At 46.9% G+C, this 72089-nt stretch overlaps 1 protein-coding gene across 1 annotated transcript; it reads left to right on the top strand.

The window, feature by feature from the left end:
- Positions 1 to 39468: 39468 nt before the first annotated feature.
- On the top strand, positions 39469 to 41760 carry LOC120685877 (protein FLOWERING LOCUS T-like). Its single transcript, XM_039967996.1, has 4 exons — positions 39469 to 39796; positions 40393 to 40454; positions 40628 to 40668; positions 41214 to 41760. Exons 1-4 carry the CDS (start codon positions 39596 to 39598, stop codon positions 41441 to 41443), a joined length of 534 nt encoding a protein of 177 aa, XP_039823930.1. The 5' UTR covers positions 39469 to 39595; the 3' UTR covers positions 41444 to 41760.
- Positions 41761 to 72089: the final 30329 nt, after the last annotated feature.

Below are 72089 nucleotides of genomic sequence, written 5' to 3' on the forward strand. Positions count from 1 at the left end.
GATCAAGTGAAGTATTTGCTCCATTGCACTGTTGCTTATACCGCACATGCACTTAATCTAAAATAGCCTGACAATGAAGGATACTTGGCTAGCCTCCTTGCATCCGGGGTACAATTCCTTCTTGCCTTCTTCCATTAACTTGATAATTTTCCTTGCCGCAACATTTGGCTCATCTTCATTTATTTTTCCTTGGCAAGTACCACTAATCAGTGAGTTAAGTAGATTCCTGATAGAACCTTCATCACCACCTTCACTGATATTGCAAGCATCATCATCCATAGGTTCAGAAGCACGAACAATAGTTTTGCTTTTTATGAAATCATTATCCAACCCTCTACAAAACACTTGTTCTTCAACATCTTCTCTAGACATGTATGCCATGCCTCGACACATGCAACATGGATATGCCGCTGTCTCTCCTTCATATGTTCCTTCAAAGGTATGTTTAATGAACTTCTCAAACCCAACATGCCAAGCAGGATGTGTGTTAGGCAAAAGCATCCAACTATAATCTTCTTGTGACATATTGCAAAATCCAGGCAAGCAAGTAACCTTTGCAACTAAAAGTGTGCTATTAAGTATTAATCAAAACAATAAAATACATTAATATACATGAATAAGTACGAAAGATTATGCAAATTTCATGATGGATATATACCTTAAATTGAGGGATCTAGATGAGATCGATTCTTCAAGCAGGGAGCACTGGAGACGTCGGCACGTCAATCCATTTCCTCGCCGACCCTAGGCGCGCTAGCGTTGCCTTCGGGGGTCGTATAGGGGTCTCGATTCTTCAAGCAGGGAGCACTGGAGATTCGTCGGCTCGTCAGGGATCATAGAATACCAGGGGTCTCGCCGCCGCACGTGTTGCGTAGTCTCATCACGGTTTTGTGTGGACCTCAGGGTTTTCTATGGGCCATTTCCTTTTGGTCGTTGGTATAGCCTAGCCTTGTTGCAACGATTCCTTATTTTGTTGCTATATCTAATCCATGCTGCAACGACCCTTAGGTTCGTTGTCATATCTCTTAGCCTCGCTGCAACGACCATTAAATCGTTGCAATACAATTACCACATTACAACGCCTCTAGTTTGCGTCGCAATATCCAAGCTTTCATTCCCAACAACCTGGTATGCATCGCAACAACTATGCTTCCATTTGCAATGACTAAATTTTGTGTTGCCATAACAAGGATCTATTGCAACAGTAGAGAATATTAATAGCAACGCTTCATTTTGGTTGTGACATCATCAAGAATAGCAACCAATTCAAGGAACGTTGCATTAGCCTCACCCTACATGCAACGCATATTTTTTCGCTGGGAATACCCCACCTTGTTGCAACAATCAAAAATATGCGTTGTGATATCTCCTACTTATCGCAACCAACAAAATTTTAATCGCAACACTAAGATTTTGGTTGCAACAAGTCACCCTAACGCAACCAAAATCGCCTGCCATTGCGCTAAACCTACGTATTGCAACAAAATTATGGGTGTCCCAATAAAAACCGGTCACATTAGCCAGTTTTTCTGGTAGTGAACCCGTTGTTTCTCTTTTGATCTTCGATGTGCAACAACAAGCAAAGTAGAATGCAATTGGCTTGAGCAGCCTGATGCAACACCACAAGTATGTAGATGCAATCGGTCTAAAAGACCAGATGCAAAATAATGGCGAACTAAAAATAGTAGATCAATCAGGCAATTGAATAGAGTTAGATAGAACGGTTAGAGCAACCATAACTTTCTTCCCTAGCGGGGAAACCAAAATTGTGTTGACGCAAGTTTCGGCCAACACACAACGGCGCTCGAGTGTGTGAGTCACAAATGGATCGAAGGGCAGCGAGGCCGCGCAGATCGGTTAGACCAGTTGAGCAGACCGGTCGGACCAGTTTCTAGGGTTTCGCTGAAATCGGACGTCTCGAGGGATAACTATCACACTTACGTGGTGAAGAACGGCGAGGTTTACAAGCAAACCAGCAGAGAGATAACCAACGCACTTACGTAACGAAGAACGACTAGTTTACAAGCAAACTAGCAAAGGCCGTCGATGAACTCGCCCGAGAGGGACCCCGTCAGGGCATAAACATCGCCGGACGTGCCCTAGGTTGACCAGCAAGCTTTAGGATGCCATCTCTGGTCGTGGAGATCAGTAGACGAATAACATGTCGAGGTTGGAAGAGAATTAGGATTTGTAGAGAGGTAAAAGTTGATTTATTCGATTGGATGTGGATCAATCGGCCGTAAACCTTTATATTTATAGGGTAGGGGTGGTCTGTACCCACTAGGAGTCAAAAACCTTACAAATCTCATGTCAAAATACAACTCATAACCCGAATTTGACTTTTTGGACTGATTTGACCGGTCTCCGAACCGGTCTAATCGCCCTCGAACCGGTCTGACCGGGGTGCAGGTCTTCCGGGAGCCATAACTTCCTCATCCGGAGTCTAAATTGGACGTTCTATATATGCATTTTGATCATCTCAATGAGATCTACGCAATGGTGAAGTTCAATTGTCAATTTGACAAAGTTGTTTTGACTGGTCTGACCGGTTTAAATGACAAGTCTGCCCAGATTGTCCAGCTAACCTTAATTGTGCCAAATTTGGGTGAAAACACCCATCAATGCAACATGATCTTTTGATCAATGTCTAGAGGGCAAGATAAGTGAACTATCTGTGTAGGAGTTTGATGAATTTTGCCAGCAATTGATCTTCTCAGTGTGAATGCTTTGGTTGCGGTAATAGGAAATCACCAAGAGTCTACTAGGCGCTAGTAGTGGTATGCGTACCTTGTACGCGGCTCTCCGGACGCTCTCGCTGAAGCTCAAGAGGATGGAATTCAGACTCTTCTGCCGACACTGAAGAAGAACTGCCAGGCACAGAGATGGTGTGGATGATCTTGCTGTGGAGAAGCAGAGACTAGAGGAGAGGGGAGAGAGGCGCCAATGGCGACGAGCGGGTGGAGAGAGACGACGCGGTGGCTTTGGGGATGGCGATGGCCGTGCGCACCGCGCTTGGGGGAGCCGCACCAGGAGGGGTGCTGCGTGGTGCGGCCACTGCAGCGGGGGCGCACACGCAGGCACGAAAACAGCGGCGGAGCTTCAGAGCGGCGGCCACACACACCACGCATGGGGGATCTGCGCCGAGAGGGCACCCGCGTGGTGTGGGCGTCGAGCATGGCCGCTGCGGCGGGCCTCGCACGTTGGCACGAAGACGGTGACGGAGCTTCGAGCATGGCGGCCGCGTGCACCGTGCGTTGGGGATCTGCACCGGAAGAACGGTTGCGTGGGGCGGGCGTCGACCGTGGCAGAGATGGTGAGGGCGAGGGAGGCGCTGCCACTACTAGAAAAAGAACTCTTAGCACCGGTTGAAAACAGACTTTAGTCCCGGTTCTCCAACCGGTGCTAGCAAAGTGAGACCAATAGAGTCTGTCTTTGTCACTGGGTAAATCACCCGGTGCCAATGACCTTCTTTAGTACCAGTTGGAATACCAACCGGTACCAAGGGCCGCTACGTCCGTTCCCCGTTCCCCCGTCCTCTCCCGTCCGTTCCCTGTTCCCCCATCCTCTCCCGTTCCCCGCATCCTCTCTCGTTTCCCTGGCATGGTCCACTAGAACCAACGACTCATTCGAACGAATCAAACACAAAATATTGAATCCACCGATACACAATACTCATAGATCTCACAAATTACTCAAAGAATTGTTCACAAGATAGATGCCATCCATACAATCCCACATACATCTCTATTTCAGAAAAGGAAGGGGCAAAAAAAGAAAAAATCACCAACGGCGTCGGCGGCCAGCTGCCCGTGCGCCTGTCCCCCACAGCCGGCTCCCGGCCAGCTTCCGCAGACCCGTAGTGGTGGAGCAGGCGGCCGGCTCGCGTGCCCCACGATGCCCCACGGCGCTAGCTCGCATGCCCCACGGTGCAGGCGGCGAGCGGCCCGTACGCCCTACGGCGGCGGCGGCGGCCTGGTACCGCAGCGGTGCGGCCCTTGCGCCCCACGGCAGCAGCGGCGGCAGCGGCCGGCATGCACGCCCCACCGTGATGGCGGAAAGCGCCCCACGCGCCCGACGCCGGCAGCGGTGGCGGCCGGGTACCGCAGCACCGGCTGCCCACGTGCTCCACAGATGAGATAAGAGAGAACTGATGAGAACGAGAGGTGGAGAACGAGAGGGTAAGAGATAAGAGAGATGAGCTGATGGCCATGGACTAAAAATATCGAGGGAGAGAGTTCGGCCATGATGTAGACGTGGCCCGATCTTCCGAGAGGTAGAGGTAAATTAGATTGGTGGAGTGTGTGACGTTGTCGATCCGGCTTCTAATCAGCACGATTCGAAGTCAAGCAACCGTTACACCACTGCTCCGTTGGTTATCAACCACGCACAACTTGATTGACCTCGCAGAGAAGGCTTTTCCTGCAAGCGAATCGAAGAACACAAGCAAGAAGATGTAAACACGCAATCTAATATTGCAAATATGAATGAAGCGAATCAAAGAGGGGTTCAAGAACTCGATTCCAAAGGACTAATCGACACAGTGGAGGAGATCAAGAACAGGGGCCCTGGATCACTGTAAAAGGACTTGTCGCCACAGTTACAACGAATCAATATCTGTTTCTCGAAGGAAAACACAAGAACTAAACAAAACCCTAGTCTAAAAGGCGGCGGCTACTGAGTTTATATCCTAAGGGAGGTCTTAGGGTTGCTGGTGGAGGCCAAGGGGGCGTCCACCAGTTGGGCCAACATGGTACACGGGCCAAGAGACCAAAAGACGGCGGCGCAGCGCCCTGACAGATTCTGGACATCACATTGTTTTGGGGATTCCTGTCGACCCCGAATGAGTTTAGGCCTCAAACCAGTTCCATTGGAAGCTCCTTGAAATTATCTTTCCATCCATATAAAGAGAATCTGAAACGGACTCTGTATGCGGCCTGGACGTTGATTTTGGTGCGGGCTGCTCCTGGACTCCGAAGCAGACTCGAACTCGACTTGGATTGGGCCTCCAACTCCACTTGGCTGCCATTGCTGGTCCACCACGCCTCCAAACTCCTCCGCAACGTCCTCCTCATCATCTCCATGGTTTCTAATAATAATTAAATTATTAGGTAGTAATTTATTCTCAAATCCACATGATAAATTTATTTGGAACGAGCTCACCTTATAATCAATGGTCGTATCCGAAGGTGTCATGCCCTCATCATCCTCCCCTTCTTGACAGCAAACCGTCCTCGGTTTGATCTTAGTTGGATGATATGGAGTAGGTAACAACCAATATTGCTTCCCTTCTTTGCAATGAACCTGCTTCTTTAAAATAAAACTAGAGGAACTTGATATTATAGGATTAGTAGCATTGCAGTCCTCTACTTGATCACATTGTTGCACAGTAAATGGAGAATTCAGATTTGAACAAATATAAACTCGATGTACCATGTATTCTCCTTTATTGTTATATTTGCCAATAACATAATATGTATGTCTAGAAAACCATGGCAAATCAGCATATACAAAAAGTTTCTCCTCCAAATCACTAAGATTGCATAGAACATCAAATTCAATGTAACCCAAAGTATTCAAAGAAGATAAAAGTTGCAGCTCATCAATATCACTAGCATTATGAATAACATATTTATTTTTAGCATAAGTGTTCGACTTCAACGCACATATAGCATTATCATTTATCATCGGTGGCATGGGTATATCATCATGCAAATCATCTTTATCACAAAGAACATCAAACAAATCATTATGTGATAAAGGTAAATCAAGAGAAGAATTCACTAATGTTTTCTCCATCATAGCATGATTGGTGGAAAAAGTTAGCACATCAAGAGAATTCTCACCTTCCGTAAGTGTAGCACCATGATTATTACCTATGTTCTCAGCAGGATTAATAGGTGCATTGTGAAGTGATAGTTCTGAATTTGTACATGAGGTTGTGAGCTCCTCATGATCTTCCATGTCATCCTTTTGCTTATGTACATTATCCTGCAAAAGGTTAGGCATAGCAAGAGAAATAACAGTAGACTCTTCCTCTAAATGATTCACCTCATCATTTGAATTAATTACAAGAGATGGATTAACAAAAAATTCTCTCATAACAATTTTCATGGCATCCCAAGTTTGAGGTTTATCTAATGGCCTTAAACTCTCCCACCAAGTTAAAGCAGTACCTTGCAAAACACTGGCTGCATTCTGAACCTTCCTCCTTGGACACATAAAGCGAGTAGTAAATATGTTGTCTATTGCAATTTCCCACTCAATGTACTCATCAGCACTGATGCCATCATAAGTTGGTGGATATGGGGGACCTGTCATTGTTAGAAGATAGAAAAAGACAACACAAAAGTATTATCCCTATCAACTAATAGCTATCGGGTGGTAGTGAAAGTGGAGTGCAATATCTCAAGCGCCTTACTACCGTCTTGCAAGTGTTCTTACCAAAGCCAACAGGCGGCACAATCAGTTGTCAAGCTTGGGTGTAACAGTTGCAAGATGAACCTGTGTTGATAGAAGTATATGTGTAGCTTTGGCTAGGCACAATATAGTAGCAAGGAATAGCAATTATTCAATTCAGAATTGCAAGACTGAAAAGTAGTCCCAAGATTGTCTATGTCGCCGGCCTAAACGCGTCCTGGACCTAGTTCAAGCAAACAACAATACAACTCACCACAAGACCACAAAAGGATGCAAGCACTTCTGAAATTTTTTTTCTTTGCTTCCTTTTCTTTCTTTGTTTTTTTTCTTGTTGGTGCGGCTTTTTCTTTTCTTTTTTTAGCACCTCTTTGCCTTTTTCTTTTTTTCAAAACTGAAGCAATCAAATCTGGTGTGCAACAATCACATGCACGAGCGAACTAAAAACCAGAGTTGACACTAAAGACCTTGAACAAGATCTAGACACGACGAACACAACGACACAAGGGACTAAAATTCAGTTAACCAAACTGAACTAAAAAATTGTGGGGCACAAAAGGGTTATAGGATAGTGGAAACAAACTTTTTAGGGCTTTTTGTGGACTATGGGTGATGAACAAAAACGAATCTAAAGGGGGGGACACGATAATACCTCACGGACAACCTGGAATCCAGATACCACTTGATGTAGACGCAGCCCGATTTTCTGAGAGGTTGAGGTAAATTCGATTGGTGGAGTGTGTGACGTTGGGGATCCGGCTTCTAATCAGCACGATTCGAAGTCAAGTAATCGTTACACCACTGCTCCGTTGGTTATCAACCAAGCACAACTTGATTGACCTCGCCGAGAAGGCTTTTCCTGCAAGCGAATCGAAGAACACAAGCAAGGAGATGTAAACACGCAATCTAATATTGCAAATATGAATGAAGCAAATCAAAGAAGGGTTCAAGAACTCGATTCCAAAGGACTAATCGACACAGTGGAGGAGATCAAGAACGGGGGCCCTGGATCACTGTAAAAGGACTTGTCGCCACAGTTACAACGAATTAATCTCTGTTTCTCGAAGGAAAACACAAGAACTAAACAAAACCCTAGTCTAAACGGCGGCGGCTACTGAGTTTATATCCTAAGGGAGGTCCTAGGGTTGCTGGTGGAGGCCAAGGGGGCGTCCACCAGTTGGGCCAACATGGTACACGGGCCAACAGCCCAAAAGATGGTGTTTTGCAGATTCCCGTCGACTCCGAATGAATTTGGCTCTCAAACCAGTGCCATTAAAAGCTCCTTGAAATTATCCTTCCATCCATATAAAGAGCATCCAAAACGGACTCCGTATGCGGCCTGGACGTTGATTTTGGTACGGGCTGCTCCTGAACTCCGAAGCAGACTCGAACTCGACTTGGATTGGGCCTCCAACTCCGCTTGGCTGCCATTGCTGGTCCACCACGCCTCCAAACTCCCCAACGTCCTCCTCATCATCTCCATGGTTTCTAATAATAATTAAATTATTAGGTAGTAATTTATTCTCAAATCCACATGACAAATTTATTTGGAACGAGCTCACCTTATAATCAATGATTGTATCCGAAGGTGTCATGCCCTCATCAGGCCATCTTTTTTGGGACCGGTTGCTTGTTTCAACCGGTGCCAATGGTCAGGTCTTTGGTACCGGTGCGTGCTGTCACCCGGAACTATTTTTATTGGTCTCGGGTAGAGGCATCGTTCGGTGCTGATTCTTAATCATTGGTACCGGGTTGTGCTACAACACGGTACCAAAAGTTCTTTTTAGGCACCTCGAGCTATTGGTTCAAGCTAAAAGTACCAGCTGCCATTGCAGTCAGTACTGATGTGAACATCAGTACCGGCTGCTAGTACTTTTAGCCTGGATCGAAGGCTCGGTTTCAAGTAGTGTGCATTGCGCGGCGGAGGCGAGTATTGTGAGGCGCGGTGAAGGAGCGAGGCGAGGTCGTGGGTGCCGCAGGCGGAGGAGCTGGGCGAAGTCGTGGGTGTGCGTGGGAGGAAGTGCGCGCGAGCGGTTTCGGACGACGAGAGCTACAACATCGGGTGGGATGGCAGATGGAGAGTAGAACCATACCAGAGGCAAATTTTTTTGGAATCTCGTTCTTTTTAGTTGTAGAGATTAGTTGTAGAGATAATTCAGATCGGTACGGTGGGGGCTGGGTGGAGTGTGGTGGGGTGGGGGGTGGGATGGGTGTTTGGGGGCAATGACAAAAGATTGGACCGCGCGCGATCCCTTTTTGGCATATGTATGAGATACACTTTGTGTGGAACGAAGGACTTAAAACTGACCATTGATGAGGTCAAGCGATTTGATGTATAATGACTTTGAAAATTGAACGATCCTGGTGCGTTGACAGAGATGTTGGGCCGAATTGTTTATTGGCGACAGCCTTGACCCTTGAGCCGGCATAAAGCATGTCTCTTAGTTTGCAAGCCCATTGGACCGCCTGGTTTGCTTTGCTACTTTTCTTTTTGTTCTTTACATTCAGCTAAGATGTGTACTCGTACGATAATTGGTTATTCGCTTGTTCGTGTTTTCACTTGAGATGGTCTATCATCATAGTTGTCAGCTTGGTCGCCATTGTTGTCCTGACTCACTGCGTGAGAAACTACCTGTAGTATCTGGCAAATGGCACAGTTAGTACTGGTCAGACTAACCGGTTCTGCCTGGTCGGTACTATTGGTTAGCTTGTTTAGAACCAGTCGAAGCGCTGGGTATACTAAACGAGCATCCGGCACACGCGCATCGTGAGGGTAAAGGCACATGCGCGTCGTGAGGGTAAATGTGCGTGTGCAGTCGTGAGCATTCGAGTGTACATCCTTCGGCCTCGCGTGTAACTTCATTACTATCCTACCTATGCATCACATGTGACAGGGTGAGAGATGTATTCCTTTTAATGCAACCCATCAAGGACCATTTAATACCGGCCTAAGACACCAGCCATACTAATGTCACCATTTCTTACGGAATGGTGTCATTGACCAATACTAAATAGCCGCGACACTTTAGTACTGGGCCAAAACACTAGCCGATACTAAAATACGACATTTAGTACTGATGGTGTCTTGGTCTGGTACTAAAATGGCTCCACGGGCTTTTAAATTTGGAGCCGATACTAAATGGCTTCAGGGCAATTTTAGTACTAGACCAAAAGTTAATCGGTACTAACCGAATGGACAAAAGTTCATTTTTCTAGTAGTGAACCTTCCAAATTTGAGAACTCATAATTTTCTTGTTTCATTTTGCAGTCAAAGTAGTTCACCTATTTGCCAAATATTTACAATAATAAAAAATCTTATGATTAGACCTGTTTAGATTGGGATATTTTAGGTCTATTTACATCCTGTTGTCCCCTTGGCCAGGCACTTGGATTGGGTTGAACTTACACTAAACCAATCTCAGGTTTCCTGTCCTATCGATGCAATGCAATGAGGGGCACTCCATGCCGTATTTGGCATGTATATATGGGACGTAGAGACAACAGACAAAAGCTATACCGCGGCAATGAATGGTTCAGAGTCACTCTTAAAAAGGATCATTATTATTATTAGTATATACATACCCAAACCAATCACAAGGATGCTATTACGGCACAAAAAAAGACTATATCTACAGCATACATATAACAAACTAAGCAGACCACCCTGGAATTCGCCCCCACATAAAACAGGATCCACGCTCGTACGGACAAAAGTGACGCACACTTTGGTGTTAATCTTTTAACCCTAAAGTCATTTAGCTTTTGCATTCTATATTTAGGATTTAGGGTATGAATCTGATTCATTTGTGTGATTTCTCTGCCATATATCTTTCGGCAGAAGCTACACTTGAGAGTACATTCCCCCCTATACATATAGCCTGTGTAAAATAAATAAAGAGAGTACATTCCCCCCTATACATATAGCCTATGTAAAATAAATAAAGGGACCATTGTAGCTCAATAGTTAATTTGTGAAAAAGATAACAGGGAGTTGCATTGGGGGAGGATAATACAGGACCATGCTACAGAACATTAGCGCTGGAAACTGCTTAGCATCGGGAAACAAAATATAAGCATATATTTGGTGCTTTCAGTTTTCAAAGATTACATTCTGAGCTTGATTACTAGTTCGGGTAAGGTATGTATTCCTATGGTTGCATATACGCTGAGCGTATCGAACCAATTTTTTTCTTTATGGATATGGCTTTATTTAGCCGCTTGTTACTTGGTAAAATCTACATGCGTCATCTTCATGTTATTATAATAAACACAGATGATTAGGTAGGAGTGATGAGGTTGCATCATTAACCTATCATGTTGCATTGCTTTCTGGTAATTGTTCAGGTTCCATTTGTTATTAAATTAGTAGTATGCGGTTAGCTACATATTGTATCTATCCTTAATTGTTTTTGGCTAGAGGTAGCTATTCTCTCTTCAGGCAAGGGTCATTTCTGAGAAAGAATGTTCATGGAAACATCTTCTTGTGTACCTTTTCATCTCATTACTGTAAAAAGGTCCCATGCATTTTAATTACTATGTATACACATGCAAATATAAAGAAAAGCAATCTTCAGGTTGTCCAAATAATTTAACAAGGAGAAGGCAGGGTTCAGTGGGAAAGAATTACTTCAAAAGAAGGACCAAAAGGCCTAATACATACATACATACTGACGGGGTGTAAACCTGGGATCCCTAACGGGCCCGACTCATACAGTATCAGCCCAACAAGCCTGTTGGGCTGAACGCAGCGCGGCCCACCAACCGGTGCGGGCAACCACCTTCCTCCGAGACCCAACACAGCTAACAGCCGGCCTCAAGGGACACGTGGAAGCCTCCCGACCTAACACCCGGGGTCAGTGCCGTACCGGGCGACCATTGCCGTCCACTCCAAGACTGCCGCCCTGTACGACGGGCGTGCCGGTCAAGCCAGGTCCCGTACAGGCTCCACGACGCCCACTCCTCTCCTCACACTGCACGAACGTGGCCTACAGGACCCCCTCACAAGGGAACAGTGCCGCCCGTGCAGGCCCCACGACGCAACAAGAGAGGGCGTCGATGAGCACTGCCTCCCATGCCGTAATGATGGCTTCCCTGCGCACAACTCCATTACGCCAGCGGGTGTGACCGGACGGCACCGCCTGACTATGGTAGGGCACCCCTCGACCGGGTGTGTTGTCATTCAAGTAGAAGCTACGCAGGGGAAGACGTGCGCTAGCACTACAGATAAGAGGCATAGGTACAGGCGGACAGGACAGGAGACGACCCCCGAGCGACCTCCCTAGCGGCGAGGTCATCCCGACTGACCAAGGACGGAACAGTACCTAGACAACCCGTTGCCCAAGAAAACCAGCCGGGCTCAAGCCTCTCCACTCCTGACCTACCGAGTGGGCTCCGACGACTGACGAAGATAAAGAACTCCCAGGTGGAACCAAGACATCACGATAGGTATATGTAAATAGGGGGCCCCACCTTGAACTATAAAACGGAAAGCCCCCCATGTAGGAAAGGGTTAAACTCCTAGAGATTCGACACCCAGATAGCACACTACTTGAAAGGCTTATAAGCTCCCCTCTGAACTTTGAGCACCCGGGCTCGAGAGCAATAGAGCAAGAATACCACCCCCCATACTGGACATAGGGCATTCTCGGCCTGAACCAGTCTAAATCCTCGAGTCTTTGCGTGCTAGACCATATCCGATCAAGCGCACAACAAACGAGCAATCGAGTAGTTTAGTAGTCGCCCATTCTCCACAGCGATAGTTTGGCGCCGTCCATGGGGAGCGCTTTGTGCGTTCAATGCTTCGGCGATCGGATGGTTTAAGGCAGAGAGACGATCCACTTCGGCTCCCTGGAGTTCCCCGCGATCCCCCACGACGGATCATGGGCGCTTCCACCGTTCCTGTCTTCCCAGACTTTCCAATTCGGAAGTCTGGAGTTCGTCACCGACCAGCTCAGTGCACTCCGCCTCCACGAGGAGGAACCCACTCCAGCGGCCTCCGAGGAGTCCGCTCCTCCTCCCAAGCTTCACAAACTGAAGTGCCGGCGATCGATTCGCTGGCGCATCAGGAAGTGCAAGCCATTGCAACCAACCCGCGCGGTGCTCCGTCGCATCGCGCTCATGATGGCGTCTAACCTGGCCGCCGAAGACGTCAACTTGGTCCTCTACTCTTTGGTCAACGCCTCTCGGCAGCTCGTGGGCGGACCTCCGTTACCGCCACCTCGCTCATTCTCCGAGCGGCTGCCCTTTGGTCTACGCAACTATACGGGCACCTACGCCCGGGAGATGCACAAGGCCATGCATGGGCACCAGCCCACGTCCCAGTTTGTGGGCATGGCGGGAAGCTACCCCGACTCCATCCATGACCTCCTGTGTTACGAGGATCCCTTGACTGATTCCTCCAGCACGGGAGACAACTACCTGGAGGGGGTATCCGTGCCACGTCGCGTGTGCGCCATGGCTGGCGCTCCCAGCGACCCGCCGCCAGAGGTCGTGCCGTCTCAACTGATGCACACCCCTCTGAATCACCGCGCGCAGGCGCTTTCCAATGCGCAAGCCAACGCTGAGGAACTTCGGCCTCGGCAACAGCACACACCCCCCTGGTGGACCAGCCTCCGCGGTCCCATTCTAGGTCGAAAGGGGGAAACCCCACCGGGTCAGCGCGGTAACGCGCGCGCGGAGTTAACCACGACATCATCAACGATGTCCGCATGCAACTCCCGCAAGAGTTCCGCGTGGGACAGAACATCGTCGCGCGGCGATCCATCTGTAGACACTACCAGAGCCGGAGGACCCGGCTCAAATGGACCTCCACCGCCAGGTTAAAAACCTGGAGGAACTCGCTGCCGTCCAGCAAGCGGCGAGCTCTTCTCTACACCGCCGCCTCGGGTCCGGCTAGCGGCGCAAGCCACCCAGGGCGGAAGTCGTCCGAGGTACAGCGCACCCCGCCGGCGCTGCAAGACGACGTGGGTGGCGCACCGATCCCGGCACCGGCATCCGCTCCTCTCCCACCGAGGCCACCGATCCACAGTCGCGTCAGCCCCAACTATGATGCGCGCAGTGTGATCCAAGTCTGACAGCAGGCGCGGCATCACACTGACGTCGACCGCACAGCCACCCGTGCAGAGGACGCTCGGGCATACGCGCCCAACCCGGAGTGCTCGCCGCTCCGGCGAGGGGGGCGCCCCTACGACCCCGACGCCGACCGCGACGGAGCCCAAGCCCGGACCCTTCGGGACCGTGCGCCTTCACCAGGGTGATCCGCGGGGCGCCTTTCCCCCAGCGTTTCCGGCCACCGGCGAACGTCGCGAAATTTACCGGGGATACGAACCCCGGTGTATGACTGGAAGATTACCGGCTCGTATGCCGAGCCGGAGGAGCGAACGACGACCGGTTCATCATCCAGTACCTCCCAATCTGCCTGGGAGAGAACGTCTGCGCCTGGCTGGAATTCTTGCCCACCGACTCCATCGGCAACTGGGCGGACCTCCGGAAAGTTTTCATCGGAAACACTTGGGACCTCAAGAATTGCATGTAGGACCCGGCAAGTCCCTGCGCGACTACGTCCAATGCTTTCCAAGCTATGCAACTTGCCCCCTGGCGTCATCAACGCCGACGTCTTCAGCGCGTTCCTCGGCAGAACAAGCTGCAAGACCCTGGTTCACAAACTGGGGTGCCAGAAGCCGGGCACCACTCACGAGCTTCTGGACATCGCCACCAACCACGCCTCCGGCGAGGAGGCGGTTGGAGCCGTCTTTGTGTGGGATCAGCCCGCGGCAAAGGCGAAATGAGACAGCCCTGACGGGCCCCCAGCGGGCCACGAGGGGAGGAAGAACAAGAAGAACCGTCGGCCGCTCGCCGCCGGCGAAGTCGCGACTGCCGAACGCCAAGATAAGCGCCCTCTTAGAAACAATCACTTCGACCAGCTCCTAGAGAAGTCGTGCACCAACCATAGTTATCCGGTGGGCCGCAAGTTCAAGGATTGTGACATGATGAAGCGCCTTCTTCGTAGGATGGCCAAGTCCGATGGTGACAGCCGTGACAAGCAGCCCGCCGCCTTCCAGGACAAGGAGAAGCCGGCGGAGGAATCGTTCCCTCAGGTGGACCGATGCCTCGTCATCATCGGCGGCCTGGAGGACGACTGCTCCAGGCGCCAGTAGAAGGTGCGACTTCGTGTGGTCTGCGCCGCCGCAATTGCCATGCCCAGGAAGTTGAAGTGGGCATCCACGCCCATGATCTACGACCAGGATAACCACCTGGTTAGCATCCCTCAACTAGGGAGCTACATGCGCCTGTCCAAGGTGCTGATGGATGGGGGCAGCAGCCTCAACATCCTATACATTGACACTCTAGAGGCCATGGGCTTCCCGCGAGCCTGCCTGCGGGCCTTCCTCTTCCCCATCTACGACATCCTGCCGGGTATGAAGGCATACCCGGTCGGCAACCTCGACCTGCCGGTCACGTTCGGCAGCAGGACCAACTACCGCACCAAGACCCTCACATTCGAGGTGGTAGATTGGAAGGGGGCGTATCACGCCATCCTCGGGTGCCCCGCCTACGCCAAGTTCATGGTGGTGCCCAACTACACCTACCTCAAGCTCAAGCTGCCAGGTCCGAACGGAGTTATCACCGTGAGTGGCTCCTTTGAGCAGGCATACGCCAGCAGTCGCGAGCACTTCAACCTCGCCACCACTACCGCGAACTCGGCGAAGCTCAGCCGGCTTCGCGCCACCACCGCCGAGTGTCGCCCTGACCCTGGCAAGCCTAGCCAGGCACCGACTTTCGTCTCAACTGAGGAGACCAAGTCGGTCGTGGTCGACGATGCCGACTCGTCCAAGACAGTGCGAGTAAGCTCCCAGCTATCGACCAAATAGGAACTCGCACTCGTCGACTTCCTCTGCGCATCCCCAGGGAGGTCGCCGAGCACGAGCTCCGCATTTTGCCGGGATCCAAGCCCGTCCAGCAATGATTACGCCGCTTCGACGACCAGAGGCGTAGGGCCATTGGAGAGGAGATAGCTAAACTGCTAGCTGCAAGCTTCATAAAGGAAGTCTACCACTCCGACTGGCTCTCTAACCTAGTCCATGTAAAGAAGAAAAGTGGTCAATGGAGGATGTGTGTCGACTGCACCAGCCTGAACAAGGCATGCCCCAAATATCCTTTTCCTTTGCCTAGAATAGATCAGATAATCGATTCCACTTCCGGATGCGAGATCTTATCTTTTCTAGACGCTTACTCGGGCTATCACCAGATAGCGGTGAAGGAATCCGACCAGCTCGCGACATCCTTCATCACTCCGACTGGCTCTCTATGCAGTTCGGACGAACACGGGCGCAACATACCAGCGATGCATGCAGACCTGCTTCTCCGACCAGATTAATCCGCCGACCGACCCCGACCGGGCAGATCCGCCTCGGGCAACGGTCGCGGTCTATGTTGATGACATCGTCGTCAAGACGCCGCGCGCGGATGACCTAGTCACTACCCTAAGCGCCACATTCGACAACCTCAAGAGGTTCAACATCAAGCTGAACCCCGAAAAATGCACATTTGGGGTCCCGAAGGGTAAACTTCTCAAATACATAGTGTCTGAGCGAGGTATCAAAGCTAACCACGACAAAATCATAGCCATAACCAACATGGGTCCAATCCGCGGCGTCAAGGGCATTCAGAGGCTAACTGTGTGCCTAGCAGACCTCAATCGGTTCATTGCCCAACTGGGCAAATGAGGTCTGCCGCTGTACAAGCTCCTCAAGAAGTCTGATACCTTTGTCTGGACGGAGGAGGCACAGGCGGCCCTCGACCGCCTCAAAACCCTCCTATCCTCTGCTCTGGTGCTCGTCGCGCCGGACCCTTGCGAACCCCTTCTGCTCTACCTAGCGGCCACCAACCATGTGGTCAGTGCCGCTTTGGTGTAGAAAGGGAGGAGCCGGGACATGCCCTTAAAGTCCAACGGCCCGTGTACTTTGTCAGCGAGGTACTGACCGACACCAAGTTGCGGTACCCGTAAACACAAAAACTCCTCTACGCCATTGTCATGGCAACCAAGAAACTGCAACACTACTTCACCGAGCATGAGGTGTCAGTCGTCACCTCGTTCCCACTCAGCAAAGTGGTCCGCAACCGCGATGCCATGGGGCGGATCTCCAAGTGGGCGGTCGAGCTGATGGGCTACGACATCAAGTTCGTGCCATGCACGGCGATAAAGTCCCACGCCCTAGCCGATTTCATCGCCAAGTGGACGGAAGTCCAAGCCCCGACCCCAGAGATCTCCCATGAGTACTGGACCCTTTATTTCGATGGGTCGGGCATGGGACCGGGCGCGGGGGCCGGATTCGTCCTGATCTCCCCAGAGGGAGACAAGTTCCGGTACGCAGTCCGCCTCCATTTCCCCGCGTCCAACAACATTGCCGAATACTAGGCACTGATCAGCAGCCTTCGTATAGCCGTCGACATTGGGGCAACTCGCCTGTACGTCTACGGTGACTCGAAGCTGGTAGTTGACCAAGTCATGAAGAACTCTAGCTGTGAGAGTCCCCTCATGGACGCGTACTACCAGGAAGTCTATAAGCTGGAAGGGAAGTTCTGGAGTTTGGAGCTCCGCCACATCCCGCGAAAATAAAATCCCGATGCGGATGCTCTCGCGAAGATGGCCGCCGAACGCAAGCCGGCGCCCAGTGGTGTTTTTGTCAATGACTTCAGCACACCGTCAGCATGAGAAAAGCCGCCGGTCGCGGACAAGACCGAGGCAGAGGAAACAGAGCATGCGGAGAAAGCAGAGAACGCTCCCACCGACCCAGCCCCCGACCAAACACCCGAGGGCCCTTAATGCCTAGCTACCAGTCAGCCTGACCCAAGCCAAGCAGATAACACAGACTGGAGAGCCAACCTACTGGCTTACCTCCTCCAAGAATTCCTCCGAGAGGAACGCAACACAACTCGCCGGATTGCCCGACGAGCCAAAACATTTTGCCGTAATCAACGGCTGGCTCTACAAACGCAGCCCCTCAGAAACTTGCATTCTCATGAAGTGTATCCCCATTGCCCAGGGCAAGGAACTTCTTCTTGAGATACATGCCGGGATCTGTGGACACCACGCTGCACCACGCTCCCTGGTCGGAAAAGCTTTCCGACAAGGTTTCTACTAGCCAATGGCCCTGCGCAATGCGGAGGAAATCGTCCGCGCAGGCAAGGGCTACCAGTTCTACGCAAAACAAACCCACCTGCCAGCCCAAGCCCTTCGGACCATTCCCTTAACATGGTCATTTGCCGTATGGGGTCTGGACATGGTCGGACCACTGCGAAAGGCAGGAGGGTTCACCCACCTACTTGTCGCGATCGACAAGTTCACCAAGTGGATAGAGGCAAAACCGATCACTACTATTGATTTCAAGGAAGCCATTAAGTTCTTCTTGGACATCATCTACAGATTCGGCGTGCCCAATTCCATCATCACCGACAATGGAACCAACTTCATGGGCCAATACTTCCAAGATTTTGCGGAAGGATACGGGACCCGGATCGATTGGGCATCGATCGGCCACCCACGCACAAATGGGCAAGTCGAGAGAGCCAACGGCTTAATTCTCCAAGGACTCAAACCATGAATTTTTGACCAGATCAAGAAATTCGCAGGTCGTTGGGTGGACGAACTGCCGGCAGTGCTCTGGAGCTTGCAAACCACGCCTAACCGCTCGATGGGGCTAACCACCTTCTTCCTAACTTACGGTTCTGAGGCCGTGCTCCCTTCTGACCTAGACTGCGGCACGCCGAGAGTCAAAGCGTTTGACTCAGAAATGGTAGCTGAAGCCCAAAGGGACACCATGAAACTCCTAGAGGAAGCATGGTTGGCCACACTGAATAGATCGGCCTGTTACCAACAAACTTTTCGCAGGTACCACGAGAGGAGGATACGGGAGAGGACGCTGCAGGTCGGAGATCTGGTCTTGCGACTAGTCATGTTGACGAAGGACAAGCACAAGCTCTTGCCGCCATGGGAAGGACCCTACAGCATCGCAGAGGTCATACGCCTAGGCACCTACAGGCTAAAGGACTCCAACGGTAACACTCTGACCAACACTTGGAACATAGAGCAGTTGCGTCGTTTCTTCCCGTAAGAGCACAACGGCTCGCTTTAGCACCCCGATCTGGTCACTTCCAGCTCGGAGCGCTCGGAGGCCCGACACCAGTCGATTTTTTTCTCCCCGCACGCCACAACGGCTTTTTTCGGCTCCCCGACCCGGTCACTTCCGGCTCGGAAGAGCTCGGGGGCCCGACACCTGCATTTTATTTTTCGCAGCACACACGCTCCCTGGTTTCTAGCACCCCGACCCAACTGCACTTGGCTCAGAGGGCTCGGGGGCCAGACCATGGTCTTCGACCATCCTACTTTACGCTGTTTCTTGCCTCTATAGCCAATTGACCTAAGCACTCTCAGGCCAAGACGCTCGGGGGCCTCACAGGGACGGACTGTGCAGCGCACGCGCACCGTTTCCTCTCGTCACATGACACACACACATTTCTCTACCGTCTCGTGATTTCCATCTCACTCAAACATTTTTCCCGAACTACCCGATCGATCAAATCCGTGTAACGGTCTACGGTGACTAGCGACTGACGCCTCTGGGTCAGCTCCCGGCTACACGTCGCAGCCTATGATCAGCATGCTGTTTCGAAAGAAAGGATGCAGAGGGCAAGAACGTCCACGAGCAAGCGGAAAAGCCAACGGTGGAGTTCGTTTGGAAAAACAAAAATAGTGGAAAATAGAAAGTCAAAACCAAATAAAACCAAACAAGGACGAAAAACGGGGCAAAAGTAGAATAAGCGAACGAAACATTAACATAAACAGGCCGTCGCACACACGGCGAACACCCTGATTGTTAACCCAAGCCGCACAAACGGCTTGGGGCCCAGCATCTATAACATTTCACATTTAAACAAAATAAAAGACGGCCGCAGGCCAGCCCCATGCTCCACCTCCGCTCCACCGGGCCGCTATGGACCATCCAGGCCCGGATCCGCACCGCGCTGAAGGAGGTCGTCGACGTCCATCTCCGCCGCGACAATGCTCCCGAACCCGGCGAAGTCCAGCATGGTCGCCCGACAGACCACCGCGCTTGAGGTCACCAGGAAGTCGGGGTCAAGCCCCCCAAGGTGCATCCCGGTACGAAGCTGGACGGACGCCAACGCGGCGGCGGCACCGCGATGAGCCCCTAGCCTCACCGCCGAGCGGATGATGTTGGGGAGGGCGTGGAGCTGATCAACCCACATAGGCGCTCGCGGCTCCACCACGTGGAAGACGGCGAGCGTGCCATCCTCCAGGGCCTCGCACTGGTCCTCCACCGCGCCGAGGCGGCGCTGCCAGTCCGTCACCTCGCGGCGGACGACGTCCAACTCCTCCTCCAGCCCTATGAATAAAAATTGTGAAATACAGGGAAGACAGAGGACTGCAAACAAGATCAAGAACGAAAGTCACCAAAGGCGCGGGCCTGGGCGTCTGCAGCGGCGTCCCTCGCCATGCGCGCCTACTCCTCGGCTGCGGCACGGGCCAGCTCGACCACCCGCAGGTTCTCCCGTAGACGGTCGATCTCGACCGAGACGGCCGAGAAGCCGCCACGGAAGGACGTCCGGAGGGCCGGACTCCAAAGACGTGGTGGACGCCACGGGCGAACACGGCGCGACAGCGGCAGCAACAGGTGGCGCCACGTCGACCTGCGCCGGAGGCACAACGGACGACGAAGCAGAGCCACCGGTAGCAGTGGTGGACACCCCAGCGCCGTCCCGTGCCAGAGGCACGCCGGACGACGAGGAAGAACCAGAGTCAGCGGCGGCGCTCGACGGCCCGACTCCGCCTCACGCCGAGATCCACTCACAAAGACCCGTCGATGCTACCCTACTACAATCATCATGCAGGAATCATAAGAATCCAACAAAAACGAATGTGGAAGAAGACGAAAGAAAGTGGTGCCGAAGGATATATCCCCTGAAGAACTCGCGGCACACCCGTGGCAGGCCGCGCGGCGGAGCGCTGGACTCTTCGTCATGCGGACATTTTCCGTCGGCCATTTGAAGGACTCGGTAGCAACGACGAATGCGGTGAGGACCCCCTCCTCTTCCTTCTCCCCTCGCGCCTCGCTCTCTCTTTTTCAGTTCTTCCACGAACTGGGAGGCAGCAGTGTCGACCGAGACGAGGCGGCGACAGGGAGATAAATAGGCTCGCGTCATCACCCCGCGGTGGTCCCCGAGCGAAGCGATGCATCGAATCATGAGTCGGGATGCACGGCCCTCTCTATGGCAACCGGCGCGACGCTTCGGATTACGGGTGCATTCTCCACAGTTTCAATTAAATTTCTCATCATCCATTCGTTTCCAACTGCAAGGAAGGCGGCGAACCATCTCGATGCCTCAAACGAATCTTAACCACACGATTCGATTCAAGGTTCGAAGGCCAGTCTGCTGAGGGCTCCGCGCCGCCTTGACTAAAAGAGCCAGGGAAGAAAAACCGAGACGAGCACCAAGCGGCCCTAGCCCAGCCTGCCCTGGCAGCAAACGGGTCGTCTCAAACTTTCTTGTCCGATCCAGCCTCTAGCGTCCCACGGAATCCCCTCCAGGGGGGACGCCATCGAGGTCCCCCGAGCAGGCGGACGACTCGGGCATCTGACTTGGATGCGGGCCATTGAGCAGTGGAGTGCTCCCAATGGGGCTCCGTCGACCCTGTCGTCCGCGACAGGGGCGGACTTCACTCGGATTGTCCTTAATTGGGCGTACCCGTTATCGACCTCACCGAAATCGCCATTCGGGGCCATCTAGGTCAAGTGGTAGGGTTCACCTCCTCCTATCACTACTGATTGCAGTGGAGTTCATTTAAACCGTTGAGGCACGAGAACGAAAGACAATGTAGTAAAATGAACAGACAAAATGAAAACGCCTCCGGGTAACTTTATTTCATTTTCTTCTCAAGACAACCGGCCAAAAGGCATTACAACAAACAAAAGCTAGCTGCCTCCGACTCGGGAGAGCAGTGGGTACAATGAATCAAATCCGTTTACTCCCACTAGGGGATCAACAAAAGGGGGCTAAGGCAACGGCTGCTACGTGCCAAGGTAGAGGACATGGCCAAAGAACATCGCAAGAGTTCTTCTAGCATCCTCACTAGCCTTCCTCTAGCACCAGCCGCGCCGAGAGACCCCCTGCGGAGGTAGAAATAGACGACGTCGCCGAGGAGAGTCTTTGGAGCTGATGTTAGCCCGAGCACCTCACCGGTGTAGCATCCTGTTATCTTCCTCGGGCACTGGAAGATAGGCCAAGATCTCCTTGTCCCAGCCACTTCGCCTTCCAGTTGCCACTCAGAAAACCGCCCGCCTCCGAATGGAGACTCAGAGACCCGTCCTGGATGCAAGACCACCCTGCCAACAGAGAGAGGAACCCTTGATCGTCCCCCACTGCCACAAAGCGCAGTCCCAAACTGCGCCGCCTTCCAGATGGAGTTGGAAGATGAGGCAGCGGGGCCACAGCTCCGCATAATGGCGTTGATGCACCCACCCGAAGTCTCGGGGGAGAGGCACCAGAAAGTGGGACGGGTTAGGGTAACCCCCGTGGCGGGTTAGGTCCACCACCACTAGGTCACCGAGCCCATGCCGAGGAGAAGTCAAGAAGGCCGCTAGCAAAGCTGGGAGCCCCCCATGCCATTTGGCGAGGGAGCCGGCAGACCAGTGGCTTGGCCTGCCAAACTCCGGTAGGAAGCCCTCAAACTCCTTGGCGCTGGACAATGGTTGGCGGGATGAACACGTTGATGTGTTCATGCCTGAGCAAAATCCTCCGCCGCTCACAAGCATTCTTCTAGCACCAGGGTCATGAGACGCGCTCGCCCTCATCTGGAGGATGAGCATGGAGTGTGAAGAAGAGAACTACTAGAAAGATCTCCATGATCTATTTCATGTGTGGAACCTAGCATCCACAACGCCCCTATTTATAGGCAAACGTGGGCACAAACGGATGCGACACCCAATGGGCCGGTCAAAAGTGGTGCACCAAAAGTCCTCACCAAGCCGTGCACCCCTCTTCAACGCGAGGGGGCCGGGCCCAGCGCGCCGAGCGACCGCCGCGCCACTCGGGAGACTGCCACCGTACGACCCACCAATACGAAGCGACCCCTATCAGGGGGAGAAGCCGATGCACCCGCGGCGCGCTGACGGGGTGCGTCCGCAGGCCTCGATATTTCGCGGTACCAGCCCCCAGTCGGTCATTAGAACCGGCACGCCTCCGTCACACCAGCATTGCCACCCGCCGAACGCCGGGGGCGCGACTAGGCGGATGGGACACCCCGACCAGGGGTCATCAAGCCGAGTCCAGTGGCTTCACGATTACAAAAATCGCAAAGCCACTCGGGGGCCTCTGACGGGGGTGTAAACCCGAGTTCCCTAACGGGCCCGACTCATACAGTATCAGCCCAACAAACCCGTTGGGCGGAATGCAGCACCGCCCACCGACCGGTGCGTGCAACCACCTTCCTCTGGGACCCAACACAGCCAACAGCCAGCTTCAGGGGACATGTGGAGGCCTCCCGACCTAACGCCTGAGGTCAGCACTATACCGGGCGACCCGGGCCGTGCGCTCAAAGACTGCCGCCCCGTACGACGGGCTTGCCGGTCAAGCTAGATCCCGTATAGGCTCCACGACGCCCACTCCTCTCCTCACACTACACAAATGTGGCCTACAGGGCCCCCTAACAAGTTGGCACTCAACGCCCGTCTCCACTCCCGTGCCCAAGCAACCAAGCGTCCACCCCCCCCCCCACCGCCCAGAACATCTCCCGCTGCCACCATCACCGTCATCGAAGCTAGGGCTCACCGCAAAGACCCCAACTCTAGCCCTACTTCGCCTAGACTCACCAAAGCACTGTCGCCGCCACTCGCCACCGCCACCGCCGCCGCCACTCGCCACCACCACCACCTCCATGCACTGCCAATGAGCTTCCTCCGACAACCCTGACCCCACCGAGGCCCCCAAACTGGTAGGCATTGATGCCCTCTATCTTCACCCCTCTTCTCCCTCACTGCTGGCGACCGTTGTCGCCAGAATGCGCCAAACCCACTGTCGCGCCGCCAAAACTCTGGTAAGGGGCGATGTTGCAAGGATTTCAATCTTTCTAGGGTCCTGCGTGCAAAACCCGTGGGCCTATCTGCAACACTTGTTTTCCTTTTTTATTTCAAAAGCAGTCAACATGTAAAATAGGTACAAAATTGTAATAAAATGAGAAAAATACAAAATCAAATCTTATGAGTTCCTAAAAACTAGATCTACAACTTTTGTTACATGATCATCTTTAGTTTTTCAATAAATTTTGTTCTATTTAAAATGCAAGTTTAATTAGCCCTTATTTTTATTTCAAGTTCTGTGCATGAGCTAGTAGCCATTTTTGGTCAATGTGTTACATGTTAGAAAGATAGCCTTCTGTAAAATTTTCATGGTCAGGGGACATGCCTAGCTATAGGTTTATCTAGATCTTTATTTGTGCCTAGGTTAAATAGTTTTAATTGTTCAATTTGTTCTACTGTGTTTTAGGAACCGAAAAATTTACGGTGCCTCTAGCTTGATGGCTAGATAATGTATAAAAGTTTTATCACATGAAAATCTACTAGACCAAGAAAAATAGTTCCTCTGCATAAAAAAATCTAATATTTTTACTAGATGTTCTACTTAAGTACCTAATCATGCTGGCAAAGTATGAGACTCTAGAACTTGGTAGAACTGTCTATAGAAATTAATCTTTGTCCAAGAAGCTATATCTTACTTATTTTTGTGCCTTGTGTACTGCTTCTTTAAATCTGAAAACTTTACAGGCTCATCCCAGTTAGGCACCAGCAATTGCACAGTTTGCTCTGTATAATTCAGTCTTAATCCTAGCAGTGACTGTGTAAAATGATCAAGTATGAAAAAATGATGTAATCTTGTTTTAAAATGAATATTATTGACGATCTCTTCATATATGTTTTGAGATGAATGTGCATGTCATTCTGTTCAAGTAATTGTGAAATGTCTATATAACTCTCTATTCTTCATGCCTTCCAATGGCAGCCGAGCCTAATGAATGGCGCGAGCTGACTCCGGTTGCGAGTGATAATGAAGGCTTGTCATCAAGAGAGAGCACCTCGTATGAGGAGAGGTGCTAACACCGATGCTGGAGAAGAAATGCCGTACGGAGGAAGAAGATGATCCGACCTATACTCCGACGGAGAATCGTTCGACAAAAAATTCTGGCACCCCAGCTCGAAAACAAGTAGATGATGTGGACCACATTAGTAAATAACTAATACAACATCAGGAGATGATGACGAGCTTGTCTCTTGAGTATGAAACTAATGCGAGTTCTTGTCCTCGATAGGTGCCGGTGGTGTTGATGTGTATGGAGTACCCCGAGGAGGGAGTAGAGGAGGGGTATGGATCCGGTCCCACTCCGAGCACATCAACCAAAATGGCCAGTGACAACAGCAGCAACAAGAAGAGGGGCCAACATGGGAGGCACAAGGTTCACAGAAAGGTGCATGCCATACACAAGATAGGGCTGTTAGCGGTCGATTTCGATGATTTTTACTACCAACATTTCTCCAGAATCCATGAAATTTAAGCCATAACCTTGCCAAAATCACTAACTATAATGAGTTTCTCAAATTTTGGTGATTATTTGAGTATAGGAACCACATATCCAAAATGGAGCCAAAACGGGAAAAATCCCAGGCCAGCCGGCCTAGACCCGACCAACCGGCATATCAACTCTAGAATTTCTTCACAAAACTTTGCTAGAGTGATCCTGAGGAAAATTCCAGGCCAACCCAACAAGAATCTATACAAAATTCACAAGTTAAAACCAAAAGGCTTGGGCCATGAAAGACAAAGGGAGCTTGGGTCCACATTCAGTGCCACACTCAGTTCCAAGCCTGAAGCCGACTTCCTGGAGAACATGCACCCATTTGTCATTGTGTTGGTGCAACGGAGGGCTGAGGGGCCAGGCCGCCCGGCTTCTCCCAGGCCACCTAGCCTATGATAACATATTTGCACCGGATCCTTTTACATCGAGCTCTAGAAGCAACCAAGAGCATCCACGAGAAGGCGGTGGGCAATTGGTGGCAACTCCAGGCTGGCCGACCTAGGGGAGGCCGACCGGCCCTTAACTGTCACAAATCGGGCCAATTCTTTGGAACCAACTTCATTAGGCAATCAGGAACGTCCACACAAAAGGCAATGCCAAATGGCAACAATCCAGGCCGGCCTAACTTCTTCACGCCATTTTCCCATCTTTCGCGTGGAAACTACATTGCCAACCTACTTGCTTAAGGTATAAGCACTCAAAGAACCACCTTGGAAGAGCTATAAAAGGGAGCCTCCACCCCTCAATCAAGACACACCATTTTGGAGAGAAGAAGAGCTCAAGCAAGATGTAGTCCATCTTTAGTAGATTAGGGAGAGTGTGAGGTGGTGCCGAATTCTCTTGGTCTTATTCCACTTTTGTAAGCCACCTCCAGGGAATAAAGCATCGTTGGAGTGAAGTTCCTCATCTCTTGTCGGTGTCTCGCTAGTCTTTCTCTTTACTTCAGTTACTTGCTTACTTTCTATCATTGATCTGCAGGATCCCTAGTCTGCGTAAGTAGTAAGTTCTACTTATTTGAGAGTGCTCTCTGCCTTGCTGGTAGGTAGGAGTACGTAACTCGATAATTGTAGATGTGGTGCCTAGGCTTTGTTAGTTACCATGGGTTGTGTTCCACCCCATGGTACTACAGTGGTAGTCGGCAAGTGGTGGCAGCTTTGTCTGTGCTTCGTAGTCCACCACGTTCAGGTGTTTTCATAGCAGTAGTTGTCGACTGATGTCGGGCTCGCTTCTCATCTCTATCTGAGTCCTTCTCTAAGGCCGCCGAAGCATATCAAGATAGTATAGTTACAAGTCTTCTGGGTAGTGAGTTGGCTAACTGACGTTAGGCCCTCTACCCACTTACCTCTCTTCACCTGGTGGATCCGGTTGAACTAGTTCCAAGTCTGGTCGTGTTTATCGTTCCTTGGATTCGATATCCTAGGTATACTCCCTGGTGAAAGTTACATCGGTCTCTATGCGCTTATGGAGTAGTTTCGTATAGGCTAATGAGTGCCATCAAGGGCCACATGGAAATATCTTGAGCTAGAATCTATCATTGGCATCTTTAGCAACCTGTGCTCCTATATAGTTAGGGAGCACGTGTCGATCACATATCAAGATTGGAGGAAAGTCCCGGATGACCTGAAGGGTGCCATGTGAGGAGATGTGATGAGGCGGTTCGAGTATCCACCGGACAAATTTGATGAAGATCTGTGCAGGGGCCATGCTTTGGCTATTGTAGGCAAAGCACTTTGCAACTTGAGGTCACACTTCAATAGGCACTATGTGCATAAAGGGAAGACACCCTACGCAGACTACAGCTTCATCAAGCATCACGTCTAGAAAAAGTTTGTTGAAAAGATGAGTACCAAAGACTAAAAGCCCAAGGGCTAGGAGTACTTCGAACTTAGAAAGAGGAACATGCTCCCTCACCACCTAGGAATGAATGGGTATGGCGCTAAAAATTAGAAGTGGCGGGAGGAGGAAAGGGAGGCAACTGTGGCTGGGCTGGAGAATCGGTTCGAAGGCATCGATGAGAGGGAACGTGACTACATCAATGACCGTCGGCCAAAGAAGCTAAAGGAGGGCATGACCAAGTACAACGAGCCATGGACCAGGGAGGCTGAGAAGGCTTTGCGCGTGACCAAGGCTGCCAAGGAACATGGGTTGTTCGAACCTCGCTAGGAGCACAACTTGCTGACCGAGGCGCTAGGAAACCCCGCGCACCGCGACCACGTTCGGGGTGTATCCTCAAGGAAGAGCTGGAAGAAAGTGGACTCATGGCAGTCTGATGCCACTTCTTACCACAAGAAGCTGAGATACAAGGAAGGGCTCATCCATAAAGGCAGAGATGAGGCACTGAACGAAATGATCATTGGGATGATACAAGATGCTTTCATGAGCACCGACCACAAGATGGTGGAGTTGAGGACGCAGATGTTTGTCTAGGCTGGCATGCTGCCACAACAAGGTCAAGCCGCCATACAAGAGAAGATGTCGCCGGGTACCTCACAACGCCAAAGGTACCAAGCCAATGAGATCACGGAGCCAACACTTGGCATGCTCCATGTGCCTTGGGACAGCTGGGGAGGAAGAAAACTGTGGCACAGGGATAGATACAGCCGCCCAACCCTCAAGGCACGTACAACGGGAAGCCTGTCCCGCCCGACTATGTTGTGGTGTACATGGCGTGGATGGTTGATGACTTCGAGAATGGTGAACTTGACATTCCCACTAAATAGGGAGGTAGGACCAACGGCAGTGCTCTCGACAGTCGCTTGCTATGGAACAAGGCAGATATTTGCTTCGAAATGCGGAAGCCAGCATCAAAACCCTCACAACCGTCATCGTCTCCATCGGGTGGCCCAAATGACGACGACAATAGGAATGGTGGTGATGAAAATGGCGGCGATGGAAACGACAATGCTGGCGTCACAGCTAGCACTCCTCGACCTAGCCCGCCTCCCGACATGAGCAATCTAGAAGGAGGTACAGGGAGTGCAATAGGAAGGGAAACACCGCCTCCAAGTGGTCCAAAGGGCATATGGCAATGTGCTCTAGTGCCAAAGAAGCCTACAATGGAAGATGAGGGCAAACCCGCCGCCTCACTACAGTGGAATGGGTGGCGTTCAACATAGCAGAAGTTCAAGTACTCAATGACGTTTGCTAGGTATATATGCTAATGGCAAACAAACATAGTCAACAGAGATGATGCTAACAGACTTTTCCACTCCTTATCTTAATTACAAGCTATGAATACTGCCGTCATTTTGGCCCCATACTCCAGATTGCCCTGATAACTTCGAGAATGGAAAGTTCGTGTTGCCCTTGGGCCAGATCATCTAGGAGGAGCCGTGGGAGGTCCGGAGGTTGCTTCTCTAGTATATGCACATTGCAAAGCTAGGAATGAAGGAATTCGTTGTGACGGTCCCCAAGGAGTACTTCCACTTGGAAGATGATTATTTTTTCATCATAGACTTCCACGACATGTATAGGCTGCTACGGCGCAAGGACCTCGACGTCGCACAAGTCACCCTATTTGCCATGTAAGTGATTACACCTCTGTGTCGCGGTAGGTATGTTCATTATGATCAAACAAACAGTGCCATGATGATGACTCGTGCTTGCAGGATGCAGTCACATCTCTGCAAGGAACTAAATAAAGATGTTATCTACCCATGTCCTATGCATATTACCCAAAGGGCCATCATTGGGTATGATGTACCAGACACCCACCCAATGATGGTGAATTTGGACTGGATGCAGCGAGTCCTAGTCCGGACTCAAATGCAAGGTGAGCTCAAGTATACAAAAGGACAATACACTTACAAGCCATGAAGAAGATCCGGGGAAATGGGTGTATCCTTGCCACCCACCAATTTGGGTAAGTTAAAACAATACTTGTAATAGCTACTAGATTCTTACCACATTTCATGTTTTAAGCTTTGAGATCCATATTGTTTCAATTGTGTAGCTTCGATGTCATTGGCCACTGGAGTGTTTTTCTAATCTATCCTTAGGATGGTAGTGCTGTCATATTTGATTCCTTGCGGAAAACAAACAACGATGGGTTCAAGGATTTCGAAACTTGTCTGCGATAGTTAATAACGATAGATTCTTTTATGCACTCAAAGTACATATCAAATTTGTTGTTGACACTAGTGGTTGGCATACAACGCTTACAGGAAATACTTCGTAGACCCCGAATGCTATGATCGGAGGTCCGAGAAGTAGAAGAAGATGTATGGCACAAAATTGTGCGTGAGGCGAGAATTCCCATTACGTATGAAGAATCATATGTTCTATTACATCGTACATGCTATCTATGTATCCTAATGACTATGTTACATATGTCATGCATGCAGTACTCCAAGCAACCTACAGGCTCAGTCTAGTGTGGATACTATGCTTGTGAGTACCTCAAGTCTTGCAGACATTACAGCCACAGCTGGCGTCAGCTAAAAATCTACAGCTGGCGTCAGCTAAAAATCTCATGAATGGAGACAAAAAAATAAGTATGGATAGTAGAAGCATCACTCAAATAGTAGCCGACATTTGTAAGTTTGTCACAGATGAATGTTGTCATTTCGGGGGAAAGTTCTTCTATGTCGAGAGCGAGTTAGCGATGGAGGAGAAGTTCATGAAGCTACGCAACTGGAGAGCCGATCTCGACATGAATGACTACAAGTTGGCGGACCTCCTCGAGTAGATGCTTGTGAAATTGTGAACATGTGATGTGATTTTGTGAACTAGCTATGTGAACATGCATGAATGTAATTTGAATTTAGTGTATGACATGCATGGATTGTGGAACGATAAGGGAGACGCATGAATGGATGTAATATATGTGTTTATCCTTTGTACACGTGTTTTTTGATTTGTATCACTGCAAGAAAAGTGGGCATTAGTACCAGGCGGGAACTCCCGGTTAGTACCGGTTACCCGCCCGGTACTGCTTGATCGGTACTAAAAGCGTTTACATTTAGTACCGGTTGGTCTGGCCAGTACTAAATAGCACATTTAGTACCGGTCACCAATACCAGCCGGTACTAAAGAAATTTTGGCGCAAAAAAATTAAATTGCTTCTCCCACTCCTCATCCTTCTCTCTCCTCTCGTTTTTCTTTTAACCACCATTTGTTTCATCTTTCTCCTCTGCTCTTCAAGAATCAAGAACAAAGAAAAAATATACTAAGTAGATGACGGTGGGGAGAAAACTGAGAGTAGAAAAAAAGAGGTGAGGAGCCAGAAAAGCTTCATTTAGATTACAACAGGTGACCCAGGATTACAAGAAAAATTATACAACAGAAGAGATTCAACATGAAAAGATTTAGCATTCAACTACATATCCGAAAACGAAAAGAATTCAACTACATATATAAGCAGATGGCGTCGTAGTAGTTGCGTGCTCCGCCACCGCCTGGCCGAGCCCGCGCGCTCCGCTGCCGTGGCCAGGCGCCACGTGCCGCCGGCCCCTAGCCGCGCTGGCCGCCGCCCCCCTAGCCACGCGTCGCCGCCCCTTGGGCGCAGGGCGGAGCCCATGCGCCGCCGGGCCTCGCGTCCTGCCCCGTCGTGCGTCGCCCTGCGTGCTGCCGGCCACTCGATGCTGGACCGCGCCGCGTTCGTTGGACCCGCGGGCCGGAGCACCTGCACCTCCGCCCAGTCGTCCTTGCCATCCACGCCACTGGCCGCCCTCACCGGCGTGCAAGCCGCCACCCTCCTGCCATCCCTGCACGGCCGTTGCTTCTGGGTTCTCAGAACAGAGCACGCATTGCAGCCAGCGCCCCTGCACACTGCCTTGGCGTGGCCACACAGTGGCCGCTGGTCGAGCCCACGTGCTTCGCCACCACTTCCAACGCCGGGCCCAGCCCACGCGCTCAGCCGCCGCCGCCGCCTGGCCGAGCCCGCTCGCTCCACCGCTGTGGCTAGGCGCCGCGCACCTATGGCACTGCCAGAGGGGCCATGCATCTGCTCAAGTGAGGAGAGATGGATGAGGAAAGAGAGAAGAGATAAGGGGAAAAGGAGAAGGGATCGATGAAGAGATAAAGACCTCTGTCGGTCACTCCTCTGCGAGATTACTTTGCGCGATGATGTTAGTACTAGGTGGAGCCTCCACCCGGTACTAATAGGATACTTTTTATATCGGGTGGAGCTTCTACCTGGTATTAAATATTTTGGGTGTCATTTAGCACCGGCTGGAGCCACCAGCCGGCACTAAAAGGTTACCTTCCAGTCTTGGTGGGGCTGTGTCTAGTACCACCAGCTGGTACTAAATGGTCTCTGTAGGTATTGTGCTGTAGAACCGGTACTAAATATGCATGTTTGTACTGGGTGAAAGACAACCGGTACTAATAGCTGCGGACGAATGCTCATTTCTCTAGTAGTGTATGTGTTTTCAAATTCAAACTCAAAATAAAATAAGATTTTTTAATTGTGCATATAAAAACTGACCACCTTGGGTGACTGCCACCATTAATACTCATTAACAGAGTGGTTATGTTAAGAAGACCGCCTCAGTTAAATGATTAACCTAGGCAGTTGGATGCCCTCGGTAAAGCCACGATTAACGGTGACCTTATGTCTTAGGCAATTGCGCCCGCCTCGGTTAAGCTATTTTGCCCGCCTCGGTTAAAGTTTCTGTAGTAGTGTGCATGGGTATCTGTATGCCAGTGCACTATAGATGGCAGCTCAGTTTTCCAAAGTTGGCACACGCAATGTAGACACTATATGATTGTGATTATGGTCTGCATGTTACTCGTCATTTTCATGAGTGGTCCATGCACATGACAAATTAAGCTGAAGATCAGCTCGATCTCACATATCTCTATCCGCAGCTGCAAGATCTTTGACTCGCCACTATATGAATAATATTTTGACTAATCTATGTATCAGAATCTCAGAAAATAATCCGCTAAATGCACTTTTTTCATCCATGCATGTGAAAACCCACCGGTGCTTTCAGTCGGTTGCTTGTAAAGTGACAAATTCTTAACTTGCGTGTCTACATGGGGCAGTGGTCCTAAACATGTGCTGCTAGCGCCATAGTCCCCAAGATCTACAAGCTAAGCATCTCAAGAGTACATTAATACACTACACTGGAGGACAATTGGCTTTACGCGCGCGTCAACAAACCAGAATTATAAAAGCATATATATGATGTTAACTTACCATGGAGGGCGTGTACATGCTTAGATGATTCTGGCCCTCCTCTCAGTCAAAAAGTTTAACCCTTTGGGTTGTCACTTAGACTTGACATTATTTGACGCAAGTCGATTTATAGCATTTACTTTTAGATCGAGAGAGGCTTTTGACTCTTCAAAGCAGACAGTGTTGAGAGAGTCCTAGTAGTGGGCAAAAGATGGATGCGGCTTATTTTTTTATTTTTGCAAAGCATGCAGCGTGCGGATATGATTCCTGACTCCCTTTCACCCTTTACGGCGTGTGTGTGCGTACGATCTTGTAGCCAAACACGGCCACCCGCACACGGCGTCCAAGATTGATCAGAGGTTATTACCTATATGCGAACTGCTTGGGTCCAGTTCGATGTACACGCGCATCTTGTAGCAATCATGAGTCTCTCGTGGATCCTAATATAAGCTCTCTGATCTATCTATCTGTATCTGGATACATTCTTATCTTTAATTATATGCACATGGTAGAGAGATGGGAAGGGCAACCAAATCTGCACTCCTTCACTACTGCATACATGTCATCACCGCCGGGTAAAAAACGGTATCACTGCCATTTCAAGCCCCGTTGGATTAAGATCGACAGCGATGGCCGAAGCTATCACCGCCGGGTCTAGAACCAGCAGTGATGCCATTTTCTTAAAAAAAGGATGAAAAATAGCCTGGCTTGGCTCCTCCGCTGCCAAGCCACTTTCCCCGTGCTGCTCCACTTGACCTGCTCCGTACCGAGGCACACGAGCTGAGTTGGTTTGCCCACATAGGGAAGGCGACTGCGGATACAGGGGAGGAGGGGACGCTGCAGTAGAGGACGGTGTAGGAGGTTAGGGGGCAGGGGGAGGAGAGCTCGCTGGCGGCAGGAGAGGAGGGATGTGGAAGGAGGTGTCGGGGAGGAGGGGAGTGAGGGTGGTGTCGGCATGAAGGAGGAGGATGCGGCGGGAAGGGATAAGATAGGGAGAAAATAAAAGAGCTAAGAAGGACAGGAGTGAGAGACAAGAAGAGGTAATGAAATAGGGCAGTGCATAAATCACTGCCGATTCATAATACAAACCCGCGGTGATGCCCACTATCACTGCTGGCTCCAAAGAGAACCAACGGTGATAGACTATCACTGCCGGTCAATTCAAACCGAAAGTGATAGGGTGTTGTTTGAGATGACTGATAATTCAACAATTATTGAAATCTTTTTCCATAATCACGTCATGAGTCTCCAAGATTTGTTTCAGATATTGGAAGAGGAAAAGAGGGCTGGCTGAGTTCAGCAGGATATTATCCAAATGCTCCACATATTTTACTTCTAGATAGCTATTGAAGATCTGCAAAATAGGCGGCGACTAAGATCTGCAAAAGCCGAAACAAAACTTTTTTGTTATGATTATCTCAACTATATATTACTCTGAGCCATAATTTTAAAATCTCGGAATTTTACTTACAAGTCATGCTATGAATTCATTAATTATTTGAGTTTACTAACCATTATATTAGCAGATTATATATTTTGCAAGCCGATGTGAACAAAGAACATTTAGTACTTCAATTTTAACAGAACTTTTATACTACAAACATTTACAGAGAGTAACTTTTTGTGGCGTTTCCTTCACAACACGAACTAGTGACATATCTAAGACAACCTCTGAGGCTCTGATACGAATCATACAGAGCTTAAATCATATTGCGCTATTCCATGTTTTCATGATGTTTTATTTTCCGTTCGAAGAAAAGATCTTGCCATCACTTTAGCTAGCTGCAACACGTTTGATTCAGCAGTTCGTGCGTCAGACAATTAAACAAATCCTGGACCATACGCCATCAAAGATTATTCATGCGTGCAAGAGAATACTGCTAGTCAAGGATATCTGCATTGTTTTTGGTGCCGGCACAAGATCTACAATGTTTTATTCCTCCTTCCGCGAATGTCCAGCTAAAGAGAAGAATTTATTTTTCTAGTTCACACGCGCATGTGTATCCCAACAGATTAAGAGATTGCTTGCTTAGAGCCAAGAAGCAAGCTACGTGTGCTGTTTGTTTTCTTGCCATGGAAGGAATTTTAGGTTCATACGTTAATGATTTTCCTATTGCGTACGTTTCTATCATTATGTGCACTTAGATGCCCTACGAATGGCTCGGGTATGTCCTCATGCTTCAGACTGTTGATATTGAACTTGATGAATTAGGCCATGATGGGGCTTTTATTGGGTACGGAATCTATATGGAGAGTTAGTTCATGTTAAAAGTTTGCCACCCTGTATAAGTAATCAAGGGCCTTTTTTTCTAGCTCAGGTATCAAGTTGTCGCTCAGAGAGAGAGAGAGAGAGAGAGAGAGAGAGAGAGCATCAGGTTGCTATTTTGGTCATGCTCTTGATGTCCTTACAATGTTTTGATGATCGTCTTTAAAGATTGGTTTCCGAAATTTGTATTGGCTGCATCTGCTAGGTTAGATCATGATTGGTGCTACCTTGTTACCCTAGCTTGTTCATGGTTTGCGTCTGACAAACTAAGAATAGTACTTACATTTTTTGTCCACCAACAAAGATTTGACCATCCTGATTTAATCTCAAACTGGCGTACGTCTGATCCTCATATGAACCATAGAGCTGGACCATATCAACTTGTTGCTGCAAAATTTGGTGCGACAAATCTTGCATAGCACGACACACTAAGGCCTAGGAGCTCTACTTATCTCCAGTGTCAGTCCATTTGACATGCAATTGATAAGGAAAAAAATTTAGGCAATAAATAATAGGGAACCTATCGGCTGGTGTTCGGTAAAGTTCCATAAAAAGTGATATCAGCCATATTGTCCGATATGACAATAGGATCATCGGCTATAGAACCAATTCTCATGCAACACTAGAGCTGAAAACAAACTCGATCGCAAAGAAACGCATCTAACTCATTAAACCTAATTTACCGTCACCATTAGTCGGATCAGACCTAACCGAGACAGCACTAACAGCTAGGGTGGTAAATTAGATAAAACATGCCGATGAGTCTAATTATTGAAGAGTTTCACTAGGGGAAATCGTAGCTTCAGTGTCGAATGAATTTTATCACTGTGAAGGCCAAATTCATCATAAAAAAAGTTCTATAACGAATTTCAACCCGTCAAAAATGGATCAAGTTTGATTTCCCATGATGAAATGGGCACAAATGTCACAGAACAGATTTTTTCTGTGATGAAAAAATTTTATCGCAGAACCAACTGATTTTTCTGTGACAAAACTTTCATCGCAGAATTTTTTTGATTCTGTGACAAATCACAGAAACGTCACAGGACGTTCGGATCCACATGTCTACGTCCACTCTGGCAGCTGATGTGGCATGCCGTTAACGCCGTTAAGTGACGTGGCCAGGACATAGTGGCACTCCATGTGGTTTCGTTCACATTGGCAGGGGACGTGTTGGGCAGCATGGGTCGTAAAGAGGACAGCCATGTGGCGAGAGGATGCAAGTCCATGTCATTTTGTTATGAGGGCACGTGTCACTTTCACGTTTGCCCACGTGTCCTTTTCCTATGTTCCCACGTGTCCGTCGTCGGTTGTCCCATGTGTCTTTTGCTGGGTGATCCACGTGTCATTTTCGTATTGATCCAAGTGTTGTTTTCGTATTGATCCATGGTTGGTAAAAGAATGACAAAAGTTTTGCCGAAATAATTGATAACTGCTACTAAATTGTGGAAGTCTTGCTGCTAGGGGTGCAACTCCTCTTCTAAGTTTGTATCATTGTTGACGCTCGATAATGACCTATTTTCTGAACTTTGTGTGAGTAAATAACTTTACCATGAGTTGCCCTGTTAGAGCAAATCACTTTACCATGATGGTACCACACAAGCCCATTTTACGTTACCATCCTTTTAACCATACTAAGACTCAGCGACTGCTCTACTATCCAGAAATGATGCTGGATGTGATAGATGAAGATGCACAATCCTTGCTGTGGCAACACAAGAAACACTGCTTCTTAATTTTTGGAGGCAGTGCAAAAGCACAATTTAATATTATATATATATATTTATATGTGTGTGTGTGTGTGTGTGTATAGTGTTTTGTTTGCAACTGGTTCGCGTCTAGTTGCAACCAGGTCGGTCTGAGTTGCAACTAGTTCGCGTCCTATTGCAACCAGTTCGTGCCCAGTTGCAACCAGTTCTGTCCAGTTGCAATTGATCTATTCTTTTAGTTGCAATCGATGTAGTCTCTCGGTTGCAACTGCACGCAGGGTGGGTGCATTTGGTACAGAGTATGCACCTTGTTGCATTATATGTATATATATATATATATAATCATATAATGCAATAATATGATGTAAACTTATGGATCCCTAATCAATCATATATCATCTGAATGAAAGTTTGGACTCTGAAAGTAGTTGCAAACTCATCGTTTCACATCTCGATGCGAAAGCCTTGCGTATGCGGCTGATGTGAATTACAAACTTGGCAGCTATGAGAGGACCACTACATCTTTGTGCGCTGATAGATGTGATCGGCGTGCAATTTTGTACTTAACCAAACCCATATTTTCACATCGATCTCGAAAGATGGTTCCAAACCATTTTTTAATTGGCGCATGCATACTTCCCTTGTGAGATCATTGCAGCCGAACTCATTAGCTGCTCTAAAGCACATGAAAACTGCTAGTGCATGCTTAACAGACACAGGACCACCCCTAATATAATCACTGGCGGCTAGCTGGCTATATGATACATCTCAGCAAATCAATTACATTTCATGCCAGATTGCCATGTATAGAGAGAGAGAGAGAGAGAGAGAGAGAGACTAGTTACTCGTGGCATCCCTTGTTTAGAGGCTTTCTCAACTTTGGATACCCAGATTTACAAATTAAGTATGCAAGATTAGCAATAATCATTGGGAATATATTGGAGCGAATGATTTAATATGTTATAGGCTTGTAGCCATGCATATTAACCGAATCACCAGCCCCTTAGTTAGCCTAGTTTTATAATGTCACCACGATAGGTGTGAGTAAGAATAATAATAATAAAGGCACGAACGTTTTTCAAAAAGGCTGGGCGATGTGAAAGGAGCACGCAAGAATCAAAACCTAAATGCGGATCAATGATGAAAGAGAGGAAACGATGCTTTGTATCGAGCTATAGGCAGCCGTGTCAATTCTGTTGGCCGTGTTTCAACTTTAAACAGTGGTGATATTCTCGCATTATATTTGTACAATTTGAAGGGTATGTATCGTCACCTACTTGCAAAGCAACACTGCACAGACTAGAACTGCATGCTACCCTTAGAAAAACGATATTTTTAAAATATTTTTAATAATGGACAGTTGTTCCGATGATACTGTAGAAATATGTCTAGCATCTTTTTATTCACCTTGTTTCATGAAGGGAGGGGCATCTAAGATGATAATTTAACTACTATCGAGTCCCTTTCGTATATATGCAAATGCCACACTCCATTGCCCAAAGGTGGCCAACATTTTTCATGGCATATCAACAAGTTATTCATACCATGATCCTATACCAATAACAAAGCTGCCAGATCGATATATAAATATTAGGCGATCTACATTATCAAGATGCCATGTTAGGCCTATATATAGCACAAAGCAACTACAAGGTGTTGTCAATTAAGGTAAATTCGAGTTGATCTGCCCTATAATGATAGGCGTGGTCAAATGATTGCATTTCTACTTACAGGAAGCCTAGCATACTGGTTATCTGATCATCATGCACCCTCATCTAACCGTGTCATTCTAGAAGAGAACTGCAGAAACAGTAGTTTTGTCAAAAGGGAAGAGAATGAAACAGGAGGCTTCCTGACACTAAAATGTTTGATAGGGACATCAAAACCGTAATAACGTTAAGAATCCCGTGTGTTCTGTACTATGCTTGTGCTGCTTTAACAGTTTGGCGTGCATTGTTGTCTGATAAATTAAATCAAGATGATGGCAATAGTATATATGAACCTTTCTCAATTAAGACGACATCTCCAATGTAACATGGATGTGGTAGCATGAACATTAGCTCAACTTGCATGCTAACAATAATGCTCTACCGGAACAGACACAGTAAGAAGAATAGCCAGAAAGAATGAAACAAGCAAAGCTTACACACGCGCGGGCATATAGCTCAACTTAGCTGGCTTTGCATCAACAAGGCTTGCTACTTCCTTCTGTAATAATCTTTTAAATCAGCAGGGGCGTAACTGTCCACATGGTCTAGAAGATGCATATATCTTGGAGACTTTGACCAAATGTCCAATCTTCCCTTATATCACTATTTCGACGTAATGAAGAATATAAGTTGTACATGTATGGGAGAAACTTATGGAGACATCGCACACCACACTCACACCACACGTACACAAACAAACCTACAACTACACTCAGACCAAATCACGTCCTTCGTGAGATCACCGGGTCCATCCAAGATTCCGTAGGCGACGGGTGCCTCGCAATCCTTTTGTGGCTCCACGCGTGAGAGACAACAGAATTTAATAGGGAACCTACTGTTCCCGGTGGCAAATCCGGGACGAGCAGCGCTCGAACCCGCGACTGGTGGCCTCCGCACCTGGAGAGCGCACCAACCGAGCTAAGGCTCGGTCCCCATATGTCTGAATTATTGAGACAGAAGAGACCATGCGTAAACATGCTTTAGGTCCTCTCAACGGTTATTCCAGCTCTATGTCCTCCTTCAATGGACATCCTCATCCTTTCAACTATACCAATGTTCTTGTTTTCTGCAGCGCTGCTTTATATGCATGGAGTGCAGAATCCAATGCCATGACCCATTATTAGAGAAAAGTGTGAGAAAAAGAGAATGTCATGTTGTGAATTGGAGTCTCCTTGATGTCACAACGAATTAAACGTAAAAAGCAATAAGGTGCATAAAGGGAGGCTGCCACACCTTGTGTCTTACTTGTCCCATGAGACAAGAACTCCACCCTCTCTCCTTGCCTAGCTCAGTTAGCACATTCACATCGTGCTTGATGGGACCTAGGTCAAAAGTAACAAACCTTTGTGCATTAGTTATATGTTATGTGCGTAAAATGGGTCCAGATTTCGAGAATAAGCGACACAGCAGCCTCAAGATTTTATTCACCAGTGTACTAGACGAGAGTAAATTGGTCTGTGCACCCACTAGCCCTAAAGGATGGAGAAGGAGCCTCTTAACTTCTTGCCAGAGCCACCCAAATCAGTTATTATGCCCTAAAGCAGATTCCAGAACCTCTGGAGAAATAGAGTGACACTTTAGTTCGGTCTCTTGCTAGTGATGAGGGCGTCTTGATCAGCATCTCTCTATAAATAGGCTTCCTCACTTCCATCATCTCTCAGTGTAAACCACATTTGAGTTCTCATATCCTAGCTCAACAAGCACTAGTATTCTGTTCTCCCAGATCACGCCATGTTCAATATGTCTAGGGACCCATTGGTCGTTGGCCATGTTGTGGGGGATATCGTGGATCCCTTCATCACAACAGCATCACTGAGGGTCTTCTACAACAATAAGGAAATGACAAATGGATCTGAGCTTAAACCATCTCAAGTGATGAGTGAACCAAGGGTCCATATCAGTGGACGTGACATGAGGACCCTTTACACACTTGTAAGTGCGTTATTATGCTTGCCATATTAATTTGATGATTGTTGGTTTCTCTTCTCATGTGACTTGAATTTGGAGTGATCTAAATGGCTAAACTTTCATATCATGGCTAGTCTATACTTCTAGTTGACCTAGCTCAGCATGTCTCCTGAAGTATCTTTTGCATCCCTAATAATAATAGATAAAAAAGCAAAGAATATGTGTTATCGTGGACTCTCAAGCTTTTAAGTGTGCCTTTAAGCTGACAAGACTAACTGACCTATCATAGTTTCGATAAGGTCAAATTTTGGTACATATAATGTGTATTATTAAGCCTTATTTCTAATAATAAATGGTCTCAATTTTCTTCTTCAGTGTTTTGTGTGTGTGTATGTATATATATATATATATATATATATATATATATATATATATATATATATATATGTGTGTGTGTGTGTGTGTGTGTGTGTATATATATATACTCAGCTAACAATGCAAATACAATGCATTAATGCATCAAATGAGAATATGTCAGTCGGAGACCTGATTCCTTAGGATCTGGATTGATTAAGATGACCTAATTATGTGTATATATGTCTGATTTAACATTTTGCAAGGTCATGGTGGACCCAGATGCACCAAGCCCGAGTAACCCTACTAAAAGAGAGAACCTTCACTGGTAAGTTCTTTGTAGCTTTTGTCCATGCGGCCCAGTGTAGTCCACTGACCCTTTCCCCTTGTTCACTTTATATGCATGCCATGCGTGGCATGCTGCTCTTGTTGTTGATTACATGAGTATAATATTATCACCTTGATGTCGTACTGATGGGTAGTTCTCAATGTCCGGCATAGGTTGGTGACAGACATTCCAGAGACAACTGATGCCAGCTTTGGTAAGTGATTGGACTCTCACTGGTTGCATTGCCTGAATGTAGCCTGTGATTTATGCTCCAGTTAATTATTTCATTTTCGGCAACAGCAAATATAAAGTGCCTTTCAGGTTTTCATTACCAGCCAAATTAAATATAATCATTTACTGTACCATGAAAAAGGGAATATAATTAACTCTTGATTGGACTTATACTTGAGAGTATAAGTAAAAGCTCGGAAACCATTTTATTGGCGCACATTAGATGCTCACTAGATTTGTAGTTCGCAAGCATTATTAATAAATTTATCAGTATATCTTCTCCGATCCACATTCATTTTTGCTAAAGAACTTTTTACTTGTATACATTTCGATCTACATATATATCATTAAAAAATGACTGCATAATAAAACTAACCATTTTTATTACTGAAAAAATGTAAACCCGATTGCATGTTTCTGGTTGCATGTCGTGGCAAAATAAAACTCCACATTATTAAAAGATCGGAAGCATACGCTGCTAACTATGTAAATATTTCCATCTAACAAAGTTCATATTGTATGTACTAGGCAACGAAATAGTTCCCTATGAGAGCCCACGTCCTACTGCCGGAATCCATCGCTTTGTGTTCATCCTGTTCAGGCAGTCAGTCAGGCAGACCACCTATGCGCCAGGGTGGCGATCAAACTTCAACACCAGGGACTTTGCAGCTATCTACAACCTCGGCTCCCCTGTCGCTGCAGTTTACTTCAACTGCCAGAGAGAGAACGGATGTGGTGGAAGAAGGTACATAAGGTGATATCCAAAGTTGTGTCAAATAAATCTAAATTAGCTGTGTGCTTGCTTCTCTGAACGCAGAGAAGCATAATAGCAACTGGGGCGGTATAAGTACTTCCTTGCTAAATGAAGAATATATGTTGTGTGTTTGTACGTAGTGGGTGAGCATTGCAACGACAATGCATGCTCACAACAATCATAAGAACTGTCATAAGTTCACTACAGATTGTAGCTCCGATGTAATGTAACCCAGACTTGCCCTAGCATTCTCAATCACAAAAAGTGTAGCTGTGGCAATAATGTTCAATTATTGGGAAAATGGACATGGTTTGAGATACCCATTTCTGTGATACATGTAAGTTGTGGTACGTGTTGAACGTGTATCAAATTAATCGTTACACAAAAACGACAGATTCAACTTTACTTGTGGATCGGAGAAATATTCTTACTCAGTGTGTTCTGTAAAGTGTTATGCTATAAGATGAAACCAGCATGCAGCATGCTTATCCCACTAGTGGAAATCGTAGCTGCGGTGAGGAATGGCTTTCATCACAGTGAAGGCAACACTACTACACAATGCAAAGCATTTGTAGCGGTGATCAAAATGAGATTTTTAGAAATGGAGGCTCGTTGCTATTTTTCGCAGCTATAAATAACATTTGCATGCACACATAACAAATCCACCCTAAAGATCTATTTGTAGGGGCGGGTTATGCCCTCAACCGTCCCTGGAAATCCATTTATAGGGCTGGGTCATGCCCTAACCAGTCCCTAGAAATCAATTTGTAGGGACAGATGGGCACACAAGCCATCCCTAGGAGCAGATTTTTAGGGGCGGGTCACGCCACCACCCGCTCCTTCAGATCGAGTAAAAAATTGAAAAAGAAAATCCCGGCCACGCCGCCACGCGATCCACCCATCGGCACCGTGGCTCCACGCTGCAGCCTCCACCGGAAGCCCCCAACAGAGCAGATCAGCTGCAGGTTGTTTGCCCCATGCAGCCACAGCCTCGCGCCGCTGCCGCTGCTCTGGGCCGCCGTTGTTACACGCCATCGAGTGCCTGTGGCCACTGCTCCGTGCAATGTCGTTGCTCCACGCGTCATCCCTGCTCCATAAGCCACTGCTACGGGCACGCACCATCGTCAGGCCCCGTGGCGACGGGCAGCTACTCTGCGTGCCGCCGTGGCGCGGGCTCGTGCCACTGTGGAGCCCCGCGGCCACCGGCCGCTGCAACCAATGCGCGTCACCGCTACGGACACCGCCGCTCCGTGCATCACCATCGAGCCACTGTCGCCAAGGGCTGCTTCTGCACCGCCGTCGAACCTCGCTCCCACGCCACCATTACTCTACGGCCCCGCGCGCCGCCGGGCATGTGGTCCCGCCCCACCATGCGCACGGCCACGCACTGCTATTGCTCCCACGTCGAGCCACCGCCGCCGCTCCCAACGTGAGAGAGAGAGAGAGAGAGAAAGAGAGATGAGGAAGAGATAAGGCAGTGTGAAGGTGAGGCGAAGGGAAAAAAGATAAGGTAGACAGAGAGCGGGGACGAGATAGACAAAGAGAGGCGGGGAAGAGATGGTGCGGTGGGCCGGCGATCCTTGTCCAGCTAATAGCATCGCGTGTTTGTCAAGCATACGGATTCAACCACCATGTGCACACCACATATTGGTCGCCTATATTATTTTTTAGAGGTCCCCACCCGCCCCTACAAATGATTATATTTTTATTTTGAGATTTGTTTAAATGATAATATATAGCAGAATATATTGAAAAAAGTAAAATTTTTGTCATATGCCTATTGTGACATGTAGAATTTAAGAAAAAATATCAAAATCAGATTTCATCAAATATAATGGATAAGAGTGTGAAATCATAATGTGTAACTCACTCACTCTACTGTATTATAAAACTCAAGGCTAACTTTGTGGTTTCCACACTCATAATCACTTTATACTATGAAATGTGCTTTTAATATTTTTTCTATTTCTATATATCACTATAGGCTTATGGTAAAACTTTTACTTTTATGTGTTTTGCTAATTTCTGAAATAAATTTGAAAACCATTTTTATGAGTGGGTGAGGGGGTGACCCACCCCTACAAATGATATTTTTAGGGGCGGGTTACCCCCGCACCAGCTTCTAAAAATGTTTTTTTATTCTGAATTTTTGTTTAAATAAAAGCATATAGCAAAACATATACAAAAAAGGTGAAATTTTTACCATATGCCTACTGTGATATGTAGAAATTTTAAAAAATATCAAATATATATTTCAGCATATGTAATAACTAAGAGTATAAAGCCATAATGTATAACTCACTCACTCTACTCTCTCACACAATTCAAGACTTATTTTGTGCTTTTCACACTCATAATCATTATACACATTGAAATATGCTTTTGATATTTTTTATTGTTCTATAGATCAAAATACGCCTACGATACAAATTTCACTTTTTTATATGTTTTGTTATTTTTTTTAATTAAATGGATTTCTGAAATATATTTAAAAATTATTTGTAGTGGCCCGCGGAGCGTCTGCCCCACCTAGGTGGACCGTCTGCATGTTCAGACATCCAAACCTTCTACAATGAAATACGGCCGTCCGAACCTTCTACAGTCAAGTTCAGACGTCCAGATCCGTGAATAGTCCGCCTCCTTTTGCTGGATCGTCTGCTGTGCCGTCTGTGATGCTATTTTATTTGAAGTAAATAATTTCAGGAAATAAATTGAAAATCATTTGTAGAGACGGCTGAGGGGGTGACCCGTCCCCACAAATCGTATTTTTAGGGGTGGGTCACCCCCTCACCCGCCCCTAAAAATAGAACCATTTTTAGAGGCTGGGGGGTGACCCGCCCCTAGAAATGCATTTCCAGGGATAGGTCGATTGCTACAGTAACTTCGCTCCACTAGTAGCAACGCATCAAATTTTGAACCGCCCCTAAAATATTTGGGGCGTTCCTACAAATTGTTTTTGTATCTTGTGCTTAGAGTAGGGAGAGGGGTAGAGGTACTCAGGAGGGGCGCCGATCTTCGGCGGTCTTCTCCAATTTGTACCTCTATGAGAGTGAGGGAGTAGTTCGGGAGACGTGCTGGGGTGTCAGCACTCCGCTCCCAGCTTGTACCTTTACGGATGCTAGTACATTCTTGCTGCTGCTAGTGAGTCCTTGATTCGCTGCGAGGAGCCAATTAAATCATCAATCCAATTTGGTTCTATCTCTAATAATATTTTTGGGAACAATGTGGTGATGACAAGAGGCACTCTTGCTGCAAAGAAGATCCCCGACATCAGTGCTCAACTGAATGAGCCATCAGAACATGATAAAACCATAAAAGGGAATTCTTCTATTATTATTCATTGTTTGGGTGAATCATGTGATGCTAGTAAATCCCCTATACAGTTTGGCTCTCTTTCTAATTTTGTGGGACACCACAGCAAGAAAGATGAAAATATAATATCTACAAGGATGAAGAAGCCAGTTGAGATCATGCCAAAGCCGAGGACGGCTTTGTTTCAAGGGGGAGAGGATGATGAGCACATAGCTCCTCAAATTATTCAGCTTGGGTCATTTATATTTGATTAAAATAAAACTATTATGATGAAAGAGGGGGTTCTAGCTAATACTGCAACTTTAGAGACAAGCTTATTTTTCAAGGGAATAATTTGCACAAGGGAGAAAAGAAGCAAGAAATACAGTGGCCGCTGGCCGGATATTTTTACTGATCCAGAGAAACCATGCACGTGGAGATAAAAGGCAGCCAAATCAGAATGCGTCAACTTTATTTGACAATTGATTATTAGCATGGTCATTAGCAATGTTGCCGCAATATTATATTATTATTCAGGTATGTGTGCCTGCGTGCACTAATTTTTGTCCAGGTTTATTCCAGCGTCATGTACATGTAAGCTAAGTCAGACTTGGTGCAAAGTCTGGTTCGGTGGTGTGCGTAGTCTAAATCCAAGTCCGACCTGGAGTCGAAAGGGGGCCTGCGTGCCTTTAACCCTGGGCCGTCGCTCCTGTACAGATCAGATTGGATTTTATTTGTGTCTCTCGTCTAGGGTTTGTCCTACGAACAGCGAGACGCCGTCCGATCTCATCTACCTTGCCGATTCTTCTGGATCGTGATTGGGAGTGTGATCAGGATTGTTTCCTGGGTGCGCTGCTCCAGATTCTTTAGTGGATCCCCATCTTCTGATCGTGGTTCTTCGTGGCCGCGGGTGGAAGAACTATCTAGGGTTTGTGGTCTGCATTCTTGTAAGACTAATTCCTATTTTCTTAATTGCATCTACTCTATCTTGCTTGGACGTCTGATTGCTTGGAAGTCATTGCGTGAGACTTGTGACTCATCTATTCAAGTTATTGCTGCTGCTTTGTGTCTGGCCGAATAAATTATTTCTAGCTATATCTGATCTGGCGTGAGACTTCCAGAGTGTTGTGGCAATTGTGGCTTTTATTGCTATATCTACATATTATTCTGCTTATTGGGATAAGTAACTACTGGGATTTTATTGGGAGGACATATTCTATTGGTCTATCTAATTACTGATAGAATATTCTCCTACGTTCAGTACTTGTGGAGTTAAGTATTATTTGGAGTTAAAAAGTCAGAGAGGCTGTCATATAATTTATCTTGTGCCGTGAAAGATTGGGCAAAATATTTGGACAGTGTAGGCGTGTCTTTATCAATTCTTCTGGTTTCAGTAAGTATTCATGGTTCCTATCTCTAGTATTTTACTTGAAATAGTAGATGCTACTAGTATTAGTAGTTGAGCGAGATCAGTTCTCTTACTCGTGGGTTCGTCGCTCTGTATTTATACGGAGTGTTGTAGTTTTCTACAGGATGTCATACGTAATTAGATAGTAGTTGTAATCAATAGCGTAGACATGGTGTCTAGGCTAGGGGTTATTCTTCGTTTGCCTTATATCCCACGGTTTGTTAGATGTAGGCCTAGGTGGTGACTGCCCTATTGGTCCATTGTAATCCTCTAGGTTCAGATATAGCATAGAGCTGTTGGCTAGACTCATCTGACAGACCAGGTATAAGCGGGTGCCCGACGCAAGTATTGTGCCTGAGAGATCAACCTTTGACTCAGCTATAGTTCTATCTTAGGAATCCTCTCTACCTTTGCCACCTATCTTGGTCTGTCCTTGGACCGACTAGAATAGAAGTTAGTGCACACACATTCCCTTAGATTTGATAACCCTTGGAATACTCTCGAGATGAAAGCTACAATGGTATCGTGAGCTTGTGGATTTATTCTTGACACTGAAATACCCAACAAGCTTTCTGGCTCCGTTGCTGGGGTATGGTAGCTGTATCTTTATTCTTACCTAGTCGTTCTCATATCTTTGGTTTTCTTTCTACCTTTACCCCCCGCTACCCATGGAAAAGCCATCTTTTCACAGCCTCTCTACCCCAAGGGGTGAGTTCAATCAGCCACCATCCTCTTCCACATTGTTGACGGTTGTTAAGTGCGAAATATAATGGTTAACTATACTTAATAATAAAGGAAAATTATACACCTTACTCGCATATTTGTATCACTAACCTAATTCCATAGCTATTTTTGGAGATTCTATCAATTCAGATGAGCAAGAGCGGAATAAGATGAAAACACGCAAATCTGTCAACACACAAAAGCGCTAGCATGCGCGGATCGCAAACGATCCTCACCAGCGAGGTCATGCGAAGATGCTGTAGATGGGGACGTCAGCATGATGAATTCTTCCTTCTCGATTACGCCTTGCCGAGTCCTCTGGTAGCATGCAAGCAATCTCCTCGTTGCCTCTTCTTGCTCCTTTTTGAGCTAGGCCTCGAATTGCTTGTAGCGCTCCTTAGGTATGTCGTCGTACTCAGCATCGATGATGTCCTTGGGGTCGATCTTAGATGCATCTACTATATCACCGGACATGACTACCGATGAAGATTTCTTCTTCCCCAGCAAAGTCGCCAAAATATGTTGACGCAAATCTGGTCAAGACATGAAAACGCTAGCACGCGCGATCGCATACGATCCTCACCAACAAGGTCCTGCGAAGACCCACTACCAGAAAAACTGGCTAATGCGACCGGTTTTTATTGCGACACCCATAATTTTATTGCAATACGTAGGTTTAGCGCAACGACAGGCGATTTTGGCTGCGTTAGGGTGACTTGTTGCAACCAAAATCTTAGTATCACGATTAAAATTTTGTTGGTTGCGATAAGTTGGAGATATCACAACGCATATTTTTGATAGTTGCAACAAGCTGGGGTATTCCCAATGAAAAAATATGTGTTGCATGTAGGGTGAGGCTAATGCAATGTTTCTTGGATTGGTTGCTATTCTTGATGATGTCACAACCAAAATGAAGCATTGCTATTACTATTCTCTACTGTTGTAATAGATCCTTGTTATGGCAACACAAAATTTAGTCGTTGCAAATGGAAGCATAGATGTTGCGACGCATACCAGGTTGTTGGGAATGGAAGCTTGGATATTGCAACGCAAACCAGAGGCGTTGCAATGTGGTAATTGTATTGCAACGATTTAATGGTCGTTGCAGCGAGGCTAAGAGATATGGCAACAAACCTAAGGGTCGTTGCAGCATGGATTAGATATAGCAACAAAATAAGGAATCATTGCAACAAGGCTAGGCTATAACAATGACCAAAAAGAATTGGCCCATAGAAAACCCTGAGGCCCACACAAAACCGTGATGAGACTACGCAACACGTGCGGCGGCGGGAACCCTGGTATTCTATGATCCCCGACGAGCCGACAAATCTCCAGTGCTCCCTGCTTGAAGAATCGAGACCCCTGTACAATCCCCGAAGGCAACGCTAGTGCACCTAGGGCCGGCGAGGAAATTGATCGACGTGCTGACGTCTCTAGTGCTCCCTGCTTGAAGAATCGATCTCATCTGGATCCCTCAATTTAAGGTATATATCCATCATGAAATTTGCATAATCTTTCATGCTTATTCATGTATATTCACATATTTTATTGTTTTGATTAATACTTACAAGCACACTTTTATTTGCAAAGGTTACTTGCTTGCCTGGATTTTGCAATATGTCACAAGAAGATTATAGTTGGATGCTTTTGCCTAACACACATCCTGCTTGGCATGTTGGGTTTGAGAAATTCATTAAACATACCTTTGAAGGAACATATGAAGGAGAGACAGCAGCATGTCCATATTGCATGTGTCGAGGCATGGCATACATGTCCAGAGAAGATGTTGAAGAACACGTGTTTCGTAGAGGGTTGGATAATGATTTCATAAAAAGCAAAACTACTGTTCATGCTGTTGAACCTATGGATGACGATGCTTGCAATATTAGCTTTGAAAATTGCATGGCAAATTTGGAAAAAGTTCTTAAAAGATGTGGAGAGGTTGATCTTGTGCTTAATTGGGAGAAGTGTCATTTCATGGTGAAAGAAGGAATTGTCCTCGGTCATGTTATCTCCGAGAGAGGGATAGAGGTGGACAAGGCAAAGATAGAAACCGTGGAGAAATTGCCACCACCTACGGACGTCAAATCTTTGAGGAGCTTCCTCGGTCATGCCGAATTTTATAGGAGGTTCATAAAGGATTTTTCAAAAATCACCAAGCCATTGACACAACTTCTCCAAAAAGATGTGGAATATATCTTCGATAGTGATTGTCTTCACGCATTTCGAACACTCAAGCAATCCCTCATAAGTGCTCCTATCATGCAACCTCCGGATTGGAATCTACCTTTTGAAATCATGTGTGATACAAGTGACTACGTCGTAGGAGCCATTCTTGGACAAAGGAAAGAGGGGAAGGTAAATGCTATCTACTATGCAAGCAAGACTCTCAATGAAGCCCAAGTTAATTATGCAACAACGGAGAAAGAATTTCTTGCAGTGGTATTCGCCTTCGAAAAATTCAGATCATACATAGTAAATTCAAAGGTGATAGTTTATACCGACCATGCGGCAATCAAGTATCTCTTGTCCAAGAAAGATGCTAAGCCACACTTGATTCGATGGATCCTATTGCTACAAGAATTCGATATGGAGATAAGGGACAAGAAAGGGGCAGAGAACATTGTGGCCGACCACCTATCAAGGATGAACCATGGAGATGATGGAAAAGAACCTATCGAGGACCAAATGAGAGATGATCACCTATATAGAATTCTCGACCAAGATAGTTGGATGAATGATATAATAAGGGCAATAAAAGGGATGCCCTTGGATCACTTGGACAAGAATGCAAAGAAAAGAGTGAGCGCGGAAAGAAGAAAATACTATTGGGATCCACCATACTTATATAGATATGGAGAAGATGGAGTCCTAAGAAGATGCATACCAAGGGAGGAACGTGAAGAAGTTCTAAGAAAGTGTCACTCGTCGGGATATGGAGGACATTATGGGCACTTTAGAACTCAAGCTAAGGTATGGGCTAGTGGATTCTATTGGCCCGAGATGCATGAAGACGCGAAAAGATTTGTTTCGACTTGTCCGGAATGCCAAAGGACGGGGAATATCTCGCAAAGGAATGCCATGCCGTTGAACTACAACTTACAAATAGATCTATTTGATGTCTGGGGAATCGATTTCATGGGACCATTCGTGAACTCACATGGGTTTGAGCATATATTGGTGATGGTGGACTATGTTTCAAAGTGGGTTGAAGCTATGCCATGTCGGAAAGCATCAACGGAGGAGTCCATACACATGATTAAATCGGTAATCTTCCCTCGATATGGCGTCCCGAGAATCTTGATAAGCAACGGAGGAACACACTTCACGGGCAAAGACTTTGGTAAATGCTTGAAGAAATTGGGAATTGAACATAGAGTGTCCACGGCTTATCACCCCCAAACAAACGGACAAGCAGAAACTTCGAACAAGCAATTGAAGGACATTTTAAAGAAGACCGTGATAAAAGGAGGAAAAGATTGGTCGAAGAGACTAGATGATGCACTATGGGCATATCGTACGGCACACAAAACCCTGATTGGTATGACTCCTTATCAATTTGTTTATGGAAAAACATGCCACTTGCCAGTTGAGCTAGAACATAAGGCGTATTGGGCAATGAAGGAGATGAACTTTGATGCGGAAGCCACTGGAATTAAAAGGAGAATCCAAATAAGCGAATTGGCGGAGTTAAGATTGAAAGCGTACAATAGTGCATCAATTTACAAAGAAAGGATGAAGAGGTGGTATGAAAAGCAATTACAAAACAAGGAATTCAAAGAAGGAGACAAGGTCCTACTCTACAATTCAAGATTCAAACTCTTTGGCAAAGGAAAATTGCAAAGCAAATGGGATGGACCATACGTCGTACACTCGGTTTCACCCACGGGAGCGGTGACAATCATGGATGTGAAAGGTGACCAATATGTGGTGAACGGACAGCGACTAAAGGTATTCTTGGAACCCGACGTTGTGCCCCTTCATTACATCGACATATACACCATGGAGGAGGAACCAGAACGTCAAGCCTAACGACGTTAAGCAAGGTAAGTTTGTAAATATTCTCTTTTAGATTTTATTTTCATAGTTTTATTTTTATTTTGGACGAGCTTCGAGTAAAACATAGGCTCATAATTTGTTGGTGGGCACCTCGGAAAAATTTGGAGCCCAGAGGGCCGAAAAATCCCCTGGGCCGGCCGGCCGGCCTGAGGCTCCTCGTGTGCGAATCGGTCTCAGTTTTTGATAGGTACGAGATAAGGAAATTTCAAACCTGTGCCTTATAGATTTCGCATACCAAAACCGAAGAGATATTGGACTTCTCGTCCAAGACTTTTCGGGACTTAAATAGAGGCGCGGGTTAGATCTATTCTCTCATACTTTTCAATCTACACCACCACCTCGTGAGAGACGTCGACAATGGCCGTTCCAGCGAGCGCAAGAGCCATGATTGCAGCGATGGAGATCAAGGAGAGGGGCATGGCGCCCGACACCCCCACGCCAAAGACGCCTAGCCCCATCTTGGCAACTGGTGCGACACCCCTCCTTGTCAAAGCAAAGCGATGTGAAGCGAAGGCCCCTCCGAAGAAATTCAATACCCAAGCACGGATGAGCGTCGAAGGGAAGGGCCTTCCATGGTGCAATGAGAAGTTAGCTCAAGCCCAAAGGGTGGTCATCGTCATCAGCATCGATGAAGACGAAGGCGAGAAGCGACAAGACAAAAAGCCACCCACACCTAGGCGTTCATTGCGCCTTCTCGGAGTTAAAAGGAAAAACTACGTTGAGCACACCCCGGAGCCGAAGGATTATGCGGGGGACAGCGATTGAGAGAGCTACATGAGCCCTAGTTCATGGGGCGCCACCGGTCGTGACTACGATGATGATTGGCCAGGGTGAGCCGAAGAGTAGAGAAGGGAGGAAGACGACCCCTCCGAAAGTGACAGTGGCAAGAAGAAGGAGAAGGACGATGACGAGCCCGAGGACGACAGCCCCAACCGCAGCGGGCATCACTCCGAGTGCTGTTTCAAGTGCCGCAATGAAATCGCAGATCTCTGCGCCACCATCGATAGGTGTCACGATCAACTCGTGGCAATGGATCGAAGGATGGACGACATCGAGAGCTTGGTTGAGAGAGACTACAACTTCCTTGTCCGCAACATAAGGAAGTTATTCGGGATGGTCGGAGATCTACAAAAGCAAGGAGGAGGGCGCCCTAGATGCAATTACCCTAGGTGCCGTTGAGAACACCAACGAGCGTCACACCCGTATTTTATATCATTGCGACGAGGACGCCGCATAATCTAAGCATGGGGGGAAAGGTGTGACAGCTCGTAGATTGAATTTTGTTAGTCTTTGTTTACTCGAAAGTTCATCGTGTGCGTGTCTTTAATTCCGCATGTGTGAGAGTCATAGTCTAGCGTTGTGTGCTTTACTTTTCGCATGTGTGAGAGTGAGTCTTAAATTAGTGTTGAGTCATAAAAACAAAATAAAAAGAGTCTTTGTTTTTTTGTTGGATCGTGCAATTTTATTATGCATTCAGTTTTACTTTATTTTCTTTAAAGCAATTGTTCACGAGGGTTGTCATGAAAATTAATTCTTATTTGTGGAGCTTAGTAAATTATTAGTCCATGTTAATACCCACACTTGAGCTTTGATCTAGCACTTGGTGTTGATTATTCTTGCGAGTAAGGCATGATTTGGAGGACTTTAATTTCATAAAAATAATAAAACCCCTACAAACATAAGTTTGATCAAGTTCTTGACAAGTCGAGAGTAAAAATCCTATCATCCAAAAGCTATATTCGTTCCACCATAAGCATTGGATGTGCATTGAGTTGAGTTAGGATTTCTTTCTCTTGGGAGTTTTAATTTCAAGCAATGATCATGTCCGTATTTTTCATCTCTGAATTGCTAGCCACGTCAGTATTCGGTAATGAGAATTCCTCATTGGAACAACTCATGAAATCTACTGGATTCCAAAACCCGAACCTGAGATTATCTTGTTTATTATCCTCTTCCTTGACCACAACCCAATTATGAGGATACGTTCTGTTCCTATGCATGAGTTGTATAAAACATAATTTTGGGACGAAGAAAGGAAGGAGTACTAGAAAAACAAACCGAAGCCAAGCTGGGAAAGCCCCAGGCCGGCCGGCCTACATCCCTTGAGCCGGCCGGCCTAGGCCCCTCTGGCCTCGGCTCGGGCTCCAAAAATTCAGGGAGCTACTTCGGAGATTTGCCTATCTATGTTTTATAAAAAGTGTCCTATGAAAAGGTTCGGAAAAGAGAAGGAAAATTCGGGAGAAAGAAGGAAAAGAAAAAAATATTAAGAAGAAGAGAAGAAAAGAATAAATGAAGGGATTCTATGGTTAGAGAAGTGCAAAGAGATATCACCTCGTTGTTTGAACAATATCCTCAATTCCAACCATGTGCAATCCGACAACGAGGACAACACTTGTGCCTTGAAGTCAATCTTTTTGTATGCCTTTGTACATGTCCACCATTCTAAATCTTCTTACCCTTGAACCCCTTACATTATGAAGAAACTCTCATGATCATTGCCTCGGAAGGTAAGCAATCATTAGAAGGTTTTCTTAACTTGACAATATATGTATATACTTTGCTAGCCTCACCTATAGCCCCACTTAATACTTGAGAGACTTTTGGGAGATGAGAGTTTGCAAATAATAATAGGATAGCCACTTATATCAAGAGACATGAAAAGGACTTGTGCAATAATTTTTGGTCTAACCTTTGTTGCAGGGTATTTTGCTTCTAAAAACTAAAAAGAAAAAAAGGAGAAAAACCTCCAAGGATGGCAAGAAAAGCAAGTGTTTTCAATATCCAAGTTGCCGGCTAAAGGTAAGAGTCGTGGAGTAATATTGGATGAGTTTTTAAACGCCCATGATATGATTATCCTCGCTGCTCCTATGACCTTTGTTTGAAGAAATATTGTTAGACTTGTTTGCATAAGTAAATTTTACAGTTTGAGAACTCTCGAGCAACCCATGGAAGGACTTGATGATTTGATTTGCTCGAGGACGAGCAAAAGCTAAGCATGGGGGGAATGTTGGCGCTCCTTAAGTACTCATTTTGTTATACAATTAGGAGAGGTTTTGGTAAATTCTTTGGGATGATTCATGTACTAACCCGCCACTTGGCACCCGAACTTGACCGTTTTCGATTTTGTCCTGGATTTTGGAGTATGTTGTGTTTTGGCAGGAAATTGGACATTTTCGGAGATGTTTTGACGCATTGTCACAACTGGGCTAAGATGAGGAATAAGGAGAAGAGGCCGCACGCGAAAGATGGACCGAAAGGGGCCAGAAAGGGCCCATGCCAGCCGGCCTGGGGCCCTCTGAGCCGGCCGGCCTAGCCCATTCCGGGGCCCAATCAGCCTCAATTTTCTTCAGCGCAAAGTATGCGTCAACCCTAATCTGTGTTTTACCAAAACCACCGACCAAAACCGCCTATATATACCCCGAAGCCGCCGTCAAAGAGGGGGATCGCAGAGAGAGATTCGGAAGAGAGCATCCAGAGACGAGTTTCAGAGATCCATTCGAGTTAGACACAAGAGAAAGGCGACACCGGAGGCCTCATCGTCCCTCGGTGCCGCTGCAAGTTGGAGGATAGCAAGGGATCCATCCCTTGCCGGAGATTTCGTCACCATGATCGGCTACGCTTCGCTTAGCTTCATGGGGTAAAGTCCTCGTTTGTTCATGGGGTTGTAAGGAGATCTTGAGTTGTAATTGCCGAATCCTTTATGAGATTGATCTATCACGATTCTTGTTGATGATGTTTTGATGCCTAATAGTTCGCGACTTGGCTTTGGGTTTGCTTTGCTCTTGCATGGTTTACTTAGATTACATCAACTATCGTGTTCTTGTTGATTCGTTACCGATTATCCTCGTGTAGTGATAGTATGCGGGAGGGAAAGGTTTTGATCTTAGAACACACCTTTGGTAGATTATATCCGTTCTTCGTTGCTTGGCGATTACATCTCTAGTGATCCTAGACCCTATGGACAAATGCTCTTCATATCTTGTGCACACACCTATCATTGCTCACTAGTCTAGATTAGATTAGATTGGTTAGATTAGATCTATTTCACACTCAATCATTCAATATAAATCTTTTACCAACATCATTAGTGCTTAGTTAAGCATAGTAATACAATTGTTTCGTGGATTGATAAACCTTGGGGGAATACTCTAAGGGAAAAGCTACACGATCTGTGCGCTTGCGGTACGTAAATTGGCGCTCTAAGGAGCGTCAACAATAATCCACGCGCGCGACGCGAACACTGAGCAAAGCAAGAGCCAAGAGGCGCCTTCTTGGCACTAAGCGCGTGCTGACCCAGCATATTTTCCTAGGATGGACTCAATTATTATGATCAGCAGTGGATGACTTCATGCCCCCCAAACCATGGCCTCCAACACATAATGTTCCTCCCCCTGTACATGAACGTAGATCCAGAAAAGAGAGAAAGGGAAAGCCAAGAGGTTCATCGAGCCATACTACACCACCTGCAACACCACCATCTGTCAACTAGGATGACGACCTAGATGATTTCATGCCATGATCTATAACATATGATGTTCATCGGTTCAAGATGTATTCGCATTTAGTATTGTTAATGTTGTATTATGCTTGTATGTATGTCTCGTACTTAACTTGCATTCACTGGACATGTACATAATGTCGAGTTTGAATCGTACTTAGTTGTAATGGAGCATCGAAGTATAAACATGTCAATAGAATACTAAAAAGCACATATTTAATTAATATAACGATAAAAAATCAGAATTAAGAAATGCATTACATAATGTGAACCATCAAATTTTACATCATAATACAACGATAATGAAACACACATCACACATGCAGTGGCATGGAAGAACCCGTTGCAAACTACGGTAAACAGATTCCGGACTAACCTAACATGCCTTAGGTAAATTAAAAAAACAGAACAAATACAACGATGCAGCATGTCACTACCACTAGGGTAGTCCTAGTAGCCGTACCCCCACGTAGCAAACTGCGTTGAGCCTTCTCCGCAGTATCCACCCATTGCAGGTGGTGCAGGCGGTGGTGCCGGAGGCGCATGGCCCTTCTTCTTGTGACAAGGGCAGTTGCAGTAAGGAATTGTGCATTGTTCATCCTGCGAACCGGCAACATTACTGGTATCATCAACTTCGTCGTCTTTGTTACCCTCGCTCACATCCTCATAATGGTTCACCTTGCATTCCAGATCAAAGATCTTTATCTGGAGGTACTCGATGAACTCTTGAACAGAATCAATTGGTGCAAGATCGACCCATCTAGTAAAACCACAGTTTTCTGGAGCATCGGAAGACTGCAAAATAAATTTCATGTAAGGTGTCTCATTGAAGATAAAGAAATGAAAGAACCGAGTATTATCCATGCGTGTGGACATTTAAAGAAACGCCGACCGCCATCCATCCCGTCGGTGCACATCTGCACTAAGCAGTCCTCACCATGTCTGCATTTTGGCCACGGTTCTCTACGGTTATCGTATTGTCGAAGAGGAGTTTCATTGGAAAATTCACTCGTGCTGTGGCGGAAACTCAAACACTGGTTCCGGAAAGGAATCAGGTCCAAGAGGCCCCTCCCATATTATGGGGTCTCCCTTTCTTCCACCTTTTCCTTTCCCAAAACCGTAGTAATTCTTCCCGCTAGACCCACCTCCAGACATTGGGCATACAATGAGCTTTGGTGTTTAAGTGCTGCTGGGAGTTCACAAACTTTGGAGTATTTATAGGCGCACAAAGGTCTGATACCCGGAGTGTGGAGTGTAAATGCACCTAAAAAGCCTACATGACAACACAGTGAAGAGGCTAGCTGACCTAACACTGAAAAGGCTATATTCGATTCTCGAAATGACTACTCGATGCATCTCTGTGCATGCAGACTCACAGCGCTGTATTGATGCAGCTCGGTCGATCGCACCAAGATGCCGCCTTCCCCACTACACGCCACAGACCTGCGCTGTAGAATGACAGGTTCGTCGTCCTCGGCAGAGAGACTGCTTTGAAGGTGAGCTGCAGTGGTTGCCGTGTTGTCACATCTTTTTGAAATGGTGGAAGGGCACTGCTAAACATGTCACGTATGTCTGGGCAATGAATGCAACATTTGGGAAACCCGTGATCGCCGTGCTGAGCAGTGGCAACCTGTGATCTCGTACTCGCAGCTAGATACACTATGGTTCCTATTTTGAGCTATTCGAGCGTGTAGTCGTCATCATCGTCGGCAGGATCTCGGCCGCTAACTCCTACCGCACCTAACTTGTCCTTCATTAAATCACGGAAAAAATCGCAAGAACTTCCCTTATTTCACGAGCATTATGGAACCCACAAATATAACAAGTTCACATCAATAGTATCTATAGAAACAAATGACAAGTAAACTAGCACAATCATAAACATCGGATACAAATAAGCGGTCCACAGCTATCTAATTACAAATAAACATTAGAGATACAAACATCAGATATATCTAACCACCCCTAGGGCGTCGGACCCTCTTAGCCCTTTGCTGGGCATGGACATGTCCCTAGGAGTAGGTGAGAACATCCGGAGACCTCACCTGTCGCTCAGGACGCGCAAGGGGCTGCGGTGTCTACTGCTGAGAGATTCCAAGTGGTGCTCCTCCTAGCTGTGAATACCCCAAGACATCGGGGTCACCTTGCGCGGCAAGCTCTTCTGGAGTCAAGCTGTCGAAGTCGTCTAAGGTGAAGGTCTTGTTATCTGGTCGAAAGGAGGAAGAAGAAGGTCCGGCGCCCGCATCGGGGTAGAATCCTACGAAAAAATGTGGATGTTAGCGTACGCTCGTATATTTCGTAATGACATGTAGAAAATGAAATACGAAACATAAACTAACCTGTGTAGACCAGTATCTGTGGCCCCGGTACCATCCCTGGATACGGTCCGCCAACTGGTGCTGTCCCTCTAAACATTTCAGTATGGCCGAACGCAGTAGCTGGATCGTATCCTGTATGTGATATTAGTAAATATGTAGGAACACTTGATCTAATTTTAAAGAGATATGTACATTACCTGCACTTGGGAAGAACTGCGATGTCGGCCCGTGCACGGTCGATGGACACGGGAATGACGACGAGGCCTGGGACGACCCGTGGCTATCTTCGTACTGCACACGGCTTCCCAAGTTGTGCACTACCTGACGCAACTGATCACGCTGCCTCGACCATGCCTCTGTCTGCTCAAACTGGGTCATTGGGGATCCGGCACGTACCCTCGTCAGGTAAGTCGAGCAGTCCGTCTCCACCATGTTGCAAAAGCGAAACTGCATCCATTCAGTAAAGGTACAGTTAGAAACACATGAATTATCTTACGAATATGAATATATATATATGCAAATATGATCAAGAGACTCACCGCGCCAGCTAGTGCCTCCACGTGGTGCCGGGCATAGCCATCCTGAGCCCTCGCCCTAGCCACTCCTTTAGGTCAGTAGGCGGGTGAGTGTCAACAAAAACCAGACGAGCCCGAGTCCGGGGTAAGTACCAGGTGAGGTAAGCCCTAAAGGAGCTATCTGTGTGCGGTCCTGTTGGATGGACCAAGTGCTCGTCTGCCTGTTCCCATTGGTCCACCCACGGCTGGATCTTGGTGAGCCAATCATCAGAGCACGGCAAGCCACTCCTTGAGAACCTACAAAGTGGACCACGAAGAATCGTTAGAATCGACACGAATGTATGAGCCAAGTTCATTCATAATTACCTGTGGTCCTGGCGACTGACACGCTCCAACGCGGTGGGCACCGGAAACTCCTGGCGCTGCCCAAACTGTCTCCTGACTCTCCAGGGGCAATATTCCTCAACCGCGATGTCATAAACCAGGACGGCGGAAGTAAGCCACAGGCTCGCATTCGCGGAGCAGTGCGAAGACAGGCCTGCTGGTGCACGGGTAGCCACAGCCTCTGGGCTGTAAGGCTCCCAGACAACGTCCTCGGGCGTCAGCATGTCGAGCTCCGAAACAAACTCAGGATATGCGCGTTTAACCCGCGCATGTGCCCAGGACCTCTGCATTCCGAATAAGTAAAATTAAAAGTGCGCTAATACATCATGTAACAATGAATAACAAAATTAGGTTTGTTGCGAACATACCTGACGCCAGATCCAGATAGTTCCCATAGTGAGCCTCTCGTCCTCCTCGTCGCCGTACATGCCCCCGTGGTAAGGCTTGTGGCTGACCAAGGGGCGACCAACGGCTAGCCTCTCGTACGACCAAAGCTGTAGCAGTAGTGGGCACCCTGACAGGATAACGTTCCCATGTGTCTTCATGCACCCATCGCAGAGTCCACGGTAAGTGGCTGCAAGTACCGCCTCACCCCAGCTGTAGGGCGGTACGTCCTCGTCCCCATCCGCAATCTCCCGTGCATACGGAAGGAGAATCCTATCGACCGAGTTGCCATGAGTGTTGTTGAACATGATGTAACCAAACAACCAAAGTAGGTACGCCTCCAGCGATCTGGTCACACTGTAGTCGTCGGCATCCGCAGCCAAAAGGGTAGGCTGCATAAACAATTAAGATAAATAGTTTCAACTATCAATGGAACATGTGAATTGTAACAATTAAATTTATATTTGGAATGAATACGTAATGTAAACTGTAGGAACCAGGTCTTCGAAGGACTTGCTGCTCGCGGGTGCGGGTTGATCGGACCTGCTTCATCCACGCGGTCAACCAGGGCAAAACGGGCCTCCAGCTCATCCTTCCATGAGGCCGCCACCACACGCGGACCTACAGCCTCTCCGACGATAGGGAGGCCGAGGAGGTAGGCCACGTCCTGCAGCGTAGGAGTCATCTCCCCACACGGGAGGTGGAACGTGTGTGTCTCCGGCCTCCATCTGTCAACGAGCGCCGTCAGGAGGGATCGGTCGAGCTGAATAGGCCCAACCTCGACAAGACGGCTCAGAGTCAGTAGGCCGGCCTCACGTAACCTGCAAAAAAACAAAAAATGTCGAAACAAAGGAATACCGGCGAATACATAAGTCATAAACAATAATATTTCATTACATACCGGTCACACCAATCGTTGTGTATAGAGATCACCTTGCCGGGTGGACGAGGACGTAGCACCTCTAGGGCTCGGTGCTCAACAGCTGCAAAGTAAGACCTGTGGCTCGAGTCAATCACTGGGTCTAGCAAGGAGTCCATCTCCATACCTGCATTCAAAAATATATGAGAACACATAGCTAAATATATATTTCATACAAACTAGACACATAAATACAATAATACTTCATTACATACCTGCCATATTTCATTACTACATATTACAAATAATGAAATACAATTGTGGATCATGACACCGAATGCCTTCCACGAGCAATTCTCGCCGATGCTCGTCTGAACGTAGGAGGTGCTCCATCTCTGGGATTTCCGGAAGGACCGACGTCAGCAGCATCGTGAAGTGCATTCTGAGGACACTTCTTGTAGTTGTGACTCAATGATCCACATTGGCTGCAACGTTTTTGTGCCTTGCTTGCTTCCGACTCGTCCATACCATTCCGAATACGACGTGTCTAACGGCGGCCTTTGCCTTTCTTAGTGGCTGGATCAGGAATAAACATCTTATTCTCATTATCCTGAGTGAAAGGCCCCACTATTCCAATCCCGTATACCTCATGTCCCCATGTGGATACAGCTGCTTCCTTGCTGAAGTACGGTGAAACAAATAGTCCTGGCTGTAACGCAGACTCTGCACATGCCGCAATGAGATGGGAGCATGGCATATGCAATAACTTAGGCTTCATGCAGGAGCAGAATGCTTTGCCATCAACTGTAATCAAACTCTCCTGTACCACTCTATCTCTACGGATACCACGACCAGTTCTATCCTTACATAGAACCTCAAATCTATGCTCCATTGTACCTGTCGATATGACGCGGTGCAGTTTTGCCTTTTCAATCTTCTCTTGCATATATTGTGTCACTCTTTTGCAAAACTGAATTTGGGGGTTGCTGATGTTTATGCTTGCAGCCGTGTAACGCTCTCTGAAATACTTCATGCACCCATACATGATGAACTCAACAATTCCCACAAGTGGAAAGGCACGACAAGAACACATAACCATATTGAAACACTCCGCATGGTTCGTTGTCTGAATACCATACCGTATTCCGTTGGTATCATAAAGGAATGACCATTTCTCCTTAGGTGCACCTCGAATCCAGTGTGAAAATGGCTTCTCAATTGAATCCCTAGCCTCTGCAGCCTGACTCGTGCCTGCTCCTGATGCCCTTACCTTCACTAGCTCTGCAGTCAACTGATCAAGCATCTGCCATAATGCATTGAATTTTCTCTGTTGATTTTGGGTGCACAACCTCTTAAACAGGTTCTTAAGATCCTTGTTCTTGAAGTGTTCATAGAAGTTTGCACCCATATGCCTAATGCACCACCTGTTTTGGACATCAGGCCATAATGGAGGCGTTGTCGCAGTTCCACATTGCAATTTCAGTATTGATTGCAGGATACCTGCATGGCTATCACTAATAAGGCACACATCTGGACGTGCAGCAACAACATGATTCTTCACTCGTTCAAGGAACCAATACCAACTGTCTATGTTCTCATTCTCAACAAATGCAAATGCGAGCGGAACAATTTGGTTGTTACAATCTACGCCGATTGCGGTGAGTATCTGACCTTTATACCTTCCAGTCAAAAATGTGCCATCAATGCAGATCACCGGAAGACAAAACTGAAATGCTCTAACAGAAGCACCTATGCAAAAGAAGGCTCGTTGCATAATTCTTTGTCCCCTAGTCACGGCTGGTAAAAGGTATGTGTCATAAAAGCTTCCAGGATTTCTAGCAGCAACCTGGGATAACATACGAGGTAGGTTATCATATGATGCCTCGTATGTGCCGAACCGCATCTCGAACACCCTTTGTTTAGCCCGCCATGCCTTCAAATAACTGATGGTGTACTGGTAAGTCTGCTCAATGTGTCGAATAATCATTTTTGGCTCATAATTTAGGTTGTCCATAATAAACCCATACATTTGCTTTGCAACAAAGTCGCATGATATATTGCGATGCGAGGGAAGAACTTCTGACAGCAAACAAGTGTGCTCTGTCACAATGGAACATTTCCAGTTTGACTTCCATTTTCCCTTGAATGCATGTACTCGCCATGGACATCCAGCATTCACACACTTCACCTCATATTCTTTACTGCCAGACTTCACGACTCTGAATTCTCATTTCAATGAGATTGCCCATAGTCTCACAGCATCTTTTACGGCTTCAATGTTTGGATATGTTGCACCTTGCACTACCTCATTCCCTCTGTACTCCCACTCCTGATTTCGTACATCTTCTGCGATATGACTGCCAAAACCATGCTCTTTCCACTCTTTTGGCAATGAGTACTGCTCGTCATCAGATGAGTCCTCATATTCTTCCATCTCTATTGCGGTTTGGTCTTCTGCCTCCATCTCGTCCACAATGCTATGTATCCTCTCTCCCTCATCAGCAAGGCCCTATGGTCCCATGTTTTGGTTCTCTGTCTCTTCTGACTCATCTTGCTCAACATAATTGGTCTCTCTTCGAATACTCGGAGTTCCTTGATCTGCACAATGTTGGATTTCATTTTGTGTCTTATCCCGGATTTGAACACGAATGGCCAGAGGCCACCCACGCTCTAGAGCTGCTTGCATGTACTTCTGCCAGTCATCAGTGCTGTGTATCATCATTAATTCCCATAATTCACTTTCTACCTCCCAATTAACAAGAGACTGGACAGTGATCACATGTGTCAACGGATCAACATGGAACCCACGCTGCAGCCACTTACATATGGAACCAAAACTCCTTTCCAGAGGTTTATCTATGCCGCTAGATGTGCGCTTAAAGGCAGAAAGATCTACTCCATTTGGCCCATACACAACATTGTATTCACCATAAAATACTTGAAACTGCATTTTGCTCGACATATCTGTATATCACATAATACTTATCGAGTTATACTCTTTACTTCACTACCTTATTCAATAATCCGTAAAAACTAAGTATGGAATTCAACTACAACGTATAAGTATTCATAACTACGTGATGACTCTCGAATTCTATACTGCATATGCCAAATTCTATTCTAAATCATAATTAATTTATAAACATGTCTCTAATAGCACTGCAATTGTAATAATAAATGCGTAGAACTAATTTTCTAAACTAATTTACTACTACGTAACTACAAACTAAAGTATCATTGAACTCCTACTTAAATGGATCTACTATAGCACTAATTAAATTAAATTACTCATATTTAAATACGTAGTACTTAAATATAACAATATTTAAACTAAATGTACTAACTTGCAGATCACAAGTGCTGAATCCGGCAGGGCTTCGCCGCTTTCCTTCTCCTCACTCCTCTCTTTTTTTTTCTGGATTTTTGGTGGAATTTTCGGGCTCAAATGAGGAGGGAAGAGGAGGGCTGGGTCTTTTATAAGGGGGAGACCCCGGTCGCCCGCGGGGGGGGGGGGCAACAGGCCCCCCGGTCGCCCGCGGGGGGGGGGGGGGGGCGACAGGCCCCCTGCCGCGACTGTGGGCCGGGCCCAGCGGCGGTCGCCCGGACAGGCCCCTGTCGCCCCCCCAACGGGCGACAGGGCTTGTTTTTTTTTCTCCAGGGACTTCGTTGCAAATTTGAAAAAAAAATTACACATTGGGCCTGTCGCCCTATGGGAGGGCGACCGGGGTATATTTTTGAAATTTTTTAAAACGGACATATATTTTTGAAATTTTAATTTTTTTAAATATAAAAAAGAAAAAAGTTCCGAAGCCTGGGGGCGCGCCGTGATGGGCCGGAATTGATGTGGCTGTTGACCAGATTTGCCCACCTCCTCAATCAAAGTTTGGGATCTGCGCAACATAAAAATGATTGCGGCTTCGGCGGTGCCAGCCGAAGTATTGGCAAACCTTGGGTTTGACACCCGTCAGTGTATTATTTTTACAAAAGCTGTCCATGTCGGTACGTGAATGAAGGATGTGCATTCTTATCGAAGAAAAAGCTTGGTTTCTGTCATTTTTCCCTTTAAAAGATAAAAGGTGAAGAGCAGTTGAAGGCACCGAAGCTAATTATACGCAATGAAGTATCTTGGTTCCTCGAACGAAGACCATATTTTTTTCCTTTTAGTCCGTAACTGGGTATTATAGATGAATTTGTCTACACAGATTTGCTGGCTGTGCACCCTACACCGTAATTGCACAGGCTTCAACCTGTTTTTTTTATTTTTTATTTTCGGGGAACATATATAAATGGGAATTTGCAGGAATGAGCTTCGGTGCCACACAGCAAATATGCAACCATACTTGCCAGAGTAACCGATTTGACAGTTTTATTTCGAATGTACGACTACACTTGACATATACTCCAGCCAAGGGAGACCGAAGGAACAATGCATAAATTAAACACGCCTGTGTTCGGCAACTGTAGTCTCCATTGCGTTGAAGCGAAATCAACTTTCATGAATATAAGGTGTCGTGCAAGGAACACAATAACGAAGTAGCTTTGCTGGTTGGGAGGGTACCTCCGAAGCCAGAGGTCCGCGGTTCGATCCCGCCCCGGCGCACTATTTTTGCAAAAACGAGCGCTCCACGCAGGCTCTCCCGAGGGGAGATGACGTGCGGAGAGGGGCCAGAGGCGCGCGCACTATTTTTGCAAAAACGAGCGCTCCACGCAGGCTCTCCCGAGGGGAGATGACGTGCGGAGAGGGGCCAGAGGCGCGCGCTTTTTTCTTTTTTATATTTAAAAAAATCAAAATTTCAAAAATATATGTCCGTTTTGAAATATTTCAAAACTACCCCCGGTCGCCCCCCATAGGGTAACAGGCCATAAGTGTAATTTTTTTACTTCAAATTTGCAACGAGGTCCCTGTCCAAAAAAAAAATACAAGGGGCGACAGGCCCCCCAACGGGCAACAGGGGCCTGTCGCCCACCCCAGGGGCGACAGGGTCTTGTCGTGCACCCGAGGGGCGACAGGGTCCTCCCCCCTATATAAGTTCTGGCCGCCATTTCCTTGTCATTTGAGCCTAAAAATTCAGAAAAAAAGAGGAGTGAGGATAAGAAAAGCGGCGAAGCTCTGCCGAATTCCGCACTTATGATCTACCGGTAACTTCCGTATGAATCCATTGATATTGTATAATAATTTAATTTAATTAGCGGATTAGCTGAATTAGATTTGGTGCTTTAGAACACTCGTTTAGTATTACAATTTCAGTACTATTACAGACTTGTTTTTAAATTAATTATGAATTAGAATAGAATTATGACAGTACCTTATTGATATTGCAGCATAAGACAATGACTGCCTCTAATTGTGGAGGATTTTCATGGACCGAATAAAAATCTAGTATAATACTTGATATCATGACCCATCTTGTTATCAGTAACAAATTGGATCCATTAGCGGATGATACGATAGAGATGGTGTTGTCCAAAGTAGTAGAGTTTAAAGATTTGACATTATGTCGAGGTATTACAACGCAAGATGTAAAGGGACACCTGCTAGAACGTCGGAAGATATACATGAGAGTATGTGAACTAGCGAATCATCCTAATATCATTGGATTCTTACAAAGTTCTTATAAGATATGGATGCGGCCAGAAGTATATGAGATGCACATTAAGGTAACTCTCATTCAGTTCTAATCCCGTGCGTCATTTGGAATCCATATGTTTGAAACAGTAATATTGTTGTTTAATTATATGCTAGGATTACCCCGAGGACACAGAATTGATTAACAAATCGATACCAAATTTCCGTAAATTGGTATGTATCTTCGGTGGACTTATGCCGCAAACTAGGCGAATGAGGTGGAGAAGATCTTCGGGTGATAGTACTTGGCCTCCACAAGAACAGATGACCGGAGGTTCGTCAAGTCATGCTGCAGCACCTCAAGCACCAAATTGTGTTAACTTGGATGACGACATGGATGACTTCATGCCCCCCAAACCATGGCCTCCAACACATGATGTTCCTTCCCCTGTACATGAACCTAGATCCAGAAAAGAGAGAAAGGGAAAGGGAAGAGGTTCGTCAAGTCATGCTGCAGCACCTCAAGCACCGACTTGTGTTAACTGGGATGACGACATGGATGACTTTATGCCCCCCAAACCATGGCCTCCAACACATGATGTTCCTCCTCCTGTACATGAACGTAGATTCAGAAAAGAGAGAAAGGGGAAGGCAAGAGGTTCGTCGAGCCATACTGCACCACCTGCAGCACCACCATCTGTCAACTGGGATGACGACCTAGATGATTTCATGCCATGATCTATAACATATGATGTTCATCGGTTCAAGATGTATTCGCATTTAGTATTGTTAATCTTGTATTATGCTTGTATGTATGTCTCGTACCTAACTTGCATTCACTGGACATGTACATAATGTCGAGTTTGAATCGTAGTTAGTCTTAATGGAGCATCGAAGCATAAACATACCATCTGGAGTCAAGCTGTCGGAATTACATCATAATACAATGATAATGAAACAAACATCACACATGCAGTGGCATGGTAGAACCCGTTGCAAACTACGGTAAACAGATTCTGGACTAACCTAACATGCCTTAGGTAATTTAAAAAAAAACACAACAAACACAACGATGCAGCATGTCACTAGCACTAGGGTAGTCCTAGTAGCCATACCCCCACGTAGCAAACTGCGTTGAGCCTTCTCCGCAGTATCCACCCATTGCAGGTGGTGCAGGCGGTGGTGCCGGAGGCGCATGGCCCTTCTTCTTGTGACAAGGGCAGTTGCAGTAAGGAATTGTGCATTGTTCATCCTGCGAACCGGCAACATTACTGGTATCATCAACTTCGTCGTCTTTGTTACCCTCGCTCACATCCTCATAATGGTTCACCTTGCATTCCAGATCAAAGATCTTTATCTGGAGGTACTCGATGAACTCCTGAACAGAATCAATTCGCGCAGGATCGACCCACCTAGTAAAACCACAGTTTTCTAGAGCATCGGAAGACTGCAAAACAAATTTCATGTAAGGTGTCTAATTGAAGAAAAAGAAATGAAACAACCGAGTATTACCCATGTGTGTGGACATTTAAAGAAACGCCGACCGCCATCCATCCCGTCGGTGCACATCTGCACTAAGCAGTCCTCACCATGTCTGCATTTTGGCCACGGTTCTCTACGGTTATCGTATTGTCGAAGAGGATTTCCATTGGTAAATTAACTCTTGTGCTGTGGTGGAAACTCAAACACTGGTTCCGGAAAGGAATCAGGTCCAAGAGGCCCCTCCCATATTATGGGGTCTCCATTTCTTCCCCCTTTTCCTTTCCCAAAACCGTAGTAATTCTTCCCGCTAGACCCACCTCCAGATATTGGGTATACAATGAGCTTTGGTGTTTGAGTGCTGCCGGGAGTTCACAAACTTCGGAGTATTTATAGGCGCACAAAGGTTTGGTACCCGAAGTGTGGAGTGTAAATGCACCTAAAAAGCCTACATGACAACACAGTGAAGAGGCTAGATGACCTAACACTGAAAAGGCTAGATTCGATTTTCGAAATGACTACTCAATGCATCTCTGTGCATGCAGACTCACAGCACTGCATTGCTACGGCTCGGTCGATCGCGCCTAGATGCCGCCTTCCCCACTACACGCCACAGACCTTTGCTGTAGAATGACAGGTCCGTCGTCGTTGCCAGAGAGACTGATTTGAAGGTGAGCTGGTGTGGTTGCCGTGCTGTCACATCTTTTTGAAATGGTGGAAGGGCACTGCTATTGGGTTGTCGTCTTTTGTCACGTATGTCTGGCAAAGAATGCGACGTTTGGGAAACCCGTGATCACCCTGCTGAGCAGTGGCAACCTGTGATCTTGTACTCGCAGCTAGATACACTATGGTTCCTATTTTGAGCTATTCGAGCGTGTCACGAAGTTTACACTGTATGCGGTAGTCGTCATCATCGTCGGCGGGGTCTCGGCCGCTAACTCCAACCGCACCTAACTTGTCCTTCATTAAATCACGGAAAAAATTCGCCACAACTTCTCTTATTTCACAAGCATTATGGAACCCACAAACATAACAAGTTCACATCAATAGTATCTATAGAAATAAATGACAAGTAAACTAGCCCAATCATAAACATCGGATACAAATAAGCGGTCCACAGCTATCTCATTACAAATAAACATCAGAGATACAAACATCAGATATATCTAACCACCCCTAGGGCGTCGGAGCCTCTTAGCCCTCTGCTGGGCACGGACATGGCCCTCGGAGTAGGTGAGAACATCCGGAGACCTCACCTGTCGCTCAGGACGCGCAAGGGGCTGCGGTGTCTGCTGCTGAGAGATCCCAAGTGGTGCTCCTCCTAGGTGTGAATACCCCAAGACATCGGGGTCACCTTGTGCGGCAGGCTCTTCTGGAGTCAAGTTGTCGAGGTCGTCTAAGGTGAAGCCCTCGTTATCTGGTCGAAAGGAGGAAGAAGAAGGTCCGGCACCCGCATCGGGGTAGAATCCTACGCATAAAATGCGGATGTTAGTGTACGCTCGTGTCTTACGTCATGACATATAGAAACCGAAATACGAAACATAAACTAACCTGTGTAGGCCGGTATCTATGGCCCCGGTACCATCCCTGGATACGGTCCGCCAGCTGGTGCTGTCCCTCTAAACATTCTAGTATGGCCGAACGCAGTAGCTGGATCGTATCCTGTTTGTGATATTAGTAAATATGTAGGAACACTTGATCTAATTTTAAAGAGATATGTACGTTACCTGCACTTGGGAAGAACTGCGACGTCGGCCCATGCACGATTACTATATATTATAGATAGGTTCGATACAAACTCCACGCACGATATTTATACATTACAGATATGTTCCATACAAACTGGACGCACGATTACTACATATTACAAATATGTTCGATACAATTGTGGATCATGACACCGAATGCCTTCCACGAGCAATTCTTGCCGATGGTCGTCTGAACGTAGGAGGTGCTCCATCTCTGGGATTTCCGGAAGGACCGACGTCAGCAGCATCGTGAAGTGCATTCTGAGGACACTTCTTGTAGTTGTGACCCAATGCTCTACATTGGCTGCAACGCTTTTGTGCCTTGCTTGCTTCGGACTCGTCCATACCATTCCGAATACGACGTGTCTGACGGCGGCCTTTGCCTTTCTTAGTGGCTGGATCAGGAATAAACATCTTATTCTCATTATCCTGAATGAAAGGCCCCACTATTCCAATCCCGTATACCTCATGTCCCCAGGTGGATACAGCTGCTTCCTTGCTGAAGTAAGGTGAAACAAATACTTCTTGCTGCAACCCAGACTCTGCACATGCCGCAATGAGATGTGAGCATGGCAAATGCAATAACTTAGGCTTCATGCAGGTGCAGAAGGTTTTGCCATCTACTATAATCAAACTCTCCTGTACCACCCTATCTCTACGGATACCACGACCAGTTCTATCCTTGCATAGAACCTCAAATCTATGCTCCATTGTACCTGTCGATATGACGCGGTGCAGTTTGGCCTTTTCAATCTTCTCTTGCATATATTGTGTCACTCTTGTGCAAAACTGAATTTGGGAGTTACTGATGTTTATGCTTGCAGCCATGTAACGCTCTCTGATATACTTCATGCACCCATACATGATGAACTCAACAATTCCCACAAGAGGAAAGGCACGACAAGTACGCATAACCATATTGAAACACTCCGCATGGTTCGTTGTCTGAATACCATACCGTATTCCGTTGGTATCATAAAGGAATGACCATTTCTCCTTAGGTGCACCTTGAATCCAGTGTGAAAATGGCTTCTCCATTGAATCCCTAGCCTCTGCAGCCTGACTCGTGCTTGTTCCTGATGCCCTTACCTTCACTAGCTCTGCAGTTAACTGATCAAGCATCTGCCATAATGCATTGAATTTTCTCTGTTGATTTTGGGTGCACAACCTCTTAAACAGGTTTTTAAGATCCTTGTTCTTGAAGTGGTCATAGAAGTTTGCACCCATATGCCTAATGCACCACCTGTTTTGGACTTCGGGCCACAGTGGAGGCGTTGTCGCAGTTCCAAGTTGCAATTTCAGTATTGATTGCAGCAGACCTGCATGCCTATCACTAATAAGGCACACATCTGGACGTGCAGCAACAACATGAACCTTCACTCGTTCAAGGAACCAATACCAACTGTCTAAGTTCTCATTCTCAACAAATGCAAATGCTAGCGGAACTATTTGGTTGTTGCAATCTACCCCGATTGCATTGAGTATCTGACCTTTATACCTTCTAGTCAGAAATGTGCCATCAATGCAGATCACCGGAAGACAACACTGAAATGCTCTAACACAAGCACCTATGCAAAAGAAGGCTTGTTGCATAATTCTTTGCCCCCTAGTCACGGCTGGTACGAGGTATGTGTCATAAAAGCTTTCCGGATTTCTAGCAGCAACCTGGGATAACATACGAGGTAGGTTATCATATGATGCCTCGTATGTGCCGAACCGCATCTCGAACACCTTTTGTTTAGCCTGCCATGCCTTCAAATAACTAATGGTGTACTGGTAAGTCTGCTCAATGTGTCGAACAATCATTTTTGGCTCATAATTTAGATTGTCCATAATCAACCCATATATTTGCTTTGCAACAAAGTCGCATGATATATTGCGATGCGAGGGAAGAACTTCTGACAGCAAACAAGTGTGCTCTGTCACAATGGAACATTTCCAGTTCGACTTCCATTTTCCCTTGAATGCATGTACTCGCCATGGACATCCATCATTCACACACTTCACCTCATATTCTTTACTGCCAGACTTTACGACTCTGAATTCTCGTTTCAATGATATTGCCCATAGTCTCACAGCATCTTTTATGGCTTCAATGTTTGGATATGTTGCACCTTACACTACCTCATTCCCTCTGTACTCCCACTCCTGATTTCGTACGTCTTCTGCGACATAACTGCCAAAACCATGCTCCTTCCACTCTTTTGGCAATGAGTACTGCTCGTCATCAGATGAGCCCTCATATTCTTCCATCTCTATTGTGGTTTGGTCTTCTGCCTCCATCTCATCCACAATGCTATGTATCCTCTCTCCCTCATCAGCAAGGCCTTGTGGTCCCATGTTTTGATTCTCTGTCTCTTCTGACTCATCTTGCTCAACATAATTGGTCTCTCTTCGAATACTCGGAGTTGCTTGATCTGCACCATGTTGGATTTCATTTTGTGTCTTCTTCCGGATTTGAACAAGAATGGCCAGAGGCCACCCACGCTCTAGAGCTGCTTGCATGTACTTCTGCCAGTCATCAGTGCTGTGTATCATCATCAATTCCCATAAATCACTTTCTACCTCCCAATTAACAAGAGACTGGATGGTAATCACATGTGTCAACGGATCAACACGGAACCCACGCTGCGGCCACTTACATATGGAACCAAAACTCCTTTCCAGAGGTTTATCTATGGCGCTAGATGTGCACTTAAAGGCAGAAAGATCTACTCCATTTGGCCCATACAAAATATTGTAGTCACCATAAAATACTTGAAACTGCATCTTGCTCGACATATCTGTATATCACAGAATACTTATCGAGTTATACTCTTTACTTCACTACCCTATTCAATAATCCGTAAAAACTAAGTATGAAATTCAAATACAACGTATAAGTATTCATAACTACGTGATGACACTCAAATTCTATACTGCATATGCCAAATTCTATTCTAAATCATAATTAATTTATAAACACGTCTCTAATAGTACTACAATTGTAATAACAAATGCGTAGTACTAATTTTCTAAACTAATTTACTACTACGTAACTAAAAACTAAAGTATCATTAAACTCCTACTTAAATGGTTCTACTATAGAACTAATTAAATTAAATTACTCTACAATACCAATGCAAAAATACATAAACTAAATGTACTAACCTGCAGATCACAAGTGCTGAATCCGGCATGGCTTCGCCGCTTCCCTTCTCCTCACCCCTCTCTTTTTTTCTGGATTTTTGGTGGAATTTTAGGGCTCAAATGAGGAGGGAATGGGGGGGGGGGGGTTGGATGCTTATATAGGGGAGGGTATCTCGGTCGCCCTAGGGGGGGGCGACAGGCCCCCCTGCCGCGCCTCTTGGGCGGGGTCCAGTGGTCGCCCGAGGGGGGGGGGGGGGCGACAGGCCCCTATCATTTTTTTGGCCAGGGA

Source organism: Panicum virgatum, chromosome 8N (genome assembly GCF_016808335.1).
Source record: "Panicum virgatum strain AP13 chromosome 8N, P.virgatum_v5, whole genome shotgun sequence".
Classification (NCBI taxonomy): Eukaryota; Viridiplantae; Streptophyta; class Magnoliopsida; order Poales; family Poaceae; genus Panicum; species Panicum virgatum.

Coding starts and splice junctions, on each gene's coding strand:
- LOC120685877 (XM_039967996.1), top strand. CDS start 39,596: ATGTTCAATATGTCTAGGGACCCATTGGTCGTTGGCCATGTTGTGGGG. Junction 39,797..40,392: donor TGAGGACCCTTTACACACTT/GTAAGTGCGTTA, acceptor ACATTTTGCAAG/GTCATGGTGGACCCAGATGC. Junction 40,455..40,627: donor AAAAGAGAGAACCTTCACTG/GTAAGTTCTTTG, acceptor TGTCCGGCATAG/GTTGGTGACAGACATTCCAG.